The 60,948-nt window shown below is 50.8% G+C and overlaps 1 protein-coding gene across 5 annotated transcripts; it reads left to right on the top strand.

Annotated features, from left to right (window-relative positions):
- The first annotated feature begins 21,463 nt into the window (after window positions 1–21,463).
- SH3BP4 (SH3 domain binding protein 4) lies at window positions 21,464–59,488 on the top strand. Of its 5 annotated transcripts, XM_082763754.1 has the most exons (6): window positions 21,481–21,566; window positions 35,634–35,771; window positions 42,124–42,336; window positions 45,286–47,648; window positions 56,026–56,214; window positions 56,521–59,488. In XM_082763754.1, the coding sequence occupies exons 3-6, from the start codon at window positions 42,219–42,221 to the stop codon at window positions 56,743–56,745; spliced, it is 2,895 nt and encodes a 964-aa protein (XP_082619880.1). In that variant the 5' UTR covers window positions 21,481–21,566; window positions 35,634–35,771; window positions 42,124–42,218; the 3' UTR covers window positions 56,746–59,488. The 5 variants fall into 5 exon arrangements, with proteins under 5 accessions (XP_082619879.1, XP_082619880.1, XP_082619883.1 ...); XM_082763753.1 differs by lacking the exon at window positions 35,634–35,771 and having other exon boundaries at window positions 21,464–21,566; XM_082763757.1 differs by lacking the exons at window positions 21,481–21,566; window positions 35,634–35,771 and adding an exon at window positions 36,182–36,479.
- Window positions 59,489–60,948: the final 1,460 nt, after the last annotated feature.

Here is a 60,948-nt window from a genome sequence, read left to right on the forward strand (position 1 = left end):
ACAGAAGCCTTAAGAAAAAGGAAAGAATAACCTGCAGTAAAATGTCTCTTAAATTGCCTGAGGCTGCTGGATCAAGCCGCTGGCATGGTCAGCCCAGTGCTCTGCCTCCAAAACAGGTAAAAACAACTTGGAAGTAGGCAGGCATGGAATGACCATCCCAAAAGGTTTCTTCCAGGTCTTCCCTAGCTCGTGCCCTGTAGCAAGAGAGTTCATCTATCTTAAAAACTCATTAGAGCTTCATCTTGCAGCCTCTAGTAACATGATCTCTTCTCACCAGTGTGGCTAAGGACTTTTCCATGGATAAACGCAACAGAATACCTGCTAGTTACAGCGTGAGCTCAGAGACGGTCAGGAATTGGAGTATTTCATTCAAATATGCCTGGCCTTGACCCTGCTGTCTGATAAGATTTCAAAACAGATCCAGCCTTCTTTTCCACAAATGTCCCCTTTTCTTGGGATACACCAAACCCAGGTACCTACATCAGAGCACCTCTAAGCTGCTGGAACCAAGAGCTAATGCCAACTCTCCAACCCTACTTACCAAAGACTGTAATGGAAAATTTGTGTCTCCTAAGAGGGTCCATTATTTGTTATCAAATAATATTTTTACCTTCTCTTGCTGTGACCTTGGGTGAATGAGATGTTTTAGCTGCTCAAGAGCTGTATGATGAAAGGTCTTTGCTTGAATTATGATGCAGATAATCCTGAAGGAGCCTGGTATTTGGAAAACTGGTCAAGAAATAAGGCAATGAGCAATGATGCTGCCTATGGCTCTGCTTTCCATTGTGTTTTCATTTCCTACCTTCATTCTTTTTCCCTTAAGTGACATCAAGCTTGTGGAATGTACTTCTTTATTAGCAGGGTAAAGAACAATAAGCAAAAAAATGCAATAAAAAAAAAGAAATTGCTTCCAAAGCTCTCTTGCCAACTATGTGAATCTTTCAGGAAGCTAATACATACCCCAGCTCTGCAAATCACTGAAGAATGTGAGTTGTCTTAGTGGAGTAAACAGCACTCAGCAAGCCTGTGGTGATATGCTGGGGATGTGGGGCCTCAAGTCCTACATCTGCACAGACAATGTTCTGGGGCTTCTAAGGTGTCCCACATGAGGCATGGCCCATGCGTCAAGGGCCACCTTTCTGTCAGCCCCTGCTGCAGCATTTGCACTGTGACCGTGGGCTGGGTCAGTGTCTACTTTGAGGGTTTGGACTCGGAGCTGATGGAAATGGGCTTTCGGGGCTGCCTGGTGCTCAGAGGAGCCTCCTGGGCTTGCCCAGGGCCTCTCATCCTGGTTCTGGGCACCACTGACAAGAATGTGAAAATAACATCTCTGAAAACAGCACCTTGGTGCTATTGCATTGCACGAGGGAGTGCAGAAGACTGGATTGTCCATAGGGGCCCCAGTCTAGCTGCAGGTGAGATTTGCTTACTTCAGACTGGATGGACAGTCTGCCTTGATGTTGGGGTCTAGCTGTACCTTCTCCAGGACCTTGGGACACGCTGTGTCTCCCAGAAATTCTGCACTCCAGTGCTCACATTCCTCCTCCAGCAGTGCTGCAGACTGACAATTTGTTTTATTCCAGCAACTGCAGTTGCGTATGGAGCTTGAGTGAGGTGTGTGGAGGGTGAATAACAAAAAGCTGGAGAGAGAGAGAAAAAACAATCATCCTAAATGACTTCCATCTGTCTCCTCCTGTTGCCCACTGCAGAGATCAGATTTATGAAACCTCCGTGCTAGCAGAGGCTTGCTACACAGCCAGGTGCCAGCTCTGCCACCAGCAAGCCCCTGGGGACCTCATGGAGCGAGTGCCACTGCCCCCCTCCTGGTCCTCTTGCCACTGATGCTTTGGGTGCGTGCCCAGGATCCTCTCAGTTGCTTACAGGGTTTCACTGCTCATCGCCAGGCTTTCTCTGCAATAAAACATACATCTCCCATGAGAGGTTTTTTGGGGAAAGGTTGTGTGTCTGCATTCACTCCAAAGCAAAAATTCTCCTGCAGTGATTGTTGAGCAGCTGGAAAGAGAGCGTTCAAATGTTGCCCAAGCTCGGCTCTGCTCCTACTGAAGCTGGAGGGGATATCACCTTCCCCATCTGATCTCCCAAGTCAGCTGGCTTGTGCTGCCATCAGGCATCTGGGTGGAGTTTTGGGAGGAGGCTTTGTCTTCAGCTGAAAATGGGGGAACTTCAAGGGGCCCCCAGGAGCAGGGGTGAAGGTGCCACGTCTGTGCTGCGATGCTTTTCTCTGCATCTGTTTTCTACAGCAGGCAGGCATCGGGGAGCCTGGCAGAGCTGAATTCCTCCCCTGCAGAAGCTGGTAGGTGACAGTTCGCACAAGTCCTCATTCGGAAGCTCTATTTTGAATGGAAAAACGGGCTCTCAGCTAAACCAAGCTGCAATTGAAAGTGTCTGTGAGGTTTTTGCTTGTCTAGCAAGCAGTACAAGTATTAACGGAGGGGAAAGGGAGCCAAACCAAAAAATTGCAAGTGCCCTTAAGTAAAAAATGTTCTCATCCTTCAGCCCAAACCTAAAACACATCAGCAGAAAAAAAATGAATGATAGCATTTAATGGGAGCTGTAGCCTTATTTTTCTACTTTGCTTACAGGACAAAAGCCCCAGCAGACCACATATCCTGTGCCATGTCTCGACTGGGGCATTCAACTTCTTGTGAGCGGTAAGGCTGTCTGCTACCAGTGTGCTGAACAAGTACGTGCGATACTTTCACCCAAGAAAATGGGTCTCTGGAGGAGTACAGCAGCATGGCAATTTGCAATTGATAGATATACCGCAGTGAAATTTTCATTGACATCTCTCTTACAAAAACCAAAAGCCACAGGCTGTCTTTCCCCTACAATCCTGACTTGCTGGCTTCTTTTGAAATCTCAGGTTGCCAGCATGATGCATGGAAGGTGCCAGCACCAAATGGAGGAAGGGATTGCTTTTGATGTTTCAGTCAAATTTGTGCCCTAATAATTGTTTCTTGGGTGGAGTAAAGAAGACTTAGTCAAGCAGACATCCCAACTGAGGGGTTATTAGCTGCAAAGAACATTTTCTTCTTTCTGCTAAAGTATCAAGAGTTTCCCTCATGGCAAACATGAACAGTCATTATACAAAGACACCAAGACACTCACGGTTTTGAACTGGAGCACAGGCTCTTACTTCTTATGGGAAACAGCTTAATGGCTACAATATTCAGCCATGCCACTTTTGGCTGACTTCTGGGACCAGCCTGACTTCCACACCAAGTGGTTGGTACCCTCTGGAGGCTCATGAAGCCTTCTTCTAGAAGGACCTGTGCACCACAGAAGCAGCTTTCAGGATTCTGTTTCAAAGCAATGTTGCCTGACACTGCTTTGGCTATGTCCACACAGCTCTGTTCTCCTGCCCACAGAAACTTCAGAGCCAAGCTTTGAAGTTGCCCACCCTCTTCCCATGTCTCTGCTCTCACTTTGACCTTCCTAACACAAAAATAGCTCTTTTTAGTCACAGAAAATATCAAAGGTGACAGACAATGGCTGGGTCCTTGTTCTCATAGAAGTTGGTGGGAACTTTGCCATGGTCCTGGAGGGGAACGTGATTAGACCAGCGGGACCTTATGAGAGACCACAGCCCAAGAGGCAATAGGATCACTGACCATAAGCTGTGGAGGCTCAGGAGGTTACCAATAGGATGGGCTGGGGGGGCTTTCCTCTTGAGGACAATGGGCAAATCCAGCCTCCACTTGGTGGCCTGTGGGACAGGAGCTGTAAGCCAGTTCCTAGAACACAGAGTACAGGATCTCCAAAATGAGTGTCAAGAAGCTAGCCAGAGACAAAGCAACAAGGCTGTCCCAACCTACAGGCTCTATACAACCCAACCCACACGTCCTACACCATCGTACCTACAGGCCCTGCACCCTACCAACCTACACACCCTTCTCCTGCAGCCCGCAGGTCCTGCACCCATGACAGGAGTCACTCAGCGTTGCCAGCTTAGGGTTTTTTTTGGAAACTCCTATCGCATTTTGGGAATGCTTTCCATCCTAACAATGAGACAGATACTGTCTAAAATGCATGTCTAAAATGGTGGCTTTTTTGGGGGGTGGGATTTTGGACAGGGGGATTTTCTGGGTTAAAAGAGGTTAGCTCTTCTCACAGACCTGACCTTACCCATGGCCTTGGATTAGCATAGCCACAAAAGTTTTGCCATTAGAAAAATAATAATAATCTTTTGAGCCAGTGGTGGAAATACCGCTCCTAATCTAACTGCCAATTTCTCTGCTGGAGCTCAGGCTCCATCAGAAGAAACCTGCCCTGGTGTTTCAGTTCACAGCCTTCTCTACATGTAGAACAGAGCAACATTAGAGACGATGAGACAAAAATAAATGGAGGAAGCTAGACACGGGAACATAATCAAAGGCATCAAGCCTTTTAAGATAACGTCTGTCCTAATATTTACAGAATCCTTCCAAAGCCAAGAGACTTCTTCTGGACTTCAGAGGCTCAGCGCTGTTTTGTTCTTGTTTATGGCTCTGGTGCCAAAGTAAATCGAGGGGCTGATAAACACTGCGCACCCTGCCATGCTCTGTCAATGGACGTCTTCCTTGGAATTAGGTGGCTAAACAACATAAAAGTATTTTCATTCTGCTTTATGCTCTCATCTGTCTCCTAAACAATTATTTTCAGATTTATACTGGAACATGAACTCAGTAGGACTTATTTTGCTTTCCTGCTTTTCCGTCCCACTGATAAGCTGCCACGCCAGCCCATGTGCGGAGTTTCTCACCAGCACTGTGCTCATGTGCTCGGCTTGCAGCTGTCCCTCGTGTGGAAATCTGCTCCGCTCAGAAACGCAGAGTTATTTAAGGGGAGCTTTCACAGTAGCCATTTGATGTTCAGCCTTTTCGGGTGTCTGGACCCTAATTAGAGAAGGTAATTACAGAGCGGGAAGTTGGCAGGACTCTAAACTGTGGGTTCACCCCAAGGCTACGATCTTCTGGGTTGCTGCTGCATCTGCACAGTGATTAGCGGCTCCTGTGCCCCCTGATTTACTAGAATACAATAGAAGCCTTCTAATTGTCTGTTAATCAGAGTTAATTGCTCACTAGGAAGGGGCTCAGGCCTATCTAGCTGGTGGAAAAGAGAGCTGAAAGCTCCTGGGTGAAGGCTGGAAGCCCCGAGGCAGGCCCCTGGAAGGGCTGCCCTCCTCCTCCAGCACCTGGGCCAGGCCTAACCTGGCTCACTGAGCCCCATGTTCTTGTTTATGGCTCTGGTGCTGTCCTTTGGCCTGTCCTGCCCCTTGTCAGCACCCCAGTAACCACAAATCCGCAGTTTTCTCCCCGGTGCTAATTCTGCAGGGCAGAATAGCCGCATGGTGCTGGGGCAGAGGCCCTGCAGCCACGACTTTTCCTTACTGTGGCCCAAGGGGACACCAGCCCTTGCCCTGCTCTATTAGCACAGGTAGCAGGTCTCTTAAATACCTCCAGGGATGGGGACTCCACTTGCTTGGCCTCCCTCTCTGTGAAGAAATTTGTCCTGACACCCAATCTAAGCCTCCCTTGGCACAACATGAGGCCATTCCTTCCTCATGCTTCAGGCCTGCACCCCGCCAAGGCAAAGAAGTTGATGAGAAATTCCCCCAGATTAGTTTTCCTTGCAAAAATTTCAGTCCGACATCACCTTGAGGCTTCACAAGTAATGGGGAGGGAACGAGAGGCTGGAGGGAGACAGAGGGAGCTCGGTTAGGTGGAGGGAAGGGAGGACGGAGGTGTGCCCAGCAGATGAATTTCACAAAGCGATTGCAAAGAGGAGTGGAGCTGGGCTGTGACTGCCTCTGGAAGAGAAAGGGAAAGCCCCCGGCTGAACCTACAGCCTGAAAGCAAGAGCTGGCTCTGCCCTGGCTCGGGATAAACGCATGGGGTCGGGGGGTTGGCGCTTGTGGGTTTGTTGTTGTAGGGTGGAATGCGAGCAATCTCTTGGCACTTATTTTCTGCAGGATATTAGCATTATAAAAGGAGTTGCTGAGAAGCAATACTTAAGATACGGCTGCTGCTGGCTCCATTCTCCATGGGTTTTGAGTCTGCTCTGTCCTTTTCCAGTGAGCATAGCCTGAGGAACATTTGATTACTCCACACTTTTTACATACAAAGCACCCAAAAACCTCTGAGGAAGAGGAGGCCAGAGCAGACAGGATAACGTCTCCATTCAGCACAGCAAAACCTCTTCTTCCTCATGCCCTTTCTCCCAGCCTCTGCCAGGCCCAGGCTGCAGGATGCAAGTCCTGGCGCAGCGTGCTCTGCAGGAGGTGTGCGACCTGAAGCCTGCAGGGAAGGGTCCCCTGGCAAGGACAAAACAGCGGATTGATGCCTTCGATCCTTTCCTGACATGTATGAAGAGGTCCCGAAAGGGTCTTTGTGTTTGTTCGGGCTCTAACTTGCTTTAGGTATTTAAGGTCTCGGCAGCCTAATGAGCCAGTGGTATCCAGGGAATGCAGGGATGGACAGAGAATCAATGGAGGGATGGTAAATGAGTGGGAACAATTTGAACGTGCCCCTCCTCTCACTCGGCTCCTCAAAGCTGTGGGGCTTTGCTGTTTGGGAGCTCCTGGGGCTTCACTGTTTGGGAGGTCTTTGTCTTTCCTACAGCAAGGAGAGTTTGGCTTCCCCACCCCACTTCACCCCTCACCACCCCCCTTTTTCAGGCTCCGTGCAGGACGGGGATGCTCAGGCTGGGGGGTCAGCAGGTTCCTGTGCTGGTGCTGGTGGTGGCAGCGTTAGCTGCTCACATTTCCTCCTCCAAATCCCTTTTCCCAACTGCGACAAGAGGGAAGGGGGAGGAAAGAAAGGCAACCCACAGCACTGGGTGCTGCAATGCAGGACTGGCAGAGGCAAAACTGCCTTGGATATTTCGTACCATGATACCAGGCTTAGCCAGCATCACCTTGTGATGCCTCGGAGGTACCAGAGAAAACAAGAAAAGACAGAAACAAAACTCTTCCTAGTGGTACCCATCTGTTTGCTCCAGAGGGTGCTTTTCTTTGGTCTGCGTGCACCAGGAACTGGCACACACTATCCCCTGGTGCAGTCCCACATTTTTCCTTTGTGAAGTTGTGTTTCTATTTTCTACCATTTTAGGGGCCGGTAGAGAGGAACTCCAGGGAAAGTCAGGAAAGTCAGTGGGGCTGTATCATTTATCAACAAAGTTGGATAAATGGCTGTTCATCATCTTCCCCTTGCCACCTTGGAAGCATCATATGCAATCCAGATTAGATTAAAATGAATGAAAAAGCATCCAGATTGCACAGTTGTACAGTGGCCAAGAATTAATGAGTTTTCTTGATCCCGAGTCCCCACTGTAATTTCTTCTGCATTCCTCTGGCCACCCACATACATTCAACAATGTACGTGCACAATTGCAGGGACCACGAGGAGCAAAGTAAATGTTTATAAACTGAAAATTGTCCTTCAGCTAATCAGAAAGTCATTTTATCCCCACGGGGAAAGACAGTGCCGTAGCAGAGAGAGAGATGGCAAACCCCCTCCCTCCTCTGCGATTCCTCCTTGCTGCTGATGGAGGAAGAAGTCCCAGAGGAAGACATTTAATGAAATGATGCTCTTGCAGCATCTGACTTTAAAAACAAATGGACATTTGCACTAACCTCCAGAGTAACAGACTCTCAATAGGGAGCACGAGACTGTTTGCTTGCACTCACCCTTGGTCCTAATGGAGCTAACTTCCAGACTGTAAGCAGGCAGGGAAATAAATGCAGACAAATCTGTCCCCTTGCCAACGACACACATAACTCTGCAGAGATGAGTGGCCAGGATGATCCTGCTGAGCAGAGGTGCTGCAGGCACCTTTATCACAATCCTTTTGGCTGTGAATGCCCACAAGCGTACATGCAACAGCTAAAAACCATGATAGCCACTCCAAGGATGGAGTTGTCCTCTGTATGCCCTGTAGCTTGGAGGCATTGCATGAAAGGAACTGTGTTTGAGGGTGACATGTCTCGGGATACCAAGGTGATTATGCTTATTTCAGGCTCCCTGTGGTCTCTGGGACCCGACAGCCAGCAAGGAAAGGAACAGGACACTTGGCTGAGCTGTAGGGGCATGAGACTGGAGTCTCTGCTCCAATGCAGATGTCTTGCTCACTTCTCTAGACTGCAAATCCCTGTCTGCGGGATGACATTACGCTGTGCTGGAGGAAAGGGGCTTATCCCGGAGCAGGAATAAACAGCCACGTGGTGTAGTCCAGGCTGGAGTAAATGGATCCCGACACTGGTAAAGACAATACATGGGGGGGGGAAGGAGGGCATGAATGGGATTTGCACTTCTAAGAGGCTTAGAGCAGCTTTGGAAAAGCCTGTCTGGTGTGTGAGCACTGCTTCCTTCAGAGCAGGGCATGGCAGTTGCCCCACCAAGTAGGGCACTGTGCTCTCTGCAGGCACGCACCCTGCGTGCTAGGACCTCGTCTTTGCTTTGCTCCTGCCAACAGGATGGGCTTGTAGGGGCTGAAGGGATGGGGCAGGATCCTGCACCTTTCTGAAGTGCAGCCACTTGAAAGTCCACTTGCAGTTGGACTTGATATTTGTTAGATCCCTTCCAGCTGAACTGTCCTATACTATTTCCTATCCTATTTTCCCACTGGCTTCTGAGAGACTGAAAGAGCGTGGGTGATACATGGGAGCTCTGCAGCAGCCGCAGAAGCAAGACGAGAGCAATCCCAGTAACTGCATGCAGACGCCTTGAAGGAGACACAGCACGACCTGTGCTTCTCAAAGGGGCTGAGAGCATGGCAAATCAGATCACCCAGGCCACACGTTCAAAATGTAATCACGGAAAACACCCAGCCCTTAGGAAGGAATGCTCTGGGTGAAATTCTGCAGAGTTTGGTGCACTCAGACAGCAAATGAGATAACACACCTGAGCAGCAAAGAGCCAGCAGTTTTGTGGATAGTGGATGGCGACGTGAAGGCTAATGTCAAATTAGTTTGAATGTCCAGTGAAGCATGCCGCTAATCAGCAAAGGTGATTGCATCTATGCCTTAAAATAAGCAATTGCCCCTGAACAACCCAAATCTGCTGCTGAGCAGCGGCTGGCGCAGCAGACGCTGCAGCAGGAGGAAGGCTGCTCGCCACTGAGGGGACGCGGAGAGTCTGACAGCTCTGACAGCTGTCTCTTGAGACCGTTTCACAAAACCTTGGGATTAATGGAAATGCCACTCAAGCAAGATGCGGTGATTAGGGACGTGAAATATGGAGCTGAATTCCTTTTTTTCATGACTGAGTGAAGGCAAGCAGGTGGCTCACACCTGGTAAGGTCACCTGAAAGCAGACCGTGACATTTATCAGGTCTGGAAGTGACATCCCATCCTCTCCTGTCCAAGGAGGGTCAGAGCTCCTTTTTGGGGCTGGCAAATCCCCCAGGAGGTGCTGGACTCACCAGCTGAGCTCCTAGAGGGTGGCTGGTGACCCTGAGGAGCAAAACCCAATTGCTGAAAGGAGTTGAGCTGGCAGCTGGGAGGGAGAAAACTTCTCAGCTTTGAAACCTGGTCAGTCTCTGACTGTCCTGGTCTTATCACGCAATTATCACAAGTTTTCTTGCTCCATCCTCTGAAATGCCTGGTGGAGGAACGAGGAGATGAGCTGTCCTGCAGAAAATCAGGGATTCTGTCCTGGCTGGGTGGAAGGTTGCGATCCGACAGAGAAAGCCTTTGGCCAAAATATGTGCAGCTCCCAACATGTCTGGGCTGCGACCTCGGGCTGCTGGGCTTTTCACCAGTGTGAATAGAAGCAGACAAAAGTGCTTGGATTGGCCCCAAAACCTAATCTCTACTGTTGGGTTTGCTGGGAGAGAGGGAGGGCGTAACAGGCTTTAAAGTGCATATATTTATGCGTACACACACAGGGTTTTTAGTACATAATGCACACCAATATATATAATTTAGATATTAAATGTATGTTTACATACGTTTTAATGATCATATTCTCAAAGCTCATGAGCCCTTACCATACTAATTACAGAATGGCTCGGGTCTAAACTTCCCTTTCCTATTACCCATTTTCCTCTTGTTGATTTTGAGTAAGCCAGGCCTGACTTTTCACACAGTCTGAAACAAATAAATAGCACAATAGCGAAGTGAACCATGCCATTTATCCGCATGCAAACTGGCAAGCTTCTGACTTTAGGAATGACTTGTGGGAAATTTTAATGTAGTCAGCATGCGTGCATTCTGGACAGCAAAACTGGGAATGAAATTTGGCCTTGAAAATGAGAAGAAGGGCACCGTGGTTTTGTAACGATTTTCGTATCAGGTTTATGTTTTTTCTGAAGTTTTGTGGTGTACATAACTCACGATATACTTTCAAAATGGTATTTTCCTTCCAAATTAAGAGTCAATTGCAGAAACATTTTTGGAAACCTGATTCCTGACAGCTGCTACAGCAGCCACAGCAGTTTTTCCAACCCACCTAGGGTGGGAGATGTGGGCATGGAGGATACAGGCTTTTCACATCGCTGGTGTGGTCCTCCTAAAGAAGCTGTCTGCAAAGCTGAGATGCACCAAAAGAGCCATCTGCAGGGAAACCAAACGTTTTAGCATGCATTTTTGATTCTTTAAGTACCTCCTGCTAAATAATGAACGCACTTCACTGATGTGAGGCCTCCTTTCCTGCTCAGCTGTGGCTTTCACGAGGTGTGAAGACGAGGCCATCAAGCAGAACCAAGCAGTTTGTCGTATCAATGTTTATTTACCATCTTCTTCCCCCTCTGAAAGAGCCAGACCAAAGGGAAGAGCTGCAGGCACCCCTCTGCCAAGGCTGCTGAGCCCTGGGATGCTGTGAATCTCTGCAATGGTGCTAACAGCCCCAGGACAAGGCTTTCTTTGATTAACATTCCCTATTTCTCCCCTCATCTCCTTTCCCCTCCTCTTCCCTCCTCTTTCCAGGCTTTTCCTTACTGGTTTGTATTCGGCCAGCCACCCAGCCAGCGCCAAATCCGGCCCTACAGCAGCTCTGCTGACCCCAGGGGTGAGTTTGTCCCAAGACATTTCTATCACAAAGCTATCAGACCCAATTTCCTCTGATCTGACTGCCTCGCAATCCCAGCGGAGGCAATTCATCTGCTGCTGGATGTGAGCTACAGCAGCAAATAGACGTCAGAGACAGGGCAGCCTCGCTGGAGATGAGAAATCTCACCCAGTGATGAGAGGTTGGGAACATCTCTTATCTGATCTGCTCGGCTCCATAAGGAGAAGCCTGATGCAGGCAGCTCACGCTGAGCCCCTCGGGGGGCACCCCATGGGCAGGGGTTGGGATGAGGAGGTGGCAGGGGGAGCCTCAGCCTTGTCCCAGTGGGTGGTAGGGCTTGTGTCTCTTCCAGGATCAAAGACACGTCCCCAGGGCTGACTGCAGGGTTTCTCATGCCCGACATGGGGTGTTAAGGATGAGGTGGGCCTGAAACACAGCAGCATTAAAGCAATCAGGGATTTAACAGCAGTCCCTGTCCCTGAGGTGTTTAAGGGAGGTGTGGATGTGGCACCGAGGGACGTGGCTTGGTGGTGGGACTTGGCAGTGTTAGGTGATGGTTGATAGGTGATCTTAGGGGTTTTTCCCAGCCTAAAGGATTCTGTGATTCTCTTCTATTATTTTTTTTCTTTTTTCTTCTTTTCTATTTTATTTTCTAGTTGTCTGTGCTAGCTACACAACTGCTACACGTCTGCCGAGTGAGCCAGCCCTTGGAGACGAACAATTCAACCAAATTCACGTAGGAAACTGGAGCCTGACCCCAGTCCTGGCACCACCCCACTTCGCTGCAGCAGCCAGGAGGAAACGCTGGGGCTTAAGTGATTTAACTTGGAGAGCACAGCAGCAAGAGTGAAATCCACTTACACGGGCTAATTGATCATGAATGACTCCTTAATTAGAAATTAGAGAAATGCCCCCAAACTTAAGAGCAGAAACGGGACCAAGGTGTTGATGAGCTGAGGGGTATTCATGTGACTCTGGATTTTCCTTCAAAGACGCTCTTGCCAATTAACTTTTCATGACAGAAATTTGTTTGCCTTAATACAGCCAGTTAGAAGCATTTTCAGATACATTATTTAAGGCCTGAAAATAAATAGTGGCTGCTCAGCCTGCACTCTGTGAAGCTCAGAGCCACTTGCCTTCTCACTCAATTATTGATGGCACTTTCAAGCTGCATTTGAGACACTCCTGCCTGCACAGGGGAAAATCCTGGCTTGTTTACTTGCTCGCTCTATTCCTCAAAGTCTCAAAAAATCTCATTCGGTGATGGATTTGAGGCTTTTATCACCCTGTATTTCACCCTTGCCACAGCAGAGGATTTATTTCAGCTGCCGAAGCCCCACCTGTGAGCTGCCAGCCCCGGGAATTTCTCACCACAGGCACTAAAGGTGGGACGATGCAGTGAGATTTCACTTAGTGTATCTTTTTTATTAAAAAAAAAAAAAAAAAAGAAATGCCAGCGACGACACAACACAATTCCACCACCAAGGGAAAGTTGCACGCTTGATAGCTGGATGAGCACAGGATGCTTCTGAAGCACCCGAGATTGACTGCAAGGTCTGACCGATGCTTTTCTCACTTGATGGGCTTTTATCTCTCTCCCAGCATGGGCTTTCTGATGTTTAATAAGGTATGAGCTTTTTTTTTCCTCACTGAGACATTTGCAGGATCTTTCCTCTCGACACAGATGTCACTTGATACAAACTTCTGCCACGACATACTTATCCTCGGAATTGCCATACTTGTGTCAGATTTGATTGAAATTAGCCTGGAGGCTCCCCAGGGGGGACAGCAGCCTGCTGGCCAGCTTTTTGAGCAACAGGCAGCACAGCGTCACCCAAGACAGGTCTGAGTAAGAGAGGAGTGTTGTTGGAAGCAGAAATGACAAGGAACCTGTTTCAGACACCTCGCACTGGGGAATTCACTTCCCATCCCAGCTCCTTCCCGCATAGCAAATGGGAGTCACAGAGCTGGAAAGCATGTTGGGCTCACAGCCCTAATTAATATTGCAAACGAGCTGGGGATGGGATGCCATCAGGCAGGCTCCAGGTGCACCCTGACCTTTGCTGTCAGCAGGTCTGCAAAGTCCTGAGTCAAAACCAAGGGGAAATTCAGCCCTGATTTTAAGGGAACCAGCATTTTGCCTCCTCCTGCTGCCTGCTGCTCCTGTGCTGTGCCAGCACCTACCATCACCTCTTTGGGATGCAACAACCCAGCTGTGCTGCCTTTGTCTGCTTTGATAACCTCCAGAGTTAGTCTTTTTGCTTTTAAAATGACAAGAATTCTTGCTCTACAGGTCCTTCCTCTGGTACCTGCTGAGGTGGAAACTCAGCTTTTGGGCTGGTGTTGTCCGATGGCCACTGCTGTTGTGGAAAGGGTAAGGTTTGTGACATCTATGCCCGTAAACCTGCTACTCTGGGAACTAAATGAGAGCCCAGCACCTGCCAGGGAGAAAAGAAGAGGCCTGAGCTTCTCTTCCCCAGAGAAAATAAGTGCAAATAATGTACTCATAAAAGAAGGAGGGGAAGAAAAAAAATGCCATCCCGAGTACTTTCCGTTCCCCTTTACATGCTTACAAGAAAGCAATTGAGGCTTGGCACTTGCATTTATTCAACAAAAAATTCTTGTGACTTCGTTTCTTTCCAGAGCAGTCAACCACACTGCTTGATACGCCGTGACCTTGAAACATAATGAAGCATTGAAAAGCAAATCCGGCGGTACAGAAAGGAAGTGTGTTTTACCCTGCAAGAGGAGGTACTGAGGTCCAAGTAAGAAACAACCGAGCGGTTATCTCTGGTGGCTCAAATCTCATCCAGGCAGGGCTTGTACAAGACAACCTTTGTTACGAGAGCTGTGCCCAGGGCAATGTGTGGAGGGCTCCGTGGAGGAGCACCTGGCGCTGGGCACACATCTGATATTTAACATCATTTTGCAATGGTTTCTTTGCATCGTGTCCCTCTCTGCCCTTGGTGGTGTGTGATAGCCCCAAGGGCAAGGCCCTGGGAACAGGAACCATTGCAAAGAAATGTCCTCAGGGCAGGGAGACAGAGGGTGTCTAGCACAGGTGGGAGAGGTTTGGATGTGTTGGTGGATTTAGGGGCTTGCTGGCACACCAGCAGCACTCCTGTGCTACCCTCCCGTGGCAAAAAATGTCCCCAGTTACATCTCCGAGGCAGTTCTAGGTAGCAGAGGTGGGAGCTGTAAAGGAGCCTCGGAGGCAGGGTGAGGGACCTGCCCAGGAGCACATTCAGAGAGCACTTGGGTGAGGGCATCAGCAAGGATATTTCTTCCCACATAGGGTAGCCAGAACTGAGAAGAGACAGGATTGAAAGTCTGTGTGTTTGGTACTGTGCAGTCCTGAATGCTCTCTGTGTGCTGGTGGTGCTCAGCACCTCCTAGGGTGGGACCTCAGAGACAATTATGGTCCAGGAGGTTCAACACCTTGGCCAGAAACCTAAAACTATTAAAAATAGAGGGCTCGATACCCAGAGCAGAAATACAGATCTTCATGCTCTCTGACACAGGCTGCAATACACTTAGGATGAATGTGGGTTTCCAGAGCTGGGAAGTTTTCCTCCTAGAGTGACTTTCAGCTCAAAGTCTTTGGGATGAGAGGAAAAGCCTCTAACCTCAGCTGGAGCAATGCAGCCCCATCTGGCCCGGTGCTCTGGAGGAGAGCCAAGAGGACAGCACTCCTCCCCTGCTGGTACGTGGTTTGTTTGGCAGGCTGCAGCCCACGCCGAGCTGTGCCGGGACTTTGCATCCCTGGCTTGGACAGGATGCTGCGAGGAGCTGGTAGGAGAAAGCATCTCCTGGCAGGGCAGCTGCCTTCACGTTAATCGGTAAGTAATTGTTAATTACAGCACTGAGTTAGTATCTGCACTCAGTATCTGCAATTGGGGGATGCTGCAGGGATGTAGGGTAGCATGGGGCTGTGCTGGTTGTACCGTGTGGACCTGGGCACCCAGTGTTGGCTGTGGAGAAAATAAAACTGCTCCAAGTCATCCTCGTGCACTCTCCGACTGCCCCCATGATGCTGCTCAGCAGGCACGTGTGCGGGCAGGGTCTTGCTCCAGCCCTCAGTACTGTGTGATTTACAGCTCTGGTCTCTTCTGGATTTTTGGGGCTAATTTGGGGCCCCAAGCTGCAGGGACAGATAGATGAACCCAATGACCAGCTTTCAGGCCAGCAAATATCTGCTAATCCAGAGCCACGTGGAGCCGGAACGGATGGTGCGAGGTGCCGATGCTGGCTGGTGCACAGCTGCTTGCAGCACGGTGGGGATGAATGTGGGCAGCTCTTCTGGCAGATCATCACGTTGAGTGGTGCTGATGATGTGAAACAGCTGCTCCGAACACAAGCCGGTGCAATCACCAATTCAATTAACCGTATTGATTAATACGGCAGCTCAGCAAAAATCTTAAATGAGGCCGCCTGTCACCGAACATGTGAAATTACCGTGCCCTACCTACGCTAGTTAAACGAGGCTGAAACGTTTACGCTTCTTATCATCCTGCTGTGTGAGAAGTGGAAAAGGTCTCGCAGCGATTCAATGGAAAGGAATAAATCACCCCACAGCACAGTTAAATGGCTCTTGCTCTCCACATCTTCCACCCAGAGAAGTATTGATGCCCTTTGGCTGTACAGGGGGAAATTGGGTAGCCAATTTCCCCAGGGTGGCTCCAGGGGACAAAAAAAGGCATCCCAGGTGAACATTGTGCTAAAGTTCAAAGTCCCCATTAGCCTTTCTGCTCCTCTAACGCCCTCCTGCAAGCTCTGGGCCTGATCCAACCCCACAGAAATCCTCTGGGGCCACTTCATGGACTGCAGCAGACCTTGGCGACAAATCCCATATGGCAGCTGAGTTGAGCTGGGGGCAAAGGGTGTAAATTTGAGCCAATTTCTCATCTCTCAACCTCATTTCAAGGTTCACGGTGATGCATTTATAATTACACTCTTTCTCACACCTCCTCTGCTACATGGGGATAGCTGTCCATCTGCGGAGCCTTCACAAACAGCAGCAATTTCCCCTTCCCATTAGCTTGTCCCTTTCTTTCCTAAAGATGATAAAACAAACTCATCTTGGCGGTTAGTTTCAGATAGAGCTGTCATTGAGCCCCGGCATTTTTTTGCAGCTTCCATCACTCTGTTGCCAGGAGAATATCCGTCAGGAACAAAAAGCTATTTTATTTTGTGCAATTGGACTCAGGGAGGAGGAGAAACTCTGTACAGGAAACCGCAGCATTAACTCAGAGATTGCAGCCTTGCCATTGCAGTCGGGAGCTTTGGTTTGTTCACCAGGCTGGGAATTACGGACAGGAATTATGAAGGAATTGCTCGGCTTATGCTGGGAGGGTGACGAGGGAATCTGGCGAGGAAAAGAGGGCTGGAAATGGGTGTGAACACAAAATGGTTTGTCCACAGGGATGGGTGCAGGGTGCTAGAGGCATGTGGATGGGGCAGATGCTCAGGTGCTGGTGGAGGAGGCTGGGGAGCACCTGCAGCACGAGGCTGGGCCCTGGGCCTCTCTTATCTCCCACCTCCGTCTCTTTGCTTTCTTTTGTTCATTCATTCCAGCAGCCAAAGAAATTAAAGCCGTTCCGGAAGCCCTGTCATTTGCTCTGCATACTTCCTCACGCGGCTTAACAAAATAATCCTTGTTATTACTGGGAAGTGATCATTACCTGGATGGGTGTTTGCCTTCACCTCGCGCACCGGGGCTGGATGCTTGGTGCGAGCGGCCACAGAGGCCATGAGATTTCTGTGGAGGATTGGAAATGGGCGTTTCAAGGAAAAGCAAAACAAGAAGACAGGTTTACCAACGTAGCATAGTTACTGCTTTTGCCTTCAGCCATTGCAATAGCTGGAGAGCTTGCACAATGTTTGTAATGCACAGACAAAGAAGGAATGGAAAAAAAAATCCTCCCAACTCCAGCTACAAATTGGGTAAATACACATTCAAAGCGGAGACTTGTGTCAGAGGAGTAAGTTTGCCTTGCTTTCATTACAGCCTAGTGTAATCTAATTCAGAAAATGAAGCAGAAAAATCCATTTGGAGAGCTTGGCAGAAGGAAGATGATGCTTTGTTTGCCCATTTGAAATGCATTGAGAATTATTTATTAGAAACTTCTGTGGGTAATTGGTTCTGAAATGAGATCAAGTCCGCAGGAAAGTTATACATACAAAAATAAATCTTGTCTGAATCATTTATTGAGTTTATGCTAGTCATAAAACACAGTACGCTGACTGAACAGTGTTCAAACACCTGTAAGTGCAGACTGTGTCAGGGATTTCCAGAGCTTGCCTTGCTCCCTGCCAAGGGATGCAAAAGCAAAACAAGCCCTGCTCACCTGGAAGCCAGCGATAACTCTGCCACCCATTTCAGCAGGAGAAGATCTGCCTTGCTACAGCACGACCCAGGAGGCACATCTAAAACTGCCAGCTGCCAGGGGTCCCTATCACTTACCTACACCATCAGCACTCGGCATGCTCTGCTCTCTGCAAGGTTTCAAGAGCTCGGTGCTAAGCCAACAAGCCACCCCTTTGCCTGCAAGAGCTCCCTTCTGTGTTTTTGGCCCTGGTACTGGTAAGAGATTTCTGCTCCTTGGCTCTTTGGAGCCATTAGCCGTGGGGGTGTGTTTGCAGGGGAGCACGTTTCGGGGTTTTGCTGCACGGCAAGCAGAGGTTCAGCTCCTATCTGCAATTTCAAAGGCAGCAACTAAGCAAAGAAAGCTGTCTACCCCAAAGAGCCAGACACGCTCTCGTATCTGAGTCATGGGGACGTTATCCCGGACCAGCCCTTCTGAGTGCTGCTCAGCCCAAAGGGGACAATGACAGCTCAGTTCGTCGGGCAGTTTTGCTGCCACGCTTGAGAAACACCACAGGCGAATGGACAGAGAAAGTCTTAACGTGAACTTTAACATGGAATTCCTCCAAGATCATCTGCAGTGCAATACAAAAGCCTGAGCTCATTAGGGCATCCTGCTCAGGTCTAATTGCTCATCAGTATCGCTTCCTGACAGGGGAAGCGCGAGTGGCACGTTTCCAAAGGTGGGACGGCCCCGCTGCCAGGCAGGGAGCACCAAGGCTGCCACAGGGATGGGGTGAGAGCCTCGCTGCAGCCCACACCAGCCCTGCTCAGGGACACGGTGTTGGTGGATGAGGGGAGAGCAGCTGATGGCATCTACCCGGGCTTGTGCAAAGCATTGGACAGCTCTGGGCTCCCCAGCACCAGCAGGATGTGGGGCTGTGGGGCCAGAAGAGGCCACGAGGATGGGCAGAGGCTGGAGCACCTCTCCTACAGAGCCAGGCTGAGGGAGCTGGGGGGTCAGCATGGGGAGGAGAAGGCTCCAGGATGGCCTTGTAGTGGCCTTTCAGTGCTTAAAGGGGATGGAGGAGAGCTGGGGAGAGACCCTTTATTAGGGAATGTGGTAATAGGACAAGGCAATGGCTTTAAACCAAAAGAGGGGAGGTTTAGATTAGTTTTATGGAAGAAATTCTTCACAATGAGGGCAGTGAGGCCCTGTCCCAGGCTGCCCCGAGGAGCTGTGGGTGCCCCATCCCTGGCAGTGCCCAAGGCCAGGCTGGATGGGGCCTGCTCTGCTTGAGGGGTGGCACTGGGGGGGCTTTGAGGTCTCTTCCAGCCCAAACCATTCCCTGATTCTGTGAAGGATGCTGGTGGGGGCCTCTGCTTCCATCCCCTCTGATTTAGGTCCCTACTGCCTGCAGCACCAAGCCTACAAACAAGTACTGAGCCCCACAGCCCCTGAGGGACCGAGCTTTGCCTGTACCTCACAAAAAGCTTTCCAGGAGAGAGGTAGAGGCAGGGACGAGATGCACCAGTGGTGTTTTACAGGTGTGCTTGTGGGAACCAGGGTTTCTGGGGCTGGTCTCCAGCCCTGTCTCAGCCAGGCCTTCCCACCAGCAACGGGGTTGCTCTGTTGTGTGCCTCCTCAGAGAGGGAAAGCAGCTTCCCGATCCCAGAGTTTGACATGTATGAATTGCCTGTTTTCAATTAAGCAGACAGTTTTAAGTCCATTTCTGTTTGACATTTTGCCGCCTGGAGATTTGGGTTTACCACAGAAAGATCACGAGGCTGCTGAGTGATGCACGTAAGCCTCCTCCATCCCAAAAAACAGCTCATCTGAAAAGACGCTTTTGCCCCCAAAGCTGCTCAAGGCATCTTTTATCTCTGGCCTGAGATGATCCAGAGATCCCCACAGTCATTTCTCAGGATGGCAGAATAATTTAGCTATTCAGTAAATTACTAAAACGAGTGAGAATGAACTGGGGCTTGGAAGAGAGACAGAACGAGTACATTCAGACTTTGTTGGGGACTGCAGAGGACAGTGTGATTTTCCCCTGACACAGACTAACTCATTTAAAAGCAGGGCAATAAATTATGTGAAATGTCAGCTGCTTGGGACAGGAGCTTATTTTGATAGTGCGATTCAGTCCTTCAGTATTCCCAATAAGGAAAACATTCAGTGAGACGAGTCATTTTGGACCTTAAAGTACCAGAGAGATACCAAGTCTGACTAAGAGGATGCCATGCTTCGATATCACCGGGATATAAATGTAAATAAAGTTATTTTACTTGAGAAAACACAGCACTGGTTCGCTACGGGGTCAGTTTAGAAAGATACCAGGCAGCTAGGACATAGATAAAGGAGAGGCTGAACAGCGACTTTTGGGAGCAGCTCCCCAGATGATGCCACGATGGCTGCCACCTGTGGCGTGTGCCAGGCTGTGGCTGTGCACAACCCGATGATCTGGAGTTCATCTAACCAAGCACCATGGCCTCATCCTGTGAAATCACTGGAAGATGCCAAAGAGATTACTTAATAAGCCAGCAGCTCCAGTAATGCTGTTAATGAGAGTTTTCACGCGGCAGGTGCAGAAGCAGAGGGGATGGGAGTCAGTGGGACAGGAGGACTTTGGAGCCACCTGAAATGTTTCCACCAGAAAGCCAGATCAAAATGCCCCATTGCAATTAGAGAACCGGGCTTTCCAGCTCCAGGGAGCTTTCCTTTGATAAACCCAAACCTACCAAAACAGTGCCAGAGAAATTAGCTCCCAAGGTAACTTTGAAGTGGTTACACAGCTCGTCTTGTCTGCGTCCAGTAGCCGGCGAAATGGCGAAACACCGCGTCCTGCTGGAAGCCTGGGCGCAGGAGGAGCCAGCCCCAGGAAGAGGAAATTTAATCATTGCAGCGAGCAGGGTCCCCATTCTCCCCAGGAAAAAACAAGGGGGAGGTAGGAGGAGCGGCGGCTCGGCTCGCAGTGGCTGCCTGTGCCTCCTCCTGGATGTCCTGTGGCTTCGTGCTCTCCTGCTTTTCCCAAGGGAATTTCAACACGGGACGGCCCAGCTGCCTGCGAGGGTTTCTGTGGCCACCAGCACTCCCTGTGCATTGCTTCCATCCCCGGCCTGCTGCATTTGCTGCTGATGATGCCATTTTTCCCTAAAGCAGCACCCTTGTTCCTTTAGTCTTGTGTTTGATGGGTCTGGTAGCGAATATTTCGTTAGTCCAGTATTTTTTTCATGCATTTTTGCCTTTGGCTTGCTCCCTGGGGGCTGGAGCCATTTCAGGCTTCACATCCACCTTCCTGAACTGTAGTTAACTCCAGAAACCCTCAGTGGAAATGCTCCACTTAGGAGAAAAACATTCACATTGCACAACTCGTTGCTTTATTAAGATTAAAGGTTTGACTTCCATTTAGCATTTTCCTCTTTTTATTTTCTCCCTGGTGCAGGAATTGACATCCTCGGAGGCTGTGACTCCAGGTGCGGGCCAGCTTCCTGCAGCAGGGGTAAGACACAAGTGAGGGGTTGCAAAGTGCAAACCTGCCACGCATTTTCTTAATGGCTTGAGGAAGCCAGGCTGCTGCGGGGAGCATGGGGCTGGGTGACGGGCTGGGCTTTGCCACTTCGCTTGCTTAACCAAAATGTTGGAAATGCAAAAAAAAAAAAAAAAGCAAAAAAGCTGCACTGAGTGGCTGTTTGTACTGCTGCTGGGTGGCGTCCCTTTGCACGAGGGCTCGCTTACACAGCCCCCGTGCTGGCCTGCTTTGTGCAAGGTCTGCCCCTTGCACGAGGGGCTCCCACACCCCTTGTACACTCCTGTTTTGCACGAGGCGCTCCCACCCCCATTGTACGTGCCCATTTTGCACGAGAACCCCTTGCACACACCCCTTTTGATGACCCCTTGCACAAGGCACTTCACGCCCCTTGCACGCACCTGTTTTGCACGAGGGGCTCCCTCCCCCATTGCACGTGCCCATTTTGCACGAGGACCCCTTGCACACGCCCGTTGTGCACAAGAACCCCTCCCACACCCCCACTTTGCACGAGGCCCCCGTTGCACGAGGGCACCCCCCCTCCCCTTGCACACCCCGCCCCGTGACGTCATCGCCGGGGGCGGGGCGGGCGGCGCGCGCGCGGGTCGGTGGCGGCGGGGAGGCGCGAGCCGGGAGCGGGCACCGGGAGCGGGGGAGCACCGGGACCCGCGGGGATCACCGGGGATCGGAGGGGATCAGCGGGGATCTGCTGCCGCCTGCTCGCAGGTGAGAGCCGGGGGCTTACGGGGCAGCAGCGTGGGTCCCCCCCCTGCCCCGTTGGGGGCTCAGCTCCGCCGGGGAAAAGTTTGCGGCGGCGCCGGGAGGGCGGCGGGGGGGGGTTGCTGCGGGTCTGGGCGTGCAACGGCGGCGGGTGTGCAACGAGGGGGGTGTGCAAGGGTGTGGGAGAGCGGGCAGCGCTGTGAGAGAGCGAGCAATGCCGTGCAAGGGGGTGCAACGCCGTGGGGGTAACGCCGTGTGAGTGTGCAATGCCGTGTGAGTGTGCAATGCCGTGAGTGTGCAATGCCGTGAGTGTGCAATGCCGTGAGTGTGCAACGCCCTGCGAGTGAGTGCATGCAATGCTATGCAAGCGTGCATGCTGCGTGTGCAACGCTCAGTGTGTGCGTGCAACCCTCAGTGTGCATGGGGGTGCTGTGTCAATGTGCAGCGTGCAATGTGCGTGTGCAACGTGGTGCTGTGCAACTGTGTGTGCAAAGTGCATCTGTGTGCAGTGTAAGGGTGCACTCTGGAAGCACACGCGTGCACAACTGGTGTTTGTGCACGCTGTGTGTGCCCAGTGTGAATGTGCACAGCACACGCAGGCAGCGCCGTGCAGGTGTGCATGTGCGTGTGCAAGTGTAGCACGGCGTGCAAGCCCCATGCAGCGTGGGGGGAGTTGTGGCACGGCCGTCAGCTCCCCAAAATAGCCGTGAGCGGGCCAGGGAAGGGACCCGAGCGATGAGCAGGGCACCAGCGCGGTGCCTCGCGGGGTGAGCGCAGCCATTCCTCGCCTCTGCGCTTGGCACAGTAATTATGTTTTCGTTTTAATGAGAAGAAAACCATTTGTGAAACAAAATATTTATTCTAGCCTGGTGGGGTTGCTCTGAAGAGCTTGTATCTATGCTAAGGAGGTGGTTTAGAAACTGCTTTTTTTTTTTTTTTTTAATGAGAAAAACATTTAAATACGGCGAGAAGCTTTTCATCCAGAAGCCTGTCTGCGCGAGGGAGCGAGCAGCTGGAGAGGTCAGGATAGAAAGGGAAATTTGCATCCCGCTTATTCTCCTTATTTTTGAAGAGGGCTGAAAGTTGCCTTGCGTTCGGCTTTGGTGGGCGGATTTCTTAAGGCAGCTGCCCTTGAGGGGAGCCGAAATAAATACAGGTAACTCGGCCTCTGGGTCTCCCAGCCGTGCTTCCTCTGCTTTCCCAAGGCCGTTCTGAAAATGCCTGAGCTTTGCAGGTGGCGCAGGAGGGATGCCGAGCGGGCCGGAGGTTTGCTGCTCTGGCAGAGGACGCGCAGCTTTTACAAGTTGTTTGCCTGGGAGCGGGGTTTGTGAAATTCAGAAGTGTGAATTGCAGCCTGAGCTCGCTTTGTGGCCAGAAATGCTGCTTTAAAAAGAAAAACCAAAGAGTAAAAGGCACTTGCAGGGCCTGGGACTTTCTTTGGGTGAGTTCAGCAGGTCCCTCAGCGGGCGCACACACGTCCTGACGAGCTCCTTCCCTCCCAGCAGGGAGCCTGGCTTTCTGATCGAGGCAAAGCCTTGCTCCCAGGAGCTCGAATGGGAGGATCTGGCCTTCGTTTCATGTCCACCTGATGTCCTGGTAGCACCACAGCCATCCACAGAGCCACGCTGTTTGAGAGCTAATTCCCAAGGATGTGAAAGAAACCTGTGGCATTTGTCCTCATACCAGTTTGGGCTCCTTAATTTCTTCCAGTGGCCCTTGGTCATCACGTACACATTGCTCAGATCAAATGCATCCCTGTAACAACTTTGTCTCTCGTAGAGGACTCTCAAACTGTGATTTATTTTTTGCAGCCAAACCCTGCCTGCCCGTAGTGGAGGCAAGGAGCCGGTGGATTGCCTGCCTGCTCTTTCAAAAGAGTTGCTGGCTTTTTATGTGGTTTGGGCTTGATGAAAAATACCAAACACCGCAAGCCCCAGCGCTGGGAGTCAAGTGATGGCAGCATGTTTTGGCTCCCGTGGACTCAGAAAGGGAAGCATGAGAGTACGGAAGGGGGCATACCCCATGGCTCAGGGGAACAGGAAAACGAAGGAGCTCTACCCCTTATTTTTTCTGTTGTTTTTTGGTTCGTTCCTGTTTGTGCGCCTGTGAATGGTTTGGGTTTGCTTCTTGGCTTGGTCTGGCAGGGGACTCGCCAGGGCTGGGAGCACCCCGCTGTCCCCGCGGTTTTTGGGAGCTGCTGCCAAGCTCCGCTGCGTGTGTTGGAAGTGTTCCCAGGACGGGGTTTGGTCTTTAACGGGTCAAAGAGCTTGCTGTGAGACTTCCAAGTCTCCGGCCCTTGGATTTGTGTTTCCTCTGTGTGAAGGAAGGTTCATGTTTTGGGTGGGTTGGTTGAAAGTGGCGCAGGACCCGGCCGTCATGGGTCCACCTGGGGCATGGGGACAGCGACCATGGGGTGCCCTGTGACACCTGCAGGTGCTCCTTTTGGAGCCAGGTTCGCTCTGCCCTGCCCCAGGGGCTTTAATAAGGACAGCATCAGCTGCTGGGAGGAGACATCAGGCGCTGAGCCGCGAGCAGCATTCCCAGCCCTTGCCAGCTGCAGTCCCGCTGTTCGTGGAGGTGAGGTGTCTGCCATCCTGCCCTCAGCGTGGTGAGCCCTAGGGGAATCCTAGGGCTGAATATTTCTGTGTACACCTGCCTGAAGGTGCTCGGCTCTACCTGGCCCCCGGCAGAGGCATTGCTCCGCACCCCGCAGCAGAGACCACGCATGCAGGGTGCTGTCTGCTGCTGCTCTCAGGGCCGAGGTCGGGTGACGCGCTTCATCTGCGTGAGCAGACGGGGATGATGGATGGGAACATAACTTTGTAGCCTCCAAGCTTTGTACATTAAAATCCAAACGTGGAAGGTGGCTGAGTCATTGTTTTCATCTCTCCTGTTCCTTCATCAGCCAGGCGCTTGGGTGAAAATTAGTGGGACGGGAACACGTGTTTGGCAGCCCCGTGAAGGAACAGGGGGAGAGACGTGGCTTGAGGGGTACTTTGTGTAAAAGTACCACAGCAAAGTACAAGTACAGCAAAGTGTTGGCAAGGGGGTGGTTTTGGGATGAGGGGGTCCCTCTGCGCCCTTCAGCTGTGCCTTGTGCCTTGGTGCAGGTGTGGAAGCACATGGGGTTTGTTAGCATGGGTGTTATATGCATGGTGAGAGGCAGTGTGTGAGGTTTTAGGACAAAACCCACTTAGCCTGGGTACAGGATGGGGGGACGGAGTGAAACGAGCGGAAATTTGGACACCGAAGCAGTGGTCCTGCAGGGAACTGAGACCAAAGTCTTTCAGGTCCCGTGTGCCTCCTCGCCACTGCAGCCACTCGTGATGGGTCTGAAGGACTTAACCGGGGTGAGTTTAGTCTGGATCTTCTGTTCGAGACCTTTGTGCAAATTGGGGATGGGCAGCGGAAAGTGGTGGCGTGCGGTCCTGGAGAAGCCTCTGCTGTCACTGAGCGCTGGCAGTCGGGAGCAGCGACGTCTGCCGAGTTGCCTTTGGGAGTAAAAATAGTCTTTGTCAGTGCCGAGCTCGAGTCATGTGTTTGTGGGAGACATTCAAGTTTAACTCTGGCGGCCGTGCCGATTTCTTTGTTCATGTCCGTGCCCAGAGCCAGCAGCGGGGACGCGGGGTCTGTGAGCTGGGTCTCTTGGGCACCGGGCTCCGAGAGCTGTAATTAAACAAAGAGAAACTTTCTTTTTTTTGTAACTGATCCAGCTTGCAGAAAATGGCAGCTAACTTAAGGGAGGAAAACAAAACAAGGCTTTGCCTGGCCAGAAAAAGCGTCCTCACATCTGTGGCATTTCCTCTCTTTCTTTCCCTCTCGCCAGCCTCCCTCCCCAGCCCATTGCATCCTGACGGTAGCATTGAAAACCTGCGATCAGATTAGCTGTACCAGGGTGGGGTTGCTTGCAGCCTGGACGAGCAGCGTTTCCCAGCCGGGTGCTGAGCCCTGGGAATTACTGTTCTTTCTCCCTGAACAGCAGGCGCTGCGTCTCCGACCCCCAACCCCTCCGTGCTGCCTTCTGCCCTCGTGAGAGCTGTGGCTGGCATTTTTTTGTGTGTGTGTGGCCGTGCCTGTGGTACAGGTGGAGCTACTGAAGTCTGCAGGAGAGCTCAGGGAACAGTTCGTAACACACCTGGTCTGCGAACAGCCTGTTCTTTGCCATTCATTGGGGTTGATATTATGGAGGAAAAAAAAGCAAAGATCAGTAGGCGTATCCCTGAGCTCTTCACCTGAATCCCACTGGGTTTAAATACACTTCTGTGTGGCTGTCTGCCCCTTCAGCTGCAGAGCCCAGCTCCCGGAGCGCTGCCACAGGGCAATTTTCCTGATGTTCCCACTGGGAAGAGGTTCAGCGCTGGCTGCGTGGCCGTATCCTGCGCTGAGCAGCCTGCATCGGTCTCAGCAGCCTCCTTGCAGCTGTATCCTCGGTGGCTGGCGTTTGGATCCGCTGGGGTCCCTTCCACCGACATCCCCTGGGGAGGGTGGAAAATCCCGCATTGGAAAACACAGCTGCAGGGGATGCCCAGGTTGCTCTGTGTCTGTGAATTTGCTTTTCTGATGCTAAGTGGCTGCTCTATATTATTTTATTTTATTTTTTTGCTTTCCTTTTTCACAGAATCACAGGAAGGTTTGGGTTGGCAGGGATCTCAAAGACCTCTCAGTGCCACCCCTCAAGCAGAGCAGGGCCCATCCAGCCTGGCCTTGGGCACTGCCAGGGATGGGGCACCCACAGCTCCTCGGGGCAACCTGGGACAGGGCCTCGCCGCCCTCAGAGTGAAAAATTTCTTCCTTAAATCTAACCCAAACCTCCCCTGGCTTTCCTGGGGCTTTCTTTGGAGAAGGATTTTTCGATACCAGCTTTCCGGGACGCGGCTCCGTCTCAGAGCTTTGTGGCAGCTGGTCTCATCCAGGAGAAAAACACGGCGGCCACAAAGCAAGCCTTTCTTCTGGCCATTGTGAGCGTTGCTTGGTTATCTCCAGGCAGGGGCTGCGGGCAGACAAAGTATTTACTGTCCCTGGGAGATGGCGATTACCTCCGTCAGCAAAACGTCTCTGTGCAGGGTGGCCTGTTTGTGTTCTGCCGGCTCTGGCCTTGACCAGCTTATCGTCCTGCGAGTTACGGGCAGCGTTGCTCAGTTCCCGGGGCTTATCGCGCCTGCTGTAGGCTGGGACGGGGGAAAGATGCCCTAGGATCAGGACGTGGGTGACAGATCTCTTCCCACATCTGCTACAGCCTTCCTGCGTGTCTTCTGGAGAAGTCTCCATCCCAGAAAAAAAGGCCCGCCGGGCAGCCCTCGTGCAGCCTACGTGTTCGCACGGCCGCTGCATACACAGCCTTTCGTTTTCTACATCCTGTTCAGCCAGCCTGGTAGTGAAAAACAAATGGATTTTTTTATTTATGTTTTATTTTTTTATTTGGTAAGCTGCTTGGAGTCCGAAAACACTGCTGAGAAACAGCTCAGTGCGATCAGTAAGAGTTTCCAAGTAATTGTTCTCCTGCCTCATGCTGCTGCTGAGGTGTGGCCGGTGCTCCCTGGAGAGTGCCCGAGCTGCTCACAAGGAGCCTTTCCAAAATGCGTAACGCAGAGCCCTGTTCCTGAAAGTTAATCACTGCAGAAAACGCTTTAATTAACTCAATTAGCCAGACAGTCCATCTGGACTCCTGCAGTGCTTCGTTAAATCCCACGAAACGAGGTCACAGCTTTACCCTGGGGAGGGGGACGGCCTCCTTCAAGCCCTTCGGGGTTGTGCTGTGGGCTCCGACACGGAGCTGGTGGGATGGGCGATGGGTTTCTGCTGCCGCTGCTTTCCCAGCGCTGTGGTAGCTGCAGCAAAGAGGAAATGTTTTCCAGGGAGTGTGTAGACATTAGCAGAGACCCAGAGGGCTTCTAGTGGGATGCAGACAGGGTTGTCATTGCAGCCGATGCAATGCCACAGCCTTGCGGTGGTGAGTGAGAATGTCCTCACTGGTGCCCCAAATTACCTGGTCGAAAGAGCTCCTCTTGCAAACCTGCAGCTGAGATCCCTTGAACTCAAGGGATTTGAAGGTCACTGACAGCGTTGGCCTCTGCTGCAGCTGGTGGGTAAGCAAGGCTTTTTTGGGGGGCTTTTTTTTTTTTTTTTTCTTTTCACCTGATGTTAGCACCTTGCCCACCAAAGAGACGGGGGAGAAATGAATTTGGGGGGCTCAAGCTTGCTCAGCACAGCAGGGCGACTGGACAGAGCAGCTGGTGCCTCTCCTGCTCTACCTATTAATAGGAGCTGTTAAAATGTGAACCAAGTCCAGGATGCAGGACATGGCCAGGCATGGAAACAGTGAGCAAAAAGCTTTAGCCCAGAACACCGTTGGAGCAGAGGAATGCAGGGTCCTGCAACAGGGATTTGGGGAGGAGGGCAAACGTTTAACCCTCTCTGTGTTTTCCCTCAGCAGGGGTGACCTTTCTGTCCCAGCTTTACCTTGGTGTGTTGACCTCTGTTTAAATGTGATGGGGAGAGGAGTTAATCTCATGTTACAAACGTCCCTGGGGAAAGCTGCTTGCCATCCTACTGCTGCTGCCACATTTCCTGCTACCTGGCCATGGTGGGAAGCCCCAACGCAGCGAGGCAGTGATGCCTCCTGCAGCTTAAATGGGCTGCAGAGGTGGCCCTTGTCTGCAGAGCTGCATGTCCTGAAGGGTTTGAGGTCTGGCTGATAGCTCCGGGCTTGCTGTGCTGAGGGGGAAACTGAGGCACAGAGCACTGGCATTGCCCAGGGGCACTCTGATCCCAGGGTCAAACCCCGGTCTCTGCAGTTGTGGAGCCCATGCCACGAAAAATGGGTTCCAAAATCACTTCAGAAACATATTCAGGGGGAAAAAATGTCACGGTGTCCTGTTCGCCCTACAGGCAGGCAAGATAAAAGGAGTAAAAATCTTTGCAGTTTGGCCTAATTTTTAGTGAATTGTGAATGGAAAGCAGCGATGCCAGGGCTACATCAGATGGTCTGCTCGCTCAGAGGGGGTAGGGGAGGTGTTTTGCTTTTGAAAAGGGCAGGTGGTTCCTGGCTTAATGCTGCTTTAGGCAATTTAGCTTGCGAAAGCAGGGCAGGAGGTAATTCCCTGCATGTAGCCAGAGATGGGTTTCTGCTGCCAGGTGCAAATCCTGCTTATGGCTCCTGGGTGTGCATGTCGAGGAGGGGCTGGGGTTTTGATTCCTCCCGTTCCTTTGTTTTTGCTCGCTCTGCTGTGGGAGAGCCTGAGACGTAGGGGAAGAAATACTGGTGTGGCTGGCTGCTGGTGGCTGCTCGGCCGCCCTGCTCCGCTGGGGTGCTTGCTCGAAACACGAGTGCTGCGGTGCCTAACTGCAGAGACCCCCAGGTCCACGCATCCCAAACCTGCTCCAGCTGGGCCACCCCGAGCTGGATGCCCAGCCCCAGGTCCCGGCACCTCCTGAAGCTCCCCAAGGAGGAGCCCCCCCAGGCTCTGGGCAGCCTGTGCCAGGGCTGCGGCACCCGCCCAGCACAGCAGTGCTGCCTGGTGCTCAGAGGGAGCCTCCTGGGCTCCAGGCTGTGCCCAGGGCCTCTCAGCCTGGCACTGAGCACCACGGGACGGTGCATCCAGGTCCCTCTGGATGGCTGCATGGCCCTCTGGTCAATCTGCCACTTCCCCTAGTTCTGTGGCATCCACAAATTTACCGAGGGTGTGCTCTGCCCAGATGGTTAAAGAAGATGGTGTCCTGCAGACCATAGGGATGGGGTGGTGGGATTTGAGTAAGCCTGGCCCAGCCTGTGTTGAGGCAGCTTCTGCTCTGTGTTTGCCTTGTATCTGGCTGGCCATAGGCTCAGCAGCAGAGGAAACGTGCTCTCTGGCAGAGACCCAGGCCATTCTCTTCTAGGGGCTCCACACCGGCCAGAGCTATTCTTAGTCACGCCTCAGATAAAGCTTGGCCTGGGCCTGGGCCACGCCGCTCTGCCGAGAAGGGAGAGGGAGGGCTGCACGCACACAACCGTCCTGCTGTAGGACAGGCTTCTGGCCCATGTGTCGGACACAAACCAGCTGGTTTCAGCGAGATTAGTGGCTTTGAGAGCAACCTGGCTGCTCCGGGTTGGAGCAGCACCCACGAGTACCCGGCCCTGTCCTGGCTGATGCTTGGGGACAGCATGTAGGAAAACAGGAGTTGTTGGGGCTGTGGAGTCTGGGGAAAAGGAGGTTGTAGCAAGGAGGTGTCTCTTTTCTCAGGGGATGTGAGAACACCTCAAATTGCACCAGGAGAGGTTTAAGTTGGATGTCAGGAAGAATTTCTGCGCGGACAGGGTGGTCAGTATTGGGACAGGCTGTCCGGGGAGGTGGCAGAGTCCCTGTCCCTGGAGGTGTTTAAGAGAAGTGTGGATGTAGTGGGCTTGGTAGTGTAAGGTGATGGTTGGACTTGGTGACCTGACCTGTTGTCTGTATGAATTGGATGGATCCATCTGAAAATCTGTCTGGTAATTTGTGTTTCTTTCAATGCAGGACAGTCCTGAGCCTGGCAGAGCGATAGGAAATCACCTGTGTGTTTTTTCTTTGCATGCTCTCTTGGGATCAAAAGATGTCCCTGCTCATCCCTCATCCCCCCAGCACTTTCAGGGCTGCTTCTTCCTCTGGTGCCTTGGGTAGCTTGTGGGGAAGGTGGAGGTGTTTGTGCAGAGTGAAGTGAGTCGCTTGGGAAGGGTTGGGGTCCCCGTTCTTCTTTTCTGTCCATGAATGGGTTATGGGGGAATCACTTGGACACAGAGGTATACACCCAACTGTTAAAATTCCTATATAGTGCTGTAAGCACTTCTTCCTCCCTTTTGCCTTTCAGCATCATGAAAAAAGTCACTTTTTACGCCTTTTTCACCACAAAAATGCAAGTTATGTTGGAGAAATTTAGAATGAGGTCTAGCTGATGATCAGATATCTAGCTGAGCAAATCTTTGACTTCTGAACTAATACCTCTTAAATTAATAAAGCATTATACTACTTCTGTAGTAAAACTCTGGTCTGTAAGACTTAGAAATAGCTTTTTTGAACACCCCAGTATATTTGTTTTTTTCTGAATTACTAAAACATTGTTAGTTACCCTTTCGAAAACAGAGCTGGCAGTAGTAAACCCTAAATTTGAAAAGTGCTTGCTCTCTGGTGAATGCACGCAGTGTTTCAGTTGATGTTCGTCATCAGGGCTCTGTGAGCTGTAAATGTAGTTTACTGGGATCGCACATGGAAAACCCAGCTGAATTCCATGTAAAAGCAGAACTGGCAAGGTTGTAAATGGTGGTGGAAGTGGCCTTCCTTTTGTTTTTCTTTTTCCCTTCTGGTCAGTGTAAGAAGGAAGTTTCCGTTTCTTTTCTGTTGATCGAGTACTTGTGTCATTCTTCTAAATATAAAACTGTCCTAGTGCATCAGCCATGCCTTTGTTTTCACGTCTTTCATGTGTTACTTCAAGTAAGTTTTAATTAGAAAAAAAAAAAAAAAGAGAGAAAAGAGATTAAGTCCCTCTGCATTGGTTTGTTATGGAGGCTCAGTTTTCCCATCAAGAGCATATCTAATTCTGCCTGTCCATGTCTGGGTGCTCTGATGCATTTTATTATTATTATTTTTTTTTTGTTGAGGGGACTTTGGTGTGACCAGAGGGCTGCAGCAGCTCATTGCAGCTCAGGAAAGGGAGTAATTAATGGCCACGTTAGCCTTAACACCCTGTCGTAGCTCCGGTTGTGTAGGTCAGTTGGTAAAGACGGCCATGGATGGTGTCGTGGCATGTTTGTTGATCCCAACCCATAGATAGGGAGCCTTAAATAGGGAGCTACAATTAAAATACAAATACAACGATGGGTATTAAAGCAGCTGTGAAGCAGAGCTAGCACTGCACTGCTCAGGCTGGAGTTGCTTTCCATAAAAATCAATCAACAGAGTAAGTTCTTCACTGCAAATGACCATTGCTCAATTGACACAAGGAAGTTATCTGTCCATAAGTATGTTCATTACTTTTTTTAACCAATTTTAACTGTTAGTTTCTAAAATAAGGCGTTCCTCCAGAGGCAAAGGACAAGAATTGGGTTTTCTGCATCCCACGGGATGGCTGTCAGTAACAGCTTTGTCTGTTTTTTTTCTCAAATATGGGTGCTTTTGTGTTGGCTTCAGACAACCCTGTAATACGCCGGAGTCTGTTAACTCTACTTCACCCCTACTTCAAGCCGCAATAATCTGAAATTTGACGGTGTAGTCTGTTACCATAGAAATCTCAGCGGGGATAAATTTAGCGCTCCGCTTTCAGGCTCGAGCAGGGGAGCTGCGAGCAGCTTGCCCAGGTTGCTTGCAGCCTCGCGTCTTGGGTGGCTTTCCTCGCACCGATGGCAAGCAGCAGATGAGGAGTGAGGGCAGGAACATCTTCCAGCCTTGCCCGGGGCTGTCTTTTCTGAGAAAGCAACGAGTGAATAACTTGTCCTTCAGAAACGCTTCTTTAAGCGTGGGGAAAAGCCTTCATGGGCTTCCCATGCCTTTCAGGTGCTGTTTTAATTTTGCCCACTGACTAACGCTGTAAAGATCACGTCCAAGATTCAGCCCTGCTTCGTCCAGGAGCGAGAGAGATTTTGAGCGTGTTGCCAAATGTTTGGAAATGGCTATTTCTGTGCCCGAATATCCTGCTAAAGACAGGCTTCCTCCCCTGAAATGCCTCACCCCAGAGGAGGGGGGCTGCTGGAGGGTCTGGCTACATCCCAGCAGGGAGAAGCAGTGCGGCTTTGACATTGCACGCCGAGAAGTTGCACGAGATGGGCCTGCAGTGTCATTTCATACCACATTAATTTGAGAGCAGCCAGGCAGGGGCCTGGTGCGTTTCAACTAAAACAAAACTTTAACACTTCAAAGTGCTCACCTTTCTTTGCAGATGAACCCTTCCAGAAATGCTCTGGTCTGACAATAATGAAATTGGTTTCTTATCAGCTATCTGACCTCCGATGATGAGATCAAACAGCTTTTACCTGACGCGACTGAAACAGCAAACTCTGATGCACAGGGGTGTGGGTTGTGTTATTATTACTTTTTTTTTTTTTTTTTTTCCCCTCATGGTACTATTGATGTTATGGAAGTGCTTTGAGGCGCTGATCAGATTGTATCTGGCATCCCTGACCCCTGGGTTGTGCTCTCCCCTGGTTAATTTGCAGGTTGCCTAAAGCCTCCGTGCAGTTTCGCAAGGTTTTCATTTAAGGGATAACTGTAATTAAATGATTTCAAGAAGCCATGGTATTTGCTCTTCTGTTGCATAAACAGAGGGTTGTTTTGGCTTATCTTAAACCTGCTGGCTGACAGAGCTTGTGTCTGCACCTGGGAAGCTTTGTTGGTTAAAATGCCGTGCGTGGATGAGCTCTAATCTAAATTAAGGTAAGAACTCGGCTGCTGAAATCCACCTGAAGCCAGCCACGTGGTCTTCTGTGCCCATGTAATGAGCCTGGTGTTGAAAGCACGCTCGGGATTGAACCAGCAGTGCTTTCCTGGACAGGTATGCGACTCGCTGGAATCGTAGATGAGATTAAATTGAAAGAACAGGGCCGAGAGGGGTGTTTAACAGCCTCTGCTCCTCAGGAGGAAGAAGCAGGGAGAAGAGAACCTTCCTGGTGCGAATTTACCACGCAGCCACTGAGAGGAGAAAGCACAGGACAAGCAACGTGGACCAAGTTAGCAGAAGTACGGACAGCTCACAGCTTTTTGCAGCACATCCTAGTCCTCACCCTGGGTCTGAGCAGATGCCTGCCCTCACATCTAGTTCTTCCACCCCGGGCTGCATGCCTGCCCTTCAGAGGAAAGGCAGAACGAGCTGTGGGGCTGCTTTTCAGGCATCTTACTGCTCTGAATTAGCTTTTCAGCACGGGATCACAGGCCAGGGTTGAGTCAAGCACGGAGCAGGAACCTGTATTCTGGTTTAGCAGAGCGTTTTCTTCCTTGCTTTCATGCAAGAGACTGTCAGCTCCAGCAAACAGTTAAGCTGCTTAAAACCAGGTGTCATGGGGAATCTGCCTGGGAAATGTTTACCGAGGCAGAGTGCTTAAAAATGCTGTTTTGAGGGAATTCATTGCAATGTGCTGATTGCATTTGTTTCTGCCTAATTCAGGCTTGTGATAGATTTTGGCTCCTGTCAGCATTTTCAGCATAGCTGAAAGCATCGTGTAATCCACCAGCAGATCAGTACCTGGGCTAATCAACAAGGTGTGTAAGAACATTAAATCAAGGTTAAGCTTTTGCACGAGCTCATCACTCGAGTGAGTTCCCCTGTATGATAATCCAAAGAGGTTTTATTCATTAGTGCGAGGAGCTGGCTGCTAGGTGCTGGCTGTGGAGCATGCTCAGGCAGTGAGCTGGGAACGAAACCCCTCTTTTTTTTTTTTTCTTTTTTTCCCCAAAGGAAGTTCCCCAATGTTTCCTCAAAATAGGTCAGCAGCAAGCCCAGCTGACTCTGGGGCTGCATCTGGCTACCTGCTTACGATGTCCTCTACGTGGGGGCTGCTGTGGGGCCGTCCTAGGATGTGGTACCTCTGGTCTTGAGTAAAACCTTTTCTTTTCAAGTGCAGCAGCTCAGGTAAGTCCCGAGGACCACGCAGGATGGATTTTCAGTCTGTGAGATGTGTCCTGGCTGGGTATGTGGGCAGAGAGCTGCACAGAGTTGTCTCTGCATCGCTCTGGGGGAAAAGAGGGAGTGTAAGTGAGGGGCTAGCTCATCTCCAAAGCTTTTGGCTCAAGGAAAGCCTTTCACAGTGCTTCAAGCTTCCACATCTCAGTTTACCAGCTTGCTGCCATGGTTAAAAGGGTGGCCACGGCAGCACAGTGATGTGACTTTGTGGGTGCACTTGCTTGCCTTGGTGTGTCCTATGCCAGAAGGCACGTTTCTGGCTGCTCTTAGCCAGAAATGCTCTTTCTGAGCATTGCCCTGAGGTTGTGTGGGGAACTGTGAGGAGCATCTCTTCCACACGAAAAAAAAGACCCCAAAGATCATCAGGGCCAACCATCCTCCTCTTCTAAGGCATCAGATAAAAGATTGTGAGCCACAGAGGGGATTTCTGCTGACAGACAAGGCTGTCTCTTCCTTAAAAGCATCTCCCTGTAGTCAGTGGCTGGATTGCGCCTCTGGAAATCAGGGTTTCACTCCTCCTTTGTCATAGGATCCCTGTGTTGGCTTGTTCTGAGGCCCAGACTGGCTCAAATATCAGTTCCCCCTTTTCTGAAAGGTCGATTGTTCCTTGCTGTTGGCTCTGAGCAAACCTCAGGAGCTGCAGCTGCCGGCAGAGCTCTTGGACTTGCAAAGACCTTTGGAGGGGCTTGCAAAGACCTTTGGAGGGGCTTGCAAAGACCTTGGAGGGGCTTGCAAAGACCTTGGAGGGGCTTGCAAAGACCTTGGAGGGGCTTGCGAGGGCTGGGAGGAAGAGCAGCTGCTGTTCCCAACCCCTGCAAAAGCCGCTGGCTGCTAACAGCACCGAGCAAAACCCATCTCTTCATTCCAAAGCAGGGACACCGTGCCCCAAATTGCCGTGCTGCCGAGCTGAAAGCAGGTAATGAAGCTGGTGCAGAGGGCAGGGAAAGTTGCCCGGGTGCTTACGAAGAGGCAGCGCCCGGTGTGCTCCTGAAGTGCTGGCTCCTCGCCCTCCTCTGCCCCAGCAAACGTCCTCCGGGCGCAAATAGGGAGGGTGGCTTCGTGCTGAAGCTGCTAATTGGTGCCTCGCAGCAGCGATTCCCGGAGCCGCCTCTGCTTCGTTGCCTTGCTGCTCGGCTCTGCACGTTCGCAGGCACTGTCCTGGGCTCCCGTTCCCTTTGGAGGTTTTGTACGGGGGTTTGTGGCTTCTCTGTTTAACCCCTGGGAGCTCTGCGCTGGGTGTGATTTGGGATTTTCGTGCTCTCCATGGTCCCCGTGAGGACTTGGTTGGAAGAACCTCCCTGCTCCCCAAGGAGGAGCCCCCCCAGGCTCTGGGCAGCCTGTGCCAGGGGCCCAGCACAGAGCTGCTGCCTGATATTTAGGCAGAAAAAATAGGCCTGGGGGCCGCTCTCCAATCTGAGCACCCTCTGAGCTGGACTTTGTGCTTTGCGTTTGCAGGGTCGGGGCTGGAAGCCGGGAGCGCTCAGTGGCACGATGCGTTTCACAAGCCCTCTCGGTGGGTTTGCTGTCGGCTCCCAGCCGTCCTGACCTGGCTTTGGTGGCGTTTCGGTCCCCTCACTGAATTCTGCAGCGGAGGTGAGCGTTGCTGGGGCAGTGGTTTCTCCTGGCTCAGTGGCTGGTTGCATGGGGAACGGATGGCGAAAGCAGTGGGGAGCTGTAGGGCTGGGGACCAAGCTTGGCAGGCGCTGCAGGGAAAGCTCTCTTACCCCAAAGACACCTGATCTGTATTTAGCTGCTTGCATCTCCGTCTCCAGCACTGACTTTCAATGAGACTCGTGCTCCAAAGTCATTGCTATAAAAGGAAGCTTTTCCTGTCCTTCCTTGCCTCGCTTGCAAAGGGTAACGCACCCATTAGGGAGGCTGCAGCGGGTTCCCTCTCTCTAGGTGCCAGCAGACACCGGGAACACGTCCTCAGCAATAATCACATTTTTTTTCCCCTGCAGTGCCCCCCATGCCCCCGAGAGCTGTGAGTCAAATTGCTTGCACGTGCCAAATTCCCATCCTTTGCGTGCTGGGGCTGGCAAAGAGCACCGTGCTCGGCAGGAGCCCTAAATGGGAGCAGCTTGCGGCGCTCGGCATGCCAGCATCCTCAGGAGAGGAGGAAGACGAGGGTGTGCAGCATCGTCCTGCCGTTCCCCTGGCTCCCTGCCTCCCCGTCCTTGCAGGCTGGATTTTTCCAGAGCTCTTGGCACGGGCTGTGCTCCCTGGCCAGCACTGCTGCCGGCTGCCAGCACCGAGCCCCTGCTGCTCGGCACACAAAGTGGGATCGGCACGATCAGCAGGGTGGGCACAGATAACTATATATATATATTTTTTTTTCTTTCCAAATGTTCCAGTTTCTTATTTCGGGACCTGAACGTCAGAGAAGATCTGCAGCCTCCTCGCTGGGGCTGGGCAGGGTTTGTGCCGTGTTGCACGCAGCCTCCCGGGGTGGGACCTGAAGCAAACCCATGGGAGATGAGGGCACCGTGGGAGGGACTGGAGGTCCCCGTGTTCCTGCAAGTCCCTTCTCGTTTGCTGAAATAACTCGTTTCCTTCTCTCACGTCTCCCAGGAGTTGTTCCGGGGCATACGTGAGTTCAGACAAACATGTTCTTTCTGGTACAAAGAGCTTGTGTTTTGTGTTGTCTTAAGGAGCGTTTTATCTTTGGTTGGGTTTTTTGTTTTTGTGTGTTTTTTTTGAAAGATGAAAGCATTGGCTGTGCAAACACAAGCGGTAAAGCAGAAGGAGGAGGTGACAGAAAGGTGACAAACTTGGGAATCACCAGGGTATGTGGCCCGAGATGCTTGGGCCAGGCTTCTAGAGAAAAAACAACAGCAGGCAGCTCTTCTTTACCAGCACGGCTCAAAGTGCCTTACAGAAGAGGCCAGGCGGGCAGGGGGCGAGATGCTTTGCCCCCAGGACTCCTGCCCAAGGTCAGCAGCACACAAGAAGCCGGGATTCACTGCAGCGTGCTGGCTGCCAGACCCTGCTGCCGTGGCGGTGGCACCAGGGGGAGGTCTGCTATACTTACAGCAACATTTTTGGTGAATTTATTGCCTAAGATGAACGTGCTCCATGGGTAGCTACAGAAAATTAATTTCTGGCTACAAAGAGTTAAATTCACAAATAATGCTGACTGCGTTTTAAAACTTCCAGAACCGCTTCTGTTGTATTTGTTGTTGTTTTTTTAGGAGAGCTGGGGGGATCTTGACTTTGGTAAATGGTAAAATAATTAGCAGCAAATGACTGGCGTTGGTCTTGGCTTTGGTGTGGGAAGCTGGGGGAGGAAGATGAGCGGTGGATTACGAGCTCTTTCTTCTCTGGGGGTCTGTGCAGCCAGAGGGGGAAGGTTCCCCAAACTTTTTCCCCTGAAGGATTTGATGGGCTTTTTATTATTACCCGGGGAGAACAGGCCTGCGAGCACAGCAGTTTGTGCAGCATCCTCCCCACCACCCTTTGGCAGCCTGCTGCCCTTCGTTTGGCTGCCCGTGGAAGGTCCTGGCTCCATCTGCAGCCCCGTGCTTGGTACCGGGCAGCCCCGCGAGCCCTCCCTCTTATCAGCAAAAATTCTCAGCAGGTTTGTGCGTTTTGTGCCATACCTGGGGATGCTCCCAGGAAGCCACCCCTGGGCAGGGAGCAAATCCTGCTACCTGCCCTCAAGGATTTGGCTTCTGTGTGCTGCCGAGCTGTTATTGTATTTCTCTGCCCGCAGACGTGGGGATTAGACCGCCGATGAGGATTTTTCCCGAAATTGCTTTTCTGCACTAATCCAGTTTAGCCTGGCTGGGATGCCTGTGCTATGCCTTTGCTTCATAGTTCAGCGGTGATTAAATTCCCTAGATAAGATACGGGCCTCTTTGTCAATCCAGCATGAGAATAAGGCTTAAACAGAGGTGCCGAGCCGGGGAGGCTCAGCTGATGGCAGAAATAACCGCGGTGTGCAGCCAGAGGTGGACGTGGACTTTAATCCCTCCGGTATCAGCTTGGTGTGACCAACGGGGCTATAATGGGGGGGGAGGATGGGGCTTGCTGCTGCCGTCCCCATCATGCCACCATCAGGCCGGGCACCGGGGTCTGTGGGGTGGATAAAAAGCAGAGAGGAGAGCACAGAGGAGCAGGAGCAGGCTGGGCTGGGGCTTGGTTTCCGGGCTAAGCCACCCCTCCCGACAAGGAGCAGCATCCGCTGCAGGGAGCGGCGTCTCCCCGTCCTGGGTCCTGGTCCCCTGCTGCCACCGGGGGCTCGATGCTGCTCCTCATCCCGCTCACCACCAGAGCCCCCACGTCCCACAGGGGGGAGGTCCGGGAGCAGGCATTCCCCAAATGGCTCTGATTCAAGACCCGGGAGATCCTGCTGGCCGGGGACAGCACGTGGAGGTAATTAGCCCCGAGAAACCGCGAGGAGAGGAGCGTGGTGAGGGTCTGGTGTTTGCCTGCCCCGCCTGGGTGTTGTCCCCACCAGACCAAACTTATTTGTAGCCCCGGCTGATGAAAAGCTGAGTCTGCTCGGCGAGTCGCCGTCGCCAGTCGCCGTGTTGATTCTCGGAGGGGTGAGTCACAGGATGTGAGTCCAGAGGCTCGTGATGTCCCCCGGGCGCAGAAATCCAGCGGGCAGGGTGGGGAGGAGGCAGCAGCTGCTGTCACCCCGTGGGATGTCAGCACAAGGAGCCATGCACGGGGAAAGCAAGCTCGTTTTCGTGCTGGTGGTTGGCATTGGATTTTTTTGCCTTTCCCTTCTGGGAGGAGCAAACTGGCACGAAAAGGGGATGAAGGTGCTTTGGAGCTGGGTGTGTGTTGAGGTACCATCATCTTCCTCGCTTGCACAGGGCGAAGTGGTCGCAGTGGGCTCCTCGCCTCGTCCCTGCGTGCTGCCAGACAGGGACGTGCACGGGGGGAAAAGGTCTTCACTAACTCGCCCCCCGTTTCCTTTCCTCCACTCATTAAGGATGCTGTTTATTGCTGTGGGACAACAGATGGACCTGTGTTGTGTTTTTTTGTCCTATTCTGTATTTAAAGTGCTTTCAGAGGAGTTTGCAGCCCATTGTGTTTCAGCCCTGGCTATAGAAGTGACTTCCAAACAATTCCTGCCACGGCAACCCAGCACCCGCCTGTCCCCTTTTATTCTCACCTAGTCCAGGTTTGAAGGAGCAGGCTTATTCCTGCTGATTTGTTATGTCCTGGCTCTGCATTCAGAATCAGCCCTGTTCCTCTCCTGGGAGCTGTCAGCTCCAAAACATTAAAAAAATCCCTAAAAATTGCAGTGGGGTGGGTGCACCCACATCCTTCTGTGTGTTGCTACATCCAGAGCAAGATCCTGCATTAGGGAGAGGAAATGGCTTTTCATAATCAGTCATTTTTAATGTACATTCTTGCTGTCTTGCGAGACTTGGGATGCATGTAGGGCTTATTTTCCCAGCTGTTTCTCTGCACAATCACATCTGGCACAGCCCTTTAGCATAAAGCTTCCCATGTCGTGGTTATGGGAAGACGGGGAGGGGGAGCATCCCTCCCTGTACATTCCAGGCACTGCGAGGCTCATGGGTGATACTGAAAATATTTGGCACTGGACTACCAAGCAGGTATTTAAAAATGTATTCATGGCTCACACTTTAATTCCCAGGAAAGCCACTTATCTATGACTGGTTTCTTTCTTGCTCAAGAAGCCTTCGTGCAGTGCTCACCACGCAGGGACAACCTTTGGGCTGTCAAAGTGTTTGTTTAGTCTGGCTTTTCTTTGTTTGCTTTTAAGAGGATTGTGTGCGAGAATTGCTAAAATTGGGGAAAATTCGCCACTTTAGGTGTTTCTGTGACGATGATGCTGCACATCTAGAGCTGGAGCTTGTGCCGGTGTGGAGCCAGAGGGCTTTAACCCTGCAGCCCGGCAGCAGAACCCCTACAAGACCCTACCAAGTTTCTGTGGGGTTTGCAGGGGCAGAACCCAGGGTGTGCAAACCCCTCTCCCTCCAGAGTGCTCCAGCAGGACCCCAAACAACTCTTCTCCAAGAGAAAAGTGTTTGCAGAAATGTTCTCCCTTTCCTTTCAGTCTGGAGCCTCCTGCATCCTTACCCCAACTGCATTCCTGGCATACCAGCCCCGGGATGGCTTCTGAAGTGTCTCGAGCAGGCTGGAGTATCTCCTGCTCAGACTCTCCCGCCTGGGATGCAAATTTCCTCTTTCTGCATTCCAGAAAAGGGCACCGAGTCCTTCCGGGCTTGCTTCTCCTCACCCTGCCCACTGGTGTAATAGCAGCCAGCTGCAGCCCCGGCAGTCGCTTGCCTTCGTGTTTCCTTTATCTCCATATTCCCAGCAGAGCTCTACCGTCTGAGGAATTTGGGTTTGGGAGTTATTTTCTGCTTGATCTGGTTTGCAAGCAAGGGAAAAAACTCGTATGGGGCGGGGAGGAAGGGAGAACAATGTTAGGAGGGGATTAAAAGCCCTTTGGGTTGCTGAGCTCGAGGAAGGGAATTTGGATTTGGTTAGAGCTTTTGATTGCGGAGGGCTTTCTGTTCAGAGCTGGTGGTGCTCTGTAGCTCCTGGCCTTCCTGGCCACCCTCCAAGCTCCAGAGCAGCCCTGGTGACACCAGCGGAGGGATTGCCAGTGCTTGCATCAGCCACCGTGTTTGTGGTCAGAGGGCCGGCGTGTTCTACAGGCAGCAGGAAATGGGTTAATTTTTCCCTTGGCTCTAGTGCAGCCATGTGTCTGTTCTTCCACACTGTTTAACCCTGTAGAGTATTTTTGCAAGTGTTTCTGGAAAAAAAAAAAAAAAAAAAAAAGTGGCTGCTGGAGCTTCCTGCCACGTGGGTTAATCCCCAAATCCCATGGCAGTAAGCATCTCTGGCAAGTACCCACTTACCAGCCTGGAAACTCTGCAAGAAGCCACCGGAGAGGAAAGCTTAGCCTCGTCCTCTGCTGCTCGGGATCCGCTAGCATCTGTGGGATACCAGAGCCAGCACACGGGGATGTGGTTTTGAGGTGACTTAGGAGAGTGACTCTAATAAGCCACCAGCTCCACAGGCTTGAGCAAGTCATGCGGGAGGGTAGAAATGCCACCCCATTACCTCCTCCGCGTGGCCAGCTGCGATGCCAGCGGCGTGGGCATGGCCCCAGAGCTGCATGTGATGGCTTGGCAGCTGGTGTTGCCCTGCACTGCCCTGCTGGAGAGCACAGCTTTCAAAGAAACTGCCTGAGACCTCACCCACAGCCTTTTTGTCATCGTCTTGTTGCTTGGTGACTTTGTAAGGGAGTCTCCTGGGGCAGCATTGTGCTGTTTGCAGGATAAGGTGCGGTGCTTTCTGTACTTGCTCTAAGCACCCTGAAATCCATTTACGCTTTGGGTCCGATAGATGTGTGTCAAATGGGGAAAGGGTAAGAGATCAGGGAAGAGGAGGGCAGTGTGAAGCCAGGTGGTGGAGGAGAACAGGCTTTGTGGCAGAGGAAGAGGTCTGCATTTGTGGGTGCTGTCCCAGCCTGGTTGTGTCTCTGGACAATCCCATTGGGGAGGGCTGGGAGAAGGGCTGTGCACAGACTGTGCAATGCCTGTGAGATCTGTCTGGCACCTTGGGAGCAGCTTCTTAAAGCAGAGACTTAAAGCATATGACAATATGACCCTGGACATGGTCCTGGGCAGGCTGCTTCAGCAGGGGGTTGGACCATGTGTCCTCCAGAGGTCCCTTCCAACCTTCATCAAATCCTGTGATTCTCTGATATGAGGAAGTTCTCCTGAATCAGCACTGTAGGGTTGGCATGCAGGTGCGGAGAGATGATGGCTTTTTCCCTGGAGTGCTTTTTTGATAAGCAAATGGGAAAGGGAGATGCAGCTGCCCTGAGTCAGCCTGAGGCTGAAGCTGTGGCACGTGTTAAGCTCGTGTCTTGCAAGGTGCGCCGTGTGGGTGTCGTGCCGAGAGGTGGAGGCTTTGCTAACGTGCTGGGCTTTGTTTTTGTCTGCAGGCTGCTTCCCCAGGGCGCTGTGGTGACAGCGGGGTCTGCAGAGAGGCCATGACCACCTAGCAGCCCCCAGCCCTGGGCGTCTCGGCGGGCTCGAGATGGCGGCGCAGAGGATCCGGGCGGCCAACTCCAGCGCCCTGCCACGCTGCAAGTCGGAGGGGACACTCATTGACCTCAGCGATGGCTTCTCAGAAAGCAGCCTGTGCGACGTCAAAGGTGCGGGGGCCCAGTGGGCCAGCAGGGGTCACAGCCCCCCGGGACGGGACACGTATTGACCTGGGGCCACCTTGTCACACGCAGGAGAAGAAATGGCTTCGCCAGACAAAGCCAGTGACAAGGCAATTGCAAAAAACAACAAGGGTTGTTTTCCCTTCCCCAGAACAGGTTGTTTGTGTAATCCTTTTGTTTCCTTTTGTCATTTTTTTTAAACTTTATTTACTTTACCCAGCCTAATAGTTGCATTGAAATGAGAGAGAAATTAGATGGATCCCAAGAAGTAACTCCAGGTGGAGGCAGAAGTTAGTACGTGCTGAGGGTCTTTAAAAATAGACATGCACGAAAGTGATTGTTTTTGCACAAGGGGCAAGAAGAGACCAGAACATCAAATGCTCTTGCATTAGTTTGTTTTTAATATGAAAATAGGAATTACTCACATCCTATTACTCATTACTCGTTCTCATGAGGGAAGTGATTGTCCCGCTCCGCTCTGCACTGGTGCGGCCTCCCCGTGAGCGCTGTGTGCAGTTTGGGGCATTGCAGCATAAAAAAGACATAAAACTATTGGAGGGTGTCCAAAGGAGGGATACAAAGATGGGGAAGGGTCTAGAGGGCAAGACATTTGAGGAGTGGCTGAGGTCCCTTGGTTTGCTCAGCCCCGAGCAGAGCAGGCTGAGGGGAGGCCTCATGGCATTCAAGGCCGCAGTTCAAGAAGCGTTTGGAAGCGTGTTCCCGGCAGCTCTGCGGATGCGGGTGGTTTCAGCAGAAGTGAAACCGTGTCCTGGGGCTTGGCTTTGCATCAGCACTTCAAACAACATGGTCCTGGCAAGATTAAGTGGCCCAAGCCAAGGTGCCTCTTCAAAGCACCAAGGAGAGATGCTGCTTTCTAGAAAAACATTGCTTTTACCAGTGGCACCGTGCGGGCTGGCCACAGGACCAGGAGCATCCCCGGGGAGCAGCTGCAGGTAGCCCTGCACCATGCTTCTCTCCAGCAAACAGCTTGGGCTGCAGAGCTAAATTAACAGCTGCTTCCTGCCAGGGTGGCAAAATAGTTTCAGTGCAGTTTATATATAGTTTAACACTGAATAAATGTCCTCACAACTTGCCTTACCTGCTGGCAGAGGTTGGGCGGGGGAAGTGAGTTAATGATGAATTAATTTAGTTAGTACAAACTCTTCTTTTTCCAATATCTGAATCCTAAAGTCCTTATAGCTAAACGCTGTTCTTTGCTCCTCAGTTGCTATGTATTTCAATAGTGGTATTGTGAATTGTGCCATGGCTGTACTGAGCCTATTTTTTTGATTTCCATGTTTTATGTAGGGCTGTCAGGCATTCTGACATTCTGTGTTTTCCCTTTTCTTGTAATTTTTGTCCAAGAAGTGCTGCTTGCCTGCAGGTAGTGCCCGGAGGGATGAGCAGTCTGTTCTGCTGTCGCTTTGTCTCAGGGATTTTAGGGGCTTCCTGTCTTTCTTAAATCCCCCTTTTCCCTCCAGACAGCTCTCAAGCCTATTGTAGCAGATGGTTTCCCAGTTCTCTTGCTGCTCTGTATTTGAGAAAATCCATCTCTTTTCCCTCTTTCCCCCATGGTATTGTTATTTTTGGGTCTGTCTCACGAGATAATGGACATTTGAATACTGATATAACATTATCTCCAGCTTATTTCTTGTGATTCTTAGCAGAAGTATGTCCTAAATGTGAGACCAAAACCAATAAATACAGTGACAGTGTGAACATGCGTAGTGTTAATTGAACTGTTTTGTTTGCAATTGGGATCAGATAATACTAGCAAAACAACTTGCAGCTGGACCTGCTGCTCAACATTGCTGAAAGGGAGATTGGAGATGCTGCTTGGTCAGTGCCAGTGCCGTGGGAGGTCAATACTGTGTTTGTTTCTGCTGGTTCGAATAACATGACTTTGTTTGGAAAAGGAGTTGTTTTTCTGAGGAGCTTTGAAATATAAGTCCTGTGTATGAGGAATGAGGTGCTGATTTTTTGGGTGGTGTGACATGAAAAAAGAGGACTATGAGGTGCTCTTAGTGGGTACCCTTGGTTGCTTCTTACCCTGAAACATCAGATATTTCACACATGCAGCAGAGGGGTTGTGGAAGAGTGAAAACATTTCTAGTCCCTGAACATTGCCCTGAGTTACCATGTAATCTGTTTGTAGAAGAGGTATTCAGCTTCAGCAGCGCTGCTAACTATTTGCATGGAGAATGAAAAATGGGTTTGCTACAGAGCTGGTGGCCAAAGACATTGGGATACTGCTGACCAAATTTGTAGAATAGTGGCTGTGAAGGATCATGTAAATTCTTCCCATTAGGCATGTCACTGAGAACTCCTTTCAAAATTAACTTCTGTTGTTCTAAATGTGAAAATTTAGGGGGGTGTCTGCTATTGTAGCATGTACCCTCAGGAGCTTAGATCTGGATGTGCTTGGCAAAAGAGATAGCTGGTAAGAAGGGGCTCTGACTCCCTTGAAACTTCCTCCAACACACCTTTTTGTGCATCATTCATCCGTGAATTTAGAGGCTGTCTCTTCTAGAAGCAACTGAATGAGGTCCTGAATCAAGGGGGAGGCTTGTTGCTAAGACACTTGACTGCACCGGGAGACCTGCTTTCTCTGCCCAGGCCTTGCTCCCACAGGAGGGTAACAAATTGCTGCTTTTCCTGTCTCAACTCCTGCTGCTCTTTCCAGCGGTGTTGATGCCCATTACTCTGGGGAAGGCATTCTTTTCTGCAGCATGAATTTATCAGAAATAGTAAAGGGAAAAGTCTTGTTTAAAAATTTTAGAGGAAAAAAAAACAACACAAACATAAGTTTGAGATGCTATAAAACTACCTTGGCTTTACTGCATAAAGTAGTGCAGATTGCTTACCTGAAAGAAATTATTTTAAGTACCTTATGACTCTTGTGGATTGCTTACAGCTTTGTTTTTCTTCGTTTTGCAGTGCCTTCTCCTAGTGCCTTGCTGGTTGACAATCCCACATCCTTTGGAAATGCAAAGGAAGTAATAGCAATCAAAGATTACTGTCCGACTAACTTTACCACTTTGAAGTTCTCCAAGGGGGACCATCTTTACGTCTTAGACACATCAGGAGGTGAGTGGTGGTACGCTCACAATACTACAGAAATGGGTTACATCCCTTCTTCCTATGTCCAGCCTGTAAACTACCGCAACTCTTCCTTGACGGACAGCGGGATGATAGACAATCTACTGGAGAGCCCTGACGAGGGGGTCAAGGAGTTAGACCTGCTTGGAGAATGGACTGACGTGAAAAGAGACTCTCTGAAAACCAACAACAACAACCCTTTCTTGAACGGAGTCCAGACAAACCCGTTTCTGAATGGGAATTTACAAACATTGACCAGCTCAGACAGAGAGCCCAACTCTAAAATGTCTGTTGACTTGTTGCTCTTTGACACAGGGCCTCCTACTTCAACAGTTTCTAGCTCAGTCGCTAATAGCAGCATGGGTAATATTTTTGATGAATTTCCATCCACAAACAGGCTGGACCTGGAACAGCCCATGAAAAGGGACAATCCCTTCTTCAGAAGTAAACGCTCTTACAGTTTGTCTGAACTGTCTGTTCTTCAAGCGAAGTCAGATACTCCAGCATCGTCAGGTTTCTTCAACGGTTTGAAGTCTCCCACCCCCGAGCAATTCCAGAGCCGGGAAGATTTTAGAACCGCGTGGTTGAACCACAGGAAGCTGGCCCGGTCTTGCCACGACTTGGATTTGCTTGGCCAAAATCCTGGCTGGGGTCAGACACAACCTGTGGAGACCAATATTGTCTGCAAACTGGACAGCTCTGGTGGAGCTGTTCAGCTTCCAGACACCAACATCAGCATCCATGTGCCAGAGGGTCATGTGTGCCCTGGGGAAACGCAACAGATCTCCATGAAAGCTATGCTAGATCCACCACTGGAGCTGAACAGTGACAAGTGCAGCACCATCAGCCCCGTCCTGCAGATCAAACTCAGCAACATGGAGGTGAAAACATTTATTATTCTGGAGATGAAGGTGTCAGCAGAGGTCAAGAACGACATCATGAGCAAGAGTCTGGTAGGACTGCAGTGCCTACGGAGCGACATGAAAGAGGGGCCATACACACCCATGCAGCTGAGCTATGCATATGGGGACACGATACAGGTGCAGCTGGAGAACCTAGAGCCTTGCATGTACATCGCGGCCGTAGCTCAAGGGCAGAACATCCTCTACCCTTACACTGTTTGGGATTACATCAGCAAGAAGATCACGGTTGGTGTCTATGGCCCAAAACATATTCACCCTTCCTTTAAAACAGTTGTGGCTGTGTTTGGGCATGAATGTGCACCCAAGACTCTCCTAGTGAATGAGGTCACGAGGCAGTCTCACAGCCCGGCTCCGGTTGCCCTGCAGCTCTGGGGTAAGCACCAGTTTGCTCTGTCCCGGCCTCAGGACCTCAAGCTCTGCATGTTCTCCAACATGACCAACTATGAGGTGAAAGCTAGCGAGCAAGCCAAAATTGTGCGAGGCTTCCAAATGAAGCTGGGCAAGGTCAGCCGCCTCATCTTCCCCATCACCTCCCATGACCCCAATGAGCTCTCAGATTTCACGCTAAGGATACAGGTCAAGGACGACAAGGATGCCATTTTGACCCAGTTCTGCGTCCAGACACCCCAGCCACCTCCTAAAAGTGCCATCAAACCGACAGGGCAGAGGCGGTTTCTTAAGAAGAATGAGGTTGGAAAGATCATCCTTTCACCTCTGGCTGCCACTGCCAAGTATCCAGTTTTTCAGGACCGGCCAGTGCTGAGCTTGAAGTATGGCAAACTGCTGAAAACAGTGGTGCGGCAAAGCAAGAACCACTATTTGCTGGAGTACAAGAAAGGAGATGTCATAGGCCTCCTCAGTGAGGAGAAGATCAGGTTGAAGGGGCAGCTGTGGACAAAAGAGTGGTATATTGGCTACTACCAGGGCAAGATAGGCCTTGTGCACACCAAAAACGTGCTGGTGGTTGGAAAGGTCAAACCCAGTTACTTCTCTGGGCCTGATCTCACCACCAGCCTGTTGCTCGAGCAAATCCTGAGGCCCTGCAAATTCCTGACCTACATCTACGCCTCCGTGAGGACTCTGCTCATGGAGAACCTCAACAGCTGGCGGTCCTTTGCTGATGCACTGGGGTATTTGAACTTGCCGCTCACGTTTTTCTGCCGAGCAGAGCTGGACAGCGAGCCAGAGCGTGTGGCCTCCGTGCTGGAGAAGCTGAAGGAAGACTGCAACAACACAGAGAACAAGGACAGGAAATCTTTCCAGAAGGAGCTGATGACGGTGAGTCCAAGGGTTGCCAAGGGCGTCTTAATTCTCCGTGGCGCAGTCCGAGTGGTTAGGGTGAGTGGGAGCTCAGGTTTCCTAATTCAGTCTGTGAAGAATGAAGTGCATTTTAAAGGCCCTCCGCAGGCTGCTCGGCGTAGCCGGATGGGAATTCAGGCATGTGGTAACGTGCATTGACAGGCTAATGGGATCGTGGCTGTACATGAGGGAAGCACTGGGTGAGAAACTGCATGTACATACAGTGTGAGGGAAACAAACAGGCTTGCTTTGGGACCTGGCTAGTCTGAAGGCCCTCAAAATCAAGGTGATTTTGATCCAGTGCTTTCGTGGCGCTGGGCCTTGCTGCTGGATATCTGCATAGCCTTTGGTGATGGCTAAAAGATGTGCCTCTCAAAGAGTTACCCGAGAGCTGCTGGCAAAGTGATGATCGTGCATGAGCTCCTGGCTTTCATGGCAACACTGATGAGGGTGTGGAAAACTGGAAAAAGACAAGAAACAAACAGTTTTCCTGTATGGTGCGTGGTAGGCAAACCACCTCTCAGGCTGTGTGTGTTTATATTGAATCAAATTCATCAAAGCATGCCAGAGAGGGGTTTTATGGCTGCTCTGAGAATGGGTGCTGCGACTTTATGTTTATGAAACAACCTAAAATTACTCTATAACAATGTCTGGCTATGTCTGCTTCTTCTCTCCTTGAGTAACAGCTAATCCAAGGGCACTTCTGTATTGGGGTGCTTTATGTTCAGCTGTGTTTGCAAATCGTCCAGAATGCCTGGCTTGCTTCTGTCCTGACAGCTTCTGCAGGAGTTTGGGGAAGTGCCATCTGCAAGTATTTCTAGGATGCTGTTAGAAAGTCTCTTGTGAGAAATCGTCTTCATGATAACAGCTTCTAGCGTTCTGTAGGAAGTGGGCCAAAGAAAATGCAGGACTTTGTGTCTAGAAGAGATTTCAGCTCTCACGTCTCAACAGTCTGTCTTGGAGAAGCAGATAACTGAGTTACAGTGAATCATGTGTTTTAAAATGCCAATTTAATTAAGGAATAAATAGCAAAAGCTTTGCTCGGCAATGATGTGGACAGGCAGTAGGGCAGGAACATGCAGCATGCAAAATAAAATTATGAGCAGGCAACCTGGGTAAAGAGGGCTGCAGCTAAATGAAGTCTTTCGTATCCCAACATCCCTTTAATAAGAACAGAGAAATGTGAGGATCGAGCATTAGGTGTAAGGCATCATGACGAGCATGGAGCCCTTCATTACTCATGGAAATTTTTTCTGGGGAGCGCAGGGCGGATGAGTTGTGGATGTACTTCCTCTGCCTAACAGCACAGCGCAATTAATAACTCTTTATAAGAAGCTCTGTCTGAGTGTTGGTGTCATTGTGGAAAATGGGAAGATCGTTTCCAACAGTCTGTGACTCACGCCTGTTACAGGGCAATTAGACTGATCACTGGAGCTCTCTTTGCACTCGTTCATTTCGGGCGAGGATATTAAAAAGCAGCGTTGCCCTCCCCAGAGGAGCCTGGCAAGTTGAAGGCTGAAGGGCTGGAGGTCAGCCCTGGTGGGTGGAGGTGACAGCCGAAGCTGCTGCCTGGCCCCAGGGTTCCTCCAAAGGAGGCTTTGCATCTTTCATCGTTCACCTCCGTGGCTGATGGGGTGAAATGTGTGCTCCTCTTGCTGAGTACTTCCTCGGGCTTTGTGCTGTTTGCTTTACTGGCTGGCAAACATGTCAGCATTTCTTTCATCTATTCCCTTTGTCTCCAAGGGTCACAGACAGTCTGCAGGTCATGGAAAAGCTGTGCCAGGCCTAACTGGGGAGATGGAGAAAAAATACAAGGCTCTCTGGGTGCTCACAGAGCAACTAACTCAAGGGGAGGGCCATAAGCTAACAGAAAGCATACCGCTCCCAAAGGGATGCATCTCATGCAGAGTCCCAGAGCTGGTTTTATTTTCCTTGGCTGAGTGGAGATTAATCCTGAACATTGGCTCCGTTTCCTATTCCGTGCAAGATCTTTGTGAGCCTGAGCCTGTTGGTAAAGGCTGAGCCCTGTTCCTGAAGCAAGGCTGTGCTTCTTCTAAGCCCCTTGCTGCTGTCAGACTTCCTTAACTTGCAAAGAAATAACAGCGAGCATGATTTAAAAAACAAAAGAAATGAAATAGATGTTTCGGGGGATGACAACTGAGCAGTAATGTGTTTTGCTGCGTTTCAATCTCATTTTATTTGCAACAAATGGACTTGCTTTCTGGCGTCTGCCGGTGAGAACTGGTTAGATTAAAAACTGATCGGGGCATTTCATGTTAGAGTTGATTGTCTCATCTCAAAGGGACTGTGAAGAGAGAAGTGGTAAGCACCCTTATCTGGCTTCAGTGTTGAGTACACAAAATCGCCCTGGCAAAGCCATACGCCAGTAGCCAAGCATGGAAAAGCCCTGTCATGAGGACTAGTTAATAAATAATCTGCATTTATTTTTTTAATCTAGCAGAAGCAGCAGTGTGTGAAGGTAAGTGAGGGTAAGTGAATTGCTCAGAAGTTAGTCATCGCATCGGAAGGAGAAACCTACCTCTCCCTTCCTCCCTCGCTGCCCATCAAAACCAGACAGCCCTCAGATCATCTCACTAACAAAGCCTGTAGGAATCCAAGCCCCAAATCTGCAAAATTCTCCGAGCTTGTGCCTGCTGCTGCTCAGAAAGGCTGTGCAGGGCCGGGCCGGGTGCTCAGTGGGATCAGGGTTGTGGTGTGCCCTTCACCACCCACTACAGACAGCATTCCCTGCCTGGAGCAGCAGGGATGCTTGGGCTGTGCTCCAGCTTCAGGTGCTCGTTGTACTCCTCGGTAAGCCTTGTTTCCAAGCCATGCCCCAGCAGGGAGCAGGTTCTGTCTCCAAAAACGTCTCTGGGCCTTGAGACAAGCAAGTCACCTGTGCTGCCAGACCTGGCTGCTACTGATGAGAAGAGACCTGCGTTCCCTCCCCTCTCCACGGAAAAGCTTTACGGTGACGTGCTTCCCACACACACCAGAAGCATCCCTGTAGTCAGTGGCAGCAGCCCAGCAGGCAGGTGCTCACTCCATCGCGTTTCCAACCCTTTGGAGTCCCAGAAGATTCACAGGTTTCAGGAAAAGGCTTTGCGTGGTTTTGAAAACGTTAAGTCACATACCACGGTGTGATCAAATGCACTCAGGCTGCCGCAGAGAGCCATGCCAGGTTTCATTTGAGAAACTTGACCTGACTTGCCATGCAGTGAGTGCTCTGCCCGGTCCTTGGAGCTGGAGTTAAACCTGTGGGGAGATGCAGCATTTCCCTCTCTCTGGGTTTTTGATACACTGTCACTTTTACCACCCTTCCCAACAAATGCTTCTTTTGAGGAAAAGCACTGGTCTGCTAAAAATGCCAGTAGGCATGTTCACGGAGAGCTGCAGAACCTGTGAGCTTTTTCTTCTCCAGACTACTTCGAACATTAACACAGGACAAAGATGTTTCCCCCCCATTTTATTCTCTGCATTTGCTGTGACCGCAGCTGTGTCCTGCAGCAATCTACTGGCTGCTGGTAGTCCTTGCAAGCATGTGGGTCTGAGGTAAAACCACCTTCCTGCCTTTCTCTTTTCTTCTTTTTTTTTTTTCTTTTCTACGTTCCTTCTGCCTTCGGGGGATCTTACCTGGTGCTGTAGTGACATTGGTGGGGATGTTTCTGTAGGCTGTGGCTTCTACAGAATCAGCACAGGAGGAGGGACAGCTTGTAAGATGCCATCAAAAGCTGCTTTTCATACACAGAAGTTATAAATATTGCCCTGCACCCCTAGCAAGTAATAAAAAGCTGCAGAAACACTACCCATGCCTCCCAGCTGCAGTGCTCTGCTCCTCCTTCCCCAGAGAGTTACCTTCCTCCATCAGACAATAAAAAAAAAGAAAAAGATGCTCTAATTACTTCTTTTTTAGTTCAGTGTCTGGCCCAGGTGATGCTTGCAGAACAAAAGAAAAGTTGTTCCCTCAAACATAGCTGGCAGGGAAAATGCTTTCACCAAGAGCAAGGTTACAGGAGAGAAGAGGCACAGGTGCTGGCTGTGACCTTCCTGCAGGTTCCTCGCTCTCCAGACAGAAAAAGGCAACCCACTTTTATTTGCTGGGGTTGGCAGGGGGTTGTTAGTGCCTTCCTGGTCCTCAGAGTTTCAGAGCCCTGTGCCTGCTCACTGCTGTCTCTGTTCCTGCTCCTGTGCAATTTTGCTCCTGCAAAAAAAAAAGTCTCCTGCAGTTGTACCCGCGGTGCAACTAAATGTAAGGGATGTTCAGTGCCTGAAGCCAGGCTTATTTGGGTTATTTAGAGGGGCACGAGTGCACAGTTGGCTCCCTCAGGCCAAAAATCTGACCTGGCCTGGGGCTAGATGATGTGGCCACGCTGCTGGTGCCCCCTCCCCAGGCATCCCCTGTTGGCCCCATCCCGGCCCCATTGCACGTTCCCGCGGTGGTTAATGGGACACTAAATATTACTGCTTGCTGTAACCACATCTACGCTTCCCCTGCCAGATACCTTCCAGCCGTTTCAGGCAGTGATTAATGCGTGATAACACTTGGACCCTCCAGGGTGCTTTCTAATTTAAATGCTGTTTAAAAAATCATTAACTAATTTAAAAACTCCATTTCCATCACCGCTTCCTTCTGGGGCTTGCACTGCACTTGGCAGGCACGAGTGAACTCGGTGATACTTCCCACTTCTGGGGCAAAGGAGAAAGGGTTTTACCCTCAGTTTGGCTGAAGAGGGGGAAGGAAATAATGTACCCACAGTCCCCATGGCTCCTCTGGAGCTGCGTGCTGGGGGCTGAGAGTTTGTGGGTGAGAGCAGGGCTGGGTGCTCACGGGGTCGGGAGCAGGAGGGACTGTGAGGTGATGGGTGTCCCCAATGCATCTGCAGTCAGTCTTCAGGGCTGGTTTGACTTTTTTTTTTCTTTTCCTCTATAAGAATAAGTGAAATTGGGGGAGCAGAAAGGGGCACGCAGGAAACACACTCATATTTTCAGCCAAGGAGAGCCACCACTCCGTAGCTCCTTCCTCTGCTTTTGTGCTGAAACCCCCTCGGGGCTCCCTGCTGCCTGTTTGCTTAGATGCTGCTTGCCGTGATTAGAGGATTGGAAATGGGATTCTGCATTTCAGAGCCGGGATGCAAATTCAGCCTCCCCTGGATGCATTTTAAGCATAGGCTCCTCTGCTTTGAACTGGAATTTGAATATCAAACCATCTCCTTTGCTACGCCGAGCGCTCGGCTGGTGGAGCAGGCTCGGGGCCTCTCCGAGGTTAATAAACGCCTTGGCGAGCGCTGACACCGCGCAGCTTTAAAGCAGTGGAAAAAAATAGCACAGCCCAGGTCAGGGCACAGCAGGGAGCATCGCCGGGTACCGAGGAGACCGGGATGGGGAGACAGCAGCCAGCTGTGTCCCTCCAGCTGTCCGGGGAGGTCTGTTCAGGCTGAGAGAGGAGGAGGATGGAAAGAAGTGGTAGCATAATCCCAAAAGCGCCTGCTGGAGGATTAAGTCTGCTGTAAACCCTGCTAATCCTGGCTGGGCAGCGAGGGCTTGCAGCAGAGCCCCGTGCCTGCCTGTCATAAATACGGTTGTCTGGCTGCAGCCCTCCATCTGCCCTCGCCTCTCCTCGCTGCCCTGTGTTTTCCCCAGCTCCCCCGGTGCTCGTGATTTACAGGTCGAGCCTCCCAGCTGAAATTCCAGAGGCACAGCGAAGGGAGAAGGCGTTTCTGTGGTTATCAGTAGGTTTCTGAGTTAATGTGCTGAGCTGAGGGGAGCGACTTTGCCTCTTTCAAAACTGTGGCTTCGAGTGTATCATTTCATAGCACATCACTCCTCTCCTCCCATCATTTCGAGGAACCTCGTTGTTTTGGACACTGGTGATCAGGCTGCCTGTAAACACAAATTTCAATGGGTCTGGCTGGTTTCTGTGCCCAGCCCTGCCTCGGAAGCCGGGTGACAGCTTGCAGGGGTCTGCAGGTTTCAAAGACATCTGATTTACCACCTTGGTGCCAGCTCTGTGGTAACCTTGGGAATACCCTCTCTGTTCCTGGGGAAGATGAGTGAGAAAAAAACATGTCTTCTGCCTTTTTCTCCCCTGCCATTACTGTCTTTTCCCATGTCCATGGGGAAGCAGAGTGTGTTTCTCCCAGGGACTTTATGGCTGAGAAATATCAGCAGGATGCATCTCCCTCAGGCCAGCGCCAGCTGATTACAGCAGAACTGCAGCGGCAAACTCCACCACAGGTGACCAGAGGAGCACAGAGGACAAGGTGCCTGTCTCATCTGATTTCTAATGGTTCATACCTGCTGATGGGGAGTCTCTGAGAGAAGACCCCAGAGCATGATCCTAAATCTGTGCCTCTTTAGGACCATCTGAATCCTCTTCTTCAAGCAGAAAGGGGCATGAATCCGTTGGCTGCATGATACCACTGCTGGGGAGCTGGGCCTAGAGCAATCTGCAGAGGTGCTTAGAAGTGCGGCAGAGATGAGAGATCTAAATGCTTGTGCCCATTTAAAAAAAAAAAAAAAAAGCTCTTTTATAGTGTATTTTACTTACTTAACAAGAGGGCTTATTACTTCTCTTAGCACTTTGTGGAGAGGAAATGTGTAAGCACTTTGCTGGAGAAGCAAATGCTGGTCCACAGCGGTAATTAGATTCAAGCCCAGCTTTGCTTTGTGTAAGCTGGAAACAGATAAGGGAATCAACATATATTTGCTTTGCAAATTGCTGGAGTGGTTTCAGATGTTACCATCTTCCCCCAGCTGTTTGTTACTGTCCCTGTGAAAACCCACACGTGAGGATTTAACCCCTCTTCTTCTTCAGAGCTAAAGCAGCTGGGGCTTGCTTGAAGGCCCTGCTTGGACCTCTGAGATCCATGACTCCTCTAATAACCTCGCTGTGCTGCTGCGGAGGTGTTGCTGATGTTTCCAGTGGGAACACTTGAGCAGGTGTGCCCTACTGGTGTTCTACATCATTTAAATGTGGGGGGTTGTCCTCTTTATCCCCAAGCTGTGGTTTGCATCCTTAGTGAGATCCCCTGCTGAAACGCTGAGCAGTGCCCTTGGTCTTCAGCCATCCTGGAGCTGCCATCCTGATTCTGCTGGCGCTGCAGCTCCAGCTCTCAAAAACAAAGAAAAAAAAGAGGGTACTCAACAAAAAGAAAAGGCAGCAGCTAGAAAACGTGTCTCCTTTTTGTAGCGCGTGATAAACCTGCAAAGGCACAGCTGCAGTCTGTGCTGGGGCAGGCAGCATGGAGGGAGAGGGATGATTAAACCTTTCTGGGTGGTAAACTGTCCCCCAAGGCATTGTCTGGGGTTTGTTTGCATTGTTTTGATGTTCTTTTTGTTTGTTTGCTTGCTTGTTTATTTTTTAAAAAGGATGCTTGTTCCATAATGTAAAACACATTTCCATGGACACTAAAGGTTGAAAGGAGGATTTATTTAGGGACACAGGTTACTCCTGAGGTTGCTGTTGTCCCTTCCACCACATTTGGCTGTGGCACACATCGGAGGATGCTGAATCTGTTGGTCCTCTGATAATCACCATTTAAATCCTTCCTTTCCTCAGCTACATCATGGGTTTTCACAGTTGCAACTTGCTTTGTGTTTTGAACAGATAGTGATGGGATTTGGTACCTGAAGATAGGAGTTGGACCTGCTCTGTCCATTTCTTTCTGGCTAAGCTATTGGTACCTAGAAAGTTTACTGCTGTGGGTGTCCCTGACTGAAGCGGTTTCTCCTCCCCACCTCTTCAAAGCCAACTGCAGAAAATCTCAACTTGTAGGCTAGTAACGTATGAGGAAAGGAGGTGGTTTCTGACCTGACGCATGAAGACAGCAAGCACGTCCCAAGCAATGCAACCTGTGTGGTCAGGTCCTGCAGTGCTCTGGCCTTGCCTTTTGTCTGGGTTTCACCCCAGCCCCTCTCCTGAGGCAAATCTTGCCCCAGGTCTTGCCCCAAAATGTTGTGGCTGGCCCATGGCCACCAGGTGCTCGGGGCAGTCTTCAGGTACCTGTGCTGTCTGCACCAAGGAGCACTGCTCCTCTGGGTGCAAGCAGCATGGAGCACACTGGATGAATTATCTTGGCTAAAGGCCTCTGTTTTTCTCAGCCCTGAGTTGCTTTAACCTCCTTACGTGGTGTCTGAGGACCTTGAGCGATGGCCCAGAACATGAGGCTGAGGAGGTGGTGGCCAACTCCAGCTACAGGCCTCATTGAACATAATGTTGAGCCTGTTGGCCTAATTTCACCAGCTGTAGCCAGAAAAGAGGTGGGAGGATTTGGGGATGGCTTCTTGAGGGACTTCTCCATGCGGTTCTCCAGGCCCACCCTGACTGTCTCCTTTTTTCCTCGTGGTGGTCCTGCAGGCCTTGCTGAAGATGGACTGCCAGGGGCTGGTCGTCAGGCTGATCCAGGACTTCGTGCTGCTGACCACAGCCGTGGAGGTGGCCCAGCGCTGGAGGGAGCTCGCCGAGAAGCTCGCCAAGGTCTCCAAGCAGCAGATGGATGCCTACGAGGCCCCGCACCGGGACAAGACCGGGGTGGTGGACAGTGAGGTGAGAGCAGACGGGCCTCAGTCTCTGAGGTTCTTGTGCCTTTCCCAAGCATGTTTTTGCCTGTGGCCATTATACCCCCCTGCATGTTTTTCTGGTGTGATTTTGGGGAATGAGAAGGATCTGGGGGAAACCTGGGGGTGTTTTCACCCTGAACATGTTCGTTCTGTGATCAGGGCATGCTGGGGATGGCACCACTTGTGTGCTGGATGTTGAATCACAGACGTGAGGAAGGCAGCCACCGAGGCAGGCTGGTAAAGGGTTGGATTTCACATTCAGCTCTGCTTTCTCCTACCTTCTGCCCCACAGGCCATGTGGAAGCCCGCGTACGACTTCCTCCTCACCTGGAGCAGCCAGATGGGCGACAGCTACCGTGACGTGATTCAGGAGCTGCACACGGGGCTGGACAAGATGAAGAACCCCATCACCAAGCGCTGGAAGCATCTCACCGGCACCCTGATCCTCGTCAACTCCTTGGACATCCTCCGGGCAGCTGCCTTCAGCCCACAGGACCACGAGGATTTTGCCATCTAGCGCAGCTCCCTGCAGCGATACTTTTGTCCACGTCTCATTTGACGTTGGTGTCCATATTTCTCTGTGTTTTTTCCCTTTTTTATAGCGGTTGATTTTAAAAACACGTGGAGATTGCTCTCCCCAGGTTTCAAGAGGCCAAAGTTTGCAAGTTCTCAGCAGGACTGGAAATCAGCGGGAGATGACCCTCCTCCTGATGGGAATGCATCCAGAAGGGATGGCTTTTCATACGGAATTGATATTGGTTAAACTATTTCTTACTAAGAAGTTTAAAAGGGGCAAGGGGTGGGGAGGGGAGTGGGAGGGATCACAAAAGAAAACACATTTTTTAAGCATTTACAAATAAAAATCTAATTTTTTTAATGAGCAGTAAAGGTTGTAACCACTTTGGAGGGAAGCTGTTGCTGTTTTTTATGTTGTAGAAACTGCTTTTAAATTATCATTTTTGAGATGAACGTGACACATGTAAATATGTATTTAAGACGAAGCACAGTGAATGCCCTGTGCCACTGCCGTGGTCAGGTTTTGGCAAACTCCCAGACACGACTGTTTGTAGAGCACCGTATGAACTTGGGATGTCCTCAGCCCAGCAAGCATCTTACACCAGAAAGGAGCTTTTTTTTTTTTTTTTTTTTTTTTTTTTCCTATGTTCACAGGCCATATGACCTCTCTGGTTTATTTTTTTATTATCATTTTTGTAGCCTACCTGCAAACATGCATTTTATCATCTGTGGACAGGGAGATGCTCATTGCCTGTGTTCAGATGCGTGGGTACCGTTTTTTACCATAAGAAGTGACGCTGCCCCTGGTGCTTGGCCAATGATTCATCCCACCTGGGTGCTGCAGGATGTGTCTGGAAGAAGCTGGAAGTTTGGGGTTCAGAAGTTCCTTGCTGCCTGGTGAGATAGGCGGGAGGGTGGTGGGAGTGGTTCGCCCTGCCATTGCAGCAAATTACTTGGGTGCTCCTCTCCAGAAGCTTGTACTCTGGGAGGAGGCCAGAAAAGGGGAGGGAATCGTTGTAATCTATATATTATCACCTTACCAAGAAAAAAAAAAAAAAGGAAAAAAAGAAAAGAAGAAAAGAAAAGAGAAAATGTTTCTCCTATTTGAAATCTACTCTTGAGCTCAACAGAGATGTTCCAGATGTGTTATGTGACTTAATGCTCGTTGCCATTGATTTCACAGGGCTTTGAATGGGGCTGTTCAAGGCTGCTGAGTTCCAGATGAACTTGGAAATATCCTTTGCTATAAAGCTGGTGCCATTGAGCTAAATATTTGTGGTACCAAGTGCCCATACTTTCCCCTGGTGTTTTATAGCTGACTTTTAAACGACCTCCACCCTTCCTTCTGCCCCCGAGCCTTGAAATATTTTACATAGGAGGGAAATATTTTTGCACAGAAAAATTACTTTATTTTAAGTGCAAAGTCGCTTTATAGCAGAATGCTGCTACCACTGAAAGGTTAGTTGTTAAGGATTGTTTTCTTTCAGGTTGAACCAGAAAAAGGAAAAAAAAAAAAAAAACAGTGTGGGGAAAGTACTTTTTAAAAGGCTGGTAGCAGCACACAAGAAGGGCTGCATGGCCTTGCTGCCAGGCAGGCTCGTGGCTCTAGACTTCATTCCTCCACCATGAAGCTCCTAGGAAGCTGCAGGTGACATTAACTCCCCAAGAGACACATGTGGGGTGATTTGGCCAGCTCATGCTGCACAGCATGGTGTGGGTGGTATGTTCCAGGCAGTGTGTGGGCATTTGGTGGCCAGCGGTGCTGGCACAGCAGCCTCCAGAGGCAATGGTCCTCCCACAGCACAGCCTCACAGCTCTCATTGCCTCTTCCCAAAACTGTGTCCCCAGAAGCAGTCACCCTCACCAGACCCCACAAGAAGTAAATAGCACCTTAGTTTCTCCTCAGGGGCTTTAAGGAGTTTCCTATGCAACATAAAATAGCACAGAAACAGGGTCTGCCAGCAGCCGAGCCCGCGATGCGTTTGCTTTCTCTCTACAACAGCAGGGCACTGTAAGAGCACGTTTTCCTTATGCCAAGCAAAAATCTCCAATGCAATAAGGAAAAGCTCCTGGAAGAGACCCAGCCTGTGTCGGCAGGCAGATCTGCTGACAGACAGCAGGCAGAGGGACGGCTTCCTCACCTGCTTTGCCCAGATCTTGGAGTTTGTTGCTCAAAAGCAGCGTGGGCTGCGCAGGGCTCCCCGATGAGCTGAGCTGGGCCGGGTTGTTCGCAGCAGGCGAGGGCAGCCCCTACCCTCCTGGGCAGAAGTATTACCCTCCCGTGACTCTGACAAGATGGGGACATCTCCAAATAATTTCAGCACTTCCCCTCCCCGCCCTTGGTTTTTCTAACTACCTCAGGTACTCTATACCTAGCTCAACATTTCACAGTGGCAGCCTGAAACTTGCCATGCTCAGCCCCTCGGCTGCGCACACCCTCCCTGAGGACCGTGGGAGTACGGCCAGCACATTTTGGGGTCCATGGGGTAACCACTGCATTAATTTGTCCTTGTCCTCGGTCAGAAATCCAGTCTCTCCTCGCGCGCTGGGACTGGGCATACGTCCTTCAGATGCCTTCTGCCCACTATTCATCAAGCCCGTCTCTGAAACCTGTGTCTGGGCTCTGCGTTGCCACAGTTTGTGCAGTAACTGGTTATTGTACTTACCATTTATGTTCTTTTCTTTTTAAAGGAAAATGTTTTTGGAAAAAAAAAAATACTGCAATTAAAGCTGTTACTATTCCAGTGCTATTGAGTGCATTTCATCTACTGCTGTCTCTTCATCTCAAAGCAGCTTTGGTGGGTGAGATTAATTTAGAGGTTTTTCACTGTACAAACAATAGTTTCTCACAGCATGTGTCTGCAGCTAGAGCCAGCCGTCCTCTGGGTCTCGAGTCTCTGATTTGATCTCCAGCAGATCCTCCTTCAGCTTGTGTTTCCATCCTGCCCTCTTGGGAGGAAAGTCGCTGGAAACGATCCTGCTGCGACTGGTGGCTGCCAGAGAGAAAAGCAAAGCCTAGGGAGTAATTTCCCTTCCAGCAGCGTGTCCATTCTGGCCTCCTAATTACTGTTTAAGAAACTTTAACATGGGAAAAGATTTGGTTGCAAGATTTCTTTTAGTCCAAAGATGTTTTTCTGGCCGTTTTCTGAATGGAGAAAAGATCCTTGTTTCAGCCAAGGCCTGTTAAGGCAGTTGTGCAAGGTTGAGGGGTGCATAAAATGGGCTTTGCCTTGCCCAGTGTGAGAGAGCAGAATTAAAGAGATCAGGGGAGAAAACATCCAAATGAGATATATTCACATTGCCAGACCTCTGCTACCAGGAGGCCTTTATCAGTCCTGGCTGTCCCAAATCACCTGGCCTTGGACTTGCACCACAGGCCAGCAGTTGCAGTGCTCTTGATATGAACTGAATTCAGATTTCAGGCCATGAACATGAAATACTCAGTCAGCTGGCTCTGGCCGTGGCTTTGGATTGCCAAGGGTGAAGGAGAGACCTGATGGTTTGATTTAATCCCTGGCAAACACATCTCATGGCCTAGCACAGGGAGGCTGGCTGGGCTGCTGGGCCAGGCCCACCGCTCCTCACAGGTGGTGAGGAGGATGTGGTGGGACCTTGCTTGGCACCTCCTGCACCATCCGTGTCTGCCTGGGTATTTCTCTGCCTTCTCCTGAAAGCCTCAGCCCATCCTCAGAGGCAGGAGAGGCTTCGACAATCTCCGTTCACCCACATATTTTCTGCTGAAAATGGCTCTGAGGGGCTCGAGGGCTGAGGCATGGACGGGGAGATCCCTCGCCAGCTCCCGTCACAGACAGAGCCGGGCAGCGATCACCCCAAGCAAACCAGAGCCGTGTTCCCCAGCCCCCCTCCTCCACCTGCTGCCCCCAGAGTCCTTTAATGATGTATCTGGGCACTCTGATGTTCCTCTGGGGTTCCTCTGGGGACCACCATGACTCCCACCTTGGATGCCCAGGTGGCCTTCCTCGTGTTCGGGCCATGCTTGGCCTGGCAGCTCACAGCCATTGCAGCAGAGCCACTTCTCCTCACTGCTGTTTCTCTACAGCCCTCTGATAATTCTTTCAGCTGCTCACCCAGAACTGGTGATTGCTTGCTCTGTGCTTGCACATAAACCCAGACGAAAAACAAGGGAGTAATGATCTGGGATTAGATTACACATATGGATCTGCTGCTCCTATAACGAGGCATT

Source organism: Aythya marila (assembly GCF_965140915.1).
Source record: "Aythya marila genome assembly, chromosome: 6".
NCBI lineage: Eukaryota > Metazoa > Chordata > Aves > Anseriformes > Anatidae > Aythya > Aythya marila.

Coding starts and splice junctions, on each gene's coding strand:
- SH3BP4 (XM_082763753.1), top strand. CDS start 42,219: ATGGCGGCGCAGAGGATCCGGGCGGCCAACTCCAGCGCCCTGCCACGC. Junction 42,337..45,285: donor CAGCCTGTGCGACGTCAAAG/GTGCGGGGGCCC, acceptor TTCGTTTTGCAG/TGCCTTCTCCTAGTGCCTTG. Junction 56,215..56,520: donor CCGGGGTGGTGGACAGTGAG/GTGAGAGCAGAC, acceptor TCTGCCCCACAG/GCCATGTGGAAGCCCGCGTA.